The sequence below is a fragment of the Candoia aspera genome, chromosome 15, assembly GCF_035149785.1.
Source record: "Candoia aspera isolate rCanAsp1 chromosome 15, rCanAsp1.hap2, whole genome shotgun sequence".
Classification (NCBI taxonomy): Eukaryota; Metazoa; Chordata; class Lepidosauria; order Squamata; family Boidae; genus Candoia; species Candoia aspera.
In genome coordinates, this window is record NC_086167.1 from 7,089,752 (window position 1) to 7,160,046 (window position 70,295).

A 70,295-nucleotide genomic window follows, 5' to 3' on the forward strand; every position below is an offset into this window, starting at 1 on the left:
TATTCATCTACTCACATTGGCATGTTTTCGAACTGCTAGGTTGGCAGGAGCTGGGACTAGCAACGGGAGCTCACCCCGTCACCCGGATTCGAACTGCCGACCTTCCGATCGGCAAGCTCAGCAGCTCAGCGGTTTAACCCGCAGTGCCACCGCGTCCCTGTCATGAGTTACAGAGAGCAATAAAGAATTCCCATCGATTCCAATATGTTTCGTGTATGGAGTACTGATTGCAAGCCAGGACCATCACAGAGGTGGAGGTGGAGGTGGAGGTGGAGGTAGAGGTAGATGTAGACGTAGACGTAGACGTAGACGTAGAAGTAGAAGCTTTTGGTAAAGGTGGAAATGGAGATGGAGGTAGGGGTAGAAATAGTGACAGAGATAGAGAGTCAAAGGTAGGTTGGGTGTGCTAGAAGCTATATCACATACCCACAAACTTCTCAAGAGCTTCGACTGCCTCTTGATCCGTGACCACCACTGATAAAGTGGGGTGCTCCTGAGCCAGCTTCAGAGTCTCTGCTGCCACGATGCTCACCCCCAGAGTTGTAGCAATGCTGAATCCAGAAGGGAAGAGGAGTGTTGTAGTGGCCTGGTTCACTGCACCGAACCATGGCTTGTCTAAACTGTTTGCTGAATAAACCCCAATTAGTCTTACAACACTTTAAGATAGAGGCCATATTTGTCAGCCTCATTTAAAGGGGGTTCGCCTTTGATACTCAACCCTGTTGTGGCTGATTTGGTTTTGGCTTCATGTGGGCTGCACCATGTCCTGTGCAGACCTGAAAGGGGTCTCAGTCAATCCTCTGGTACAGTAGGTTGCGTGAACGCAGCCATTCTGAATTAGGGAAGAGATTGCCACCTCCAGCCCCAATTCTTCTCAGCCAGGACGGCATATACTGGATAGTAGAAGACCATCTCACAGGCTCACCTGGTAATTTGGGGAAGCATCACCAGCTTCCCAGCTGCCAAGGCAGCATTCAGGCTGTGAGCTCCTTTGGTTTCCAAGGCAACAACAGGCACATCATCCCAGCCCACTTCACGCAGGCCTTGGATCACTCCACACAGCATGCCTCCTCCTCCAACAGAGAGTGCCAGTGCTCCAGGTTTGGACACCATCTGCTCCTTCATCTCCCTGACCAGAGACATGTGACCTTCCCTAGAAGGGAGAGGGGTGAGCTGAAATGTCTCAGCAAAGAATTGGGAGGGGAGGGGAGAGGGATTTGTGGGGAAAATGAGACCAATGGTAGACCATATTTCTGCCCCGACTCTTCTCAGTGCCTTGAAGGATACTTTATCCAGGCCTTGATGGGGCACAAGGATGCTAATGCAGAAACTGCTTGGAGGGAGAAGGGGAATCCTGAAACAAAACCAAAAACATCCCACTTTAGACAACAGCCATGTCTACCACCTGGACTGGAAACATGGGTTCACACCACTGGGCATTGACCATGGGCCCAGGATCCCAGCACTGAATTTCCTCTTCCAGCCTTTTCCTTGATCTTAATCTGAAAGGTCACTAAGGGGAGAAAGAAGCTCAGCATCAATTCCTGCTCCACGCTCTATCAAAGTAACACTCCATCAGGACCCCAGGACCCCAGTAGAACTTTTGCCATCAGTAGAGCTTTTGCCAGTAGAACTCAGTAGAACTTCCCAGGATCAGAAGTTGCTACTGAGGCCGATGTGCTGTTTCTCTCTGCTTTCTTCAAGAGAAGAGAAGACAATGGTAGCTGCTGTTGACCTTTGTCGAAACAGAATCTAGAATCAGGGAGGTTAGGTGACCTCTTCCAAATGGGTTGGACTTCAACTCCCAACAACCCAGATGAAATCCAACCTCTGGTTTAGAGCTGAGATGGATCTTTGGCCTGATCAGCTGCATCTCTTTCTTACATTTAGATAATGCACCTCAGAGTGGTAGCTCAGAGCAATAGTGTTGCTGTGGCATAATGGGAATAATCTTGACTAGGACCAGGAAGACTGAGCCACTGACATTTGCTGGGTGACTTTGAGTCTGTTAATCCAACCTACCATGCCAGGTTGGTGGTGTGCAGACAGTAAGACTAATAACAGCAAAGTAAGAACAAGTATTAATTTGTAGAATGCTTACTAAAGGTGGGAACATGGATGGAGAAATCTGAAGATGTGCAAATGCTGGTCAAAAGGTAGTATTTAGTACGTGGTCTGATGAGCAGATGTATGCTGTATGCTCTTTTTTCTTCAGTGAAACTAATGAGGAGACATTGAAACAAGAACTAGGGTTTTCTATGATCTTTTTGAGTAGGGTTAAGCAAGTGACAGATAGGGGCAGGTCCTTCAAGACTTTGAGAGAACAGAAATCATGCTTCCCCAAAGAGCTTGCAAGTGGAAACACAGCACCCGTCTTCAGCCTGTTAAAGTAGCCACATATTTTCCCAAGGTTGCAAATTTGATGGTGTTGAGATAGTTGGTATGTGCATTCTGTGAAGCACTTTTTAGACCAAGTCTGAACTGCAGCACAGCCTTCCTTAAAAACTCAGAGGAGCAAACTCAGCTAAGCCAATAAAGGGGTAGAGGTGTGTTTGAGCCTTGATTTAGACCAGCCTTGAAATCAAATGCAGAAGGGCATTTGATATATAGCAAGGGGCCATAAATTGGATCTGAGAAATTTGAATTGAATGACCTCCAATGGTGTCTACAGTCATTGTATGGACAGAGCTGGGCTTCACACAAAAATTGATTTATGACCTTGGCCTCAAAAACTTTCAGGATGCCTTGAGGATGTAATTTCCATCCTGGCATAAGAGAAGCTAAGAATGGCCTATGTGGTCCTTTGGGCACTCTTTAGAATAGGTCTTAGTTGGGCTTTCCAGGAGCTACAGATGTGAAAAACAATTCCTAGATATCAAAAAAATATGACTTGTCCTATGTCGTTCCTATTAATTTGCCATTGATGCCTGTGGCTTGCGGATCTTTTCATAAAGGCCATAACCTTTTTTTTTTCCTTTTGGATATAATATAATTAATCCTATCTTTATTCAGTGGGAGGTAAAGGAATGAAGTCCTGCCCTGAAGCCAAGAGAGATAACAGCAGCATCTGTGTAAAGAATTTCTTCTTGGTCTGTCAGCTAAGATCAAGTGTGTAGTTGTGTGGATAAAATTAAGGGATGGAATGAGATCTTGAGCTCTTAAAGGAAAGATGGGGCTATAAATTTAATGGAGGAGGAGAAGGAGGAGAAGAAGGAGGAGGTGTATCTCTTTTGAGAAGTTCTTTCTCTCCTACTCTTCTAGATCACTTACCAAATCAGGGGGTCATCAAATGGAGGCACATAGACCCACTCAGGGTTGTTCTTCACCAGCTCCTTAGCTGCTTTTGTGCTTTCTGTCAGTACCTGGGGGGATGAAGTCACTTTGTTAGATCGAGACGCTGAGAAAACAAAAACAAGAAATATCTACCACTATCGGCAACCCTCAAGAACGACAATAATAGCAGATCTTCAGATGATTGTTCCTCAGCCCACCTCGACCCTCTCCAAACGTACCTTTCCTTCAACACACACAGAGCTGCCTTCTTCCTTTAGTCGCTCAATGGTGAAAGCTGGGGTAGAGGAGGGGACATAGATGGTGGCCGGGATCCCCAACATTCGGGCAGAGTAGGCAACTGCAAGGCCAGCATTTCCACCTGAAAGGAAGGTTGTTTGGCATTACATGACCCAAGACTTGGTGGTTGTCTCTGTTTGCTTACAACTATGCAGCAGAAGTAGCACAGTTGAAGTTCTCCATGTACTGATGGGTTCTACCTCCTCTCAGTCCCAGCCAACATGGCAGGTGTCTAGGGATGATGGGAATTACAACCCAGAGACAGCTGATTGGCCCCAGCTCCCCAAATTTATATTAGAACTCCATTAGTGGCTGACAAACAAAAGCATGACACGTTATGGAATGAAGCTCGGATCCTGATGAAAGGGTGGTCCTTCTAAATATGGTCCTACAGTACATATTTTTAGATTTTTTGAAATGTTTCAGGAACCGCCTTTCAAGGTTATTTTAATTATGTGTTGTATTGTTGAAAGTGCTGTGAGGTGCTTTAGAAGGATATAGATGAAAATAAATAAGCATTTGTACAGAATGTTCAAAGGCTGCAAGAGTTGCATGACTTCTCCAAAACTTTTCTTCTGCTCCATCACATCATATATTGTCCCTATCTCATTTGCAGACTGCTTCATAATTACAGGCAGGTCAAAAGATTTCACCAAAGTAGATTTTTGTTGGGGGGGAGCAATTCTTTTTCAATCAAAAGAAGTGTGTGTGTGTGTGTTTGTGTGTCAAACCAGTCAAGAGCCACACCCATGCAGTTGAAGTCCCACCCCTTTTTATGTGCCTCACATGTGCTGCACGCAGAAAAGGAACTGAGCTTTGATTATACGGATGCAGCTGCCATCTTGACTTTGTTGACATCCCCCATCCCACAGATGCCCCTGAGGATGATAGGAGAATGGGAAAGAAAAAGAAAATGTGGTCCCAGCGCTGAGCTGAAGCACTTTGTAAGTCTTGGCTGGTAGGAACCTGAATAATCCAGTTTAGCTGATATGGGGATGGCCACCTTCCCGACTTTTCATGGGGACTTATGGGAAGTTTGTTGAAGATGGAGGTGCAGTTTGAACCTCGACTTCCTCTTCCACAGCGCAGTCATTTTGCTGTTACAATACATCAGCCAGTAGACTGGGATCACCTAACGGTCTTCATCCCTGGGGTCCCCCTTTCTCACACACATGCTCACACAGCACCCGTATTTGCTGGAAGGCTGCAGCGGGTATCCATTTACCTGAGGAACTGACAAAATGCTTGCAACCTCGTTCCACCCACTGTGGAAGCAAAAACAGAAGAATGAGAAGGCGACAATCTTAATGTCACAGGAGAATTTCAACTCATGGCAGACGTTTCTCAATCTATGCCCCTCAAAAATAGGGAAAATGGGGATTTGCCAAATATGCCTGAATGACAGCTCCCATTGGTTATGTTGGTTGGGACTGATGATGGTTTTGATTCATCAATATGGATCATGGTCATGACTGAATGTGTGTGTGTATCCATGATTGAATATACACCTAAAAATTAGGAGGATTTTTCCTTAGGCTTCTGAAACCTACAAAACTGGCTATTTCATTACCTCCATATTAACATTAGAGGGCTTCAAACAGAGGCTGGATATTCATCTGTCAGAGATGCTGTACTAGATCCTGCACTGGGTAGGAGTTGGACTATATGACCTGCATGCTACCTTCTGACTCAAGGATTCTGAAATTCTCTTTAAAAAAATTAAAGTATCATCTAATATGCTGAATATGGGTCTTCCGGGGCACAACCCCTTTTTCAAGCACTGTCAGAGGTGAATTTGACAACCCCCGTCATGTCCCACTCATAGATTCTCCTCCAATCCATACCGTTTTGCAGAAATTCCCAATGCCCCGTATCTTAAAAGAACCTGTGGGTTGGGCACACTCCAGTTTCAGGTAGACCTTGGTGCCAGCCAGCTTGGAGAGAAGGACGCTCTCTCTCAGTGGTGTATTCACATGGAGTGGGTTAGAAGGAGCCATCCTAGAAGGCTGAGAAAATAAAGATGATGAGATCCAGAACAACTGAAGTCCAGAACAGTTGCATTACTTCTTTAATCTACACTTACAGACAAAAGGATTCTGGCCTGCTTCTACAGACAAATCCATTTATTATCTCGTAAGCTTTGTTGGATCATGTCTTTATCAGATGCCTCTGATGGTGGAGTGTGATTTCTGGACATTATCATTAGAAACTGAAAAACATGGCTTTGCCATCTGGCCTGGGGATCCGGTAGCATGGATATGGAGACTGTATTGCTAGAGAAACTGAGGGTGCTCTCCCACAGATTATGGGGTTTTTTTTTACAGTTTTTACGGTTTTTAATGTTTTTGTTGTTATGTTTGTGCATTGTCCTGTGTTTTTACTGCTCAGACCCATGTACGTGAGGTGGGCAATTATATAAATTTACCCAACACAAAAATAAATACATTGGGTTATTAATTAATTAATTAATTAATTAATTCATCATATTTATATAGCCGCCCATCTCACAAAATGTGACTCTGGGTGGTGTTTATATATGGCCTTAGGCTATATTCAACTAACGAAGGGTTGTTGTTGTTTTGTGCCTTTGAGTCAACTTTTTGACTCCTGGCGACTGCCTGGACAAGTCCTTGCAGTTTTCTTGGCAAGGTTTTTCAGAAGTGGTTTGCCATTGCCAGCTTCCTAGGGCTGAGAGCGAGTGACTGGCCCAAGGTCACCCAGCTGGCTTCGTGCCAGGGACTAGAACTCACAGACTCCCAGTTTCTAGCCTGATGCCTTAACCACTGCACCAAACTGGCTCTCAATGAGTTCTTAAGGTGCCATAAAACTTTCTTCCAGTTGCCTGGAGTCTCCCCTAAGCTGTCTACGTATCTGAACCGCAAACATTGGCATGGCCACAAGATGGCAGAAAAGAGTGAGAGTTTTCTGCCTTTTTTTTTTAGCTGCCTGCCCCCTAGGAGTCATTTGGAACTTTACAGCCCAGATGTGGAAGTCCTTCCCTATGTCAAAGCAGACTGTCACCTAAGGTCCCGCAGCTAGCTAGATGAGTGCTTGTATCAATGGATGCTGTGCTTACAACTTCCAGCTGAAATTCAACCCTGCAGCTGTCCAGGAGGGAGCAGGGAATGACGGACCATTGTTCCTGCCATGGAGGGGAACAATGGGATTTTTAAAGCTTTTTTTTTTTTCCTTCATGGGTTGCATCTGTGCAATTTCAGCTGTTCCCTGCACGTCAGTTTCCATACTTCAATCTGGCCATCTTATCAGGAGTGGCATGGTGCTATTGTCTAGCGATGAAGCTATTTTCTCTCTGACCACTGTAAGACTCCAAAGTCCAAAACGGTGGCTTTACCAGGGTGGTCGAACTACGATTCCCAGAATCTCTTAGCACTGGCTACGCTAGCTACTGTTTGGAATGGTAGTTCAGCAGCATCTGGGGAAAGAGATCCACTCATCTTACAAACTTGGATACATGTCAACATTTTTCATTCTCTGGGGGTTTTCTTTCATCTGCAATTTCTGTTGAAAGATAAGATTTACTTATTACAGGGTTTCCCACCCCAGGCAACTTCCAGTGGGGTGGACTTCCCAGTTGTCACTGCAGTTACTGGCTGCAGTGGGGGTGGGGGCGGGTATCCAATGATACTACAGGTAGTCCTCGTTTAGTGTCCACAATTGGGACCGGCAACTCAGTTGTTAAGTGAAGCGATCGCTGAGTGAAATTGTGACTGTGCTTATGATCTGACTTCAGCTTTCCTTTGCTTTACAGACCTGTGAAGGTCATTAATGTGAGGATTGGTCACAAAGTTACTTTTTCATCACTGTCATAACTGTGAATGGTCACTAAATGGGGACTACCTGTGTTTTCAAGGAATAATGGAAGGAGTTCAGGGAGTTGGTTCACATGATGTGAATAAGTGGAAATAAGGATAAGTGGGAATGGCTAATTTAAGGTACGGCTTATTGTGAGAACTCAGCCATTACAGCCAGCAGATTGAAGCAAGCCACCACATCAAGCCATACTATGATTTGTTTTCGGGCTTTGCATTTTAGACAAAGAAAACTTTTGGGTTGTATTAATGCACTATGTTTAATACAATGTGTGTGTTTAGAAGGGAATTAGTCTTGGGAATTCCTGGGTGGCATCTCTGGTTAAAAACAAGATCTCTGATGGAAGGTCTGGGAAAGATTTCTGCCCCAAACCTTTGAATGCATTGGTCACCTAGAAAAATGCGGAGACAAAACTGAGCAAAGGTTTTCTGCAAAGTTAGAACATTTATTCATCTGACCCAGATGACTCCTTGGAATGGCAGTATCTTTCTCAGAGATTCAGGGAAAGATCTTTTCCGTAGCTTCTCCTTTTCAGTCCTTTTATATCAGAAGGAATTAAATGGGAAATCTTAATGGAAATAAGGAGATGCTATACCACTGATTGACTGATCTCTATCTATCATCAATCATCATCATAATCAATCATCAATCTGCCTATCTACCACTCTCTGTGTGCCTCTATCTCTATTTATATCTCTGTATCTCTGTATCTATCTATCTATATCTATCTATCATCTATCTATCATCTATCTATCTATCTATCTATCTATCTATCTATCTATCTATCATCCATCTATCTATCTATCATCTATCTATCTCTGCCTCCCTCTGTCTGTATATCTATCAGCCTATCTACCTACATTTTATATCATCAATCTATCATCTATCAACTGTCTGTCTGTCTATCATCTATCTATCTATCTCAATCCAATACCATTTTTGCCCCTTTAGCCAAAGTATTACTCAAAGGGACAGGGAGAGAGAAGAAGAAAAATGCTTTAGGCACCTATTTAAAAGTCTTCCTTACTTTCCCTCTGAATCAGGATCAGGCAGCCTCATCTGTTGCTATATATTCATCCGTTGCTATACATCACCCTGCTGAAACAAAACCATCCCTCCAGCCAATTTTCTATTGATGAAATCCACCCTCTTGTCTGAGTTTTGATTATCTGACACCCCGGCCCTTCTCACCTGCTGCTAATCCAGAGGCTGAAAGAGTGTTGCTTACTGTGAGTCCTTTAAGCAACTTTGAAGGAGCGGCTGAGAAACAAGGAAACACTTACCCCTGAGAGATCCAGGGAAGGCTGTGGAAAATGGGTTGCCAAGAGCAATGGGTGGTGAGATGGACTGGGTGGCCTTCAGGGATGGAAGCAACTGCAGTTACTTTTGGTGATGTTTTCTTCTCTTGGGCAGCTTTGATCTTGGACTTCACGGTGTCCTTGGAGAACATGGGTCCTTCTGTCCCACTTTATAAGCTGGTGGTCTTGGCTTGGGGGCTGATGAGGGGAGGGAATGAGGCATCCCCCAAGACTACCCCCCTGATCTCAGATGACATCACTCTTTTCTCTGTTCCAACCCGAAATTCCAACTGAGGAGAAAAAGCAGCAGAAAGGATGAGGGTTGGGGGTTAAGGGAGGGGTTAAAGCTCCTTCTGCCATTTCAATTCCAAAAGGGGAGATGGGCCTCGCTGGCTGGTTGGTTGGTTGCAGGGCGGGGGGCAGAGGGCTGAAGAGACAAAAGGACCCTTCACTCTGATCAAACCGGCTCAAACCAGGTCGGGTGGCTTGAGCCGGAATGGGGAGCGAGCCACCGAAAACACCCATCCAGCCAGCAAATCAACAGGCAAAGCGGACGTATTCACAGCAGGCAGCTTTCCCCTGCTCTACCCCCACCCCACCCCCTTTCCACGTCTGTAACTCTGCCTCGTTCCTTTTATTTAAAAGTTTCTCTACGATCAACTTAAAAAAAAAGAACGATCAATCAAAACCCACCCTGAAAAAGAAGAACATTCTACTAAAGGACAGCAGCACCACTGTTTTGCACCCAGGGCCAGAATAGAGAGAATAGGCAGGTTCGCTGATATTCTGAAAAATGCCCAGCCAGGTCTGTTAGATTACAACACATCACCAGACCCAGTGCCCCTGGGGAAGAGATGAAGCTTCTGCCAGAACCACAGGCTAAAGCAGCCTTTCTCAACCTTTGGACCCTGGAAGAAGCCTGGAAATAGTTTCCAGGCCTTGGAGAACCCCTGCCCATTCAGGCTCAAAGACAGGCCAGAAGTTGCAAAATTATTCTATTTGTTTCATGGGCAGCCCTGTATGTAGGCACTAACAATGTCCTTAGACTGGAAATAAAGAGTGAAACTTTATTTAAAGTTTATTTAAAATAAGGAATGAAACTCGTCTCTTTAATGGGAAATTGCCTGAATTTGAAATAATTTTTTAAATAAAGGGTGATCTCCCAGAGAACAGCCTCTTGTGGAAGCCAAGGGTGCCTTGGAACCTGGATTGAGAAACCCTGGGCTGAAGAGCAACATCTCAGAGAGAATTGGTTCTTTGTTGGTGAGGATGTTCTCATATACCCTCCTTCAGCTGGTTCACCTCTATGTAGCTGGCAAGGCTTCCTGTGTGCCATAGGACAAAAAATCAGGAGAAGGAGTTTGCTAGCCCCCTTCCCAACACATTTTATGAAAAGACACACAAGTTTTCAGGAGCCTGAATTCCGTTGCATCCAGTGGAGCGGCTGTGGCACCAGAAAGCTGCTGCCTTTGAATAAAATGTGTTCGCCGGAAAAGGTGCTACCAGATGCTTTCTGATTTTTTCCCCTGGGTACTGGTATCACTGCCTTGGTGCCAGTATTGCGGGCAGCATGAAGCAGTGGCTCCTTTGCAATATACCAAAGGTTCTGCAGGAAATGCAGACTGGAGATGGCTGAGAGAACAGAGCATAAAAGGCAGATTTCAGCAAGGAGGAACTGCTAGCAAGGCTCAGCGTAACTGGGCATTGGTCACGGGCTCCAAAGAGCGCAGGGATTGTTAGCAGATTGCTAGGAAAGCCTTTGGCCCAGGAGAGATCAGAAAAGTCACACACCAGGCATTTCTATAAAAATAATTTTATTTACAGAAAGCAAAACATATTTAAAAGCTTCTGCATTCTTACAGGCTCTCAGTGAGAGCTGCTTAACTCTCTACATGCCTACACAGAAGGGAAACTGAAACTAAAACAAGTCCAGGCAAGTTCTTCTCCCCAGGTGCAAAAATTAACATCCGAAAAGAGGACAATTAAATTCAACCTCTTCACCTGGCCAAAATGATTAGTTACCATAGTACCCCTAATCTGTAGTAGAAAACATATTAACAGGGATGACCTTGGAGAAGGTGTGCAGAGATGGTTAGCAAAATATGAGCTCAGTCCAGGAAAACAGGAAGGCATAAGAAAGAAACTCAGGATTGTCCCAGCTTGGATCTCTTTGGCAGTGGTTCTTCAAATTGCTTCATTCTGGGATTTTCTCCCCAGTTTCCCAGTCCTGAGATTTCCTAGTGGCCTCTCATCCAAGGATTAACCAGTATGAACCTACTTATGTTTTCTAAGATCAGCCAAGATTGGCTAAGGGTTGCTGCCTGTTGTGATTATTTGGCAGAGAAGGGGAGCGACTCAGGAGGGCTGATTCTGGAAATGTGGTGGACCCAGAGAGGACATCTTGGCTTCCATGAAAAATCTGGACCCATCATGGTTGCCACAGAACTGGGAGAAATGCTGACTGGTGCTCTTGGGAGCTTGGAATACACATCCCATAAATGCAAATGGCTCCTTGTGCAGGGTATTGTAGTAGAAGCACCATCTGAAGGGCATCAGGTGGCCAACCCTTGAAGTTGAACCTCTTATGTATGATTTGGATATTATCTCAAAGTAGAACCTCCAATGGGACGCGGTGGCGCTGCGGGTTAAACCGCTGAGCTGTCGATCGGAAGGTCGGCGGTTCGAAACCGCGCGGCGGGGTGAGCTCCCGTTGCTCGTCCCAGCTTCTGCACACCAAGCAGTTCGAAAACATGCAAATGTGAGTAGATTAATTGGTACCGCTTCGGTGGGAAGGTAACGGCGTTCCGTGAGTCATGCTGGCCACATGACCCGGAAGTGTCCTATGGACAACGCCGGCTCCAAGGCTTTGAAACGGAGATGAGCACCGCCCCCTAGAGTCGGACACGACTGGACTTTACGTCAAGGGAAACCTTTACCTTTACCTTTAGAACCTCCAGTGGCTAGACTCCTCCTTATCTCTTGGGCCTACATCAGCAAGCTGACACCCTCCAAGTTGCAACCCCCCAAATTGGAAAGCTGGGAATCTTGGAATGCATTCATAATTTGCATCCTATAAATTGGTTCTACAGGTAGTCCTCACTTAATGACCATTTGTTTAGTGACAGTTCAAACTTCAAACAGTGCTGAAAAAACTGACTTACAACTGGTGCTCACAGTTACAATCGTCACAGCATCCCCGCAGTCATGTGATCACGATTTGGGTGCTTGGCAACCAGTTTGCATTTATGATGGTTGCGGCATCCTGTGGTCATAAGATCACCATTTCCACTTTCCCATCTGGCTTCTGGCAAGCAAAATCAATGGGGAACTGCATGATTTGCTTAACAACTGCGGTGATTTGCTTAATGACCACTGCAAAAAAGGTGGTAAAATGGGGTCAATTCACTTAATGACCGCTTCGATTAGCAACCAAAATCCCAATTTCCATTGTGATTATTAAGTGAGGACTACTTGTATTCTGATTACTCGTCCCGTTTTTGCTAATCATGAGATGGAGTGAGGCATCTTGCAAATTCATCTCATTTCACCTGTTGGAAATTTTAATTGGTTTCTCATTGCTGGGGCTTCAGTTCTGCTCCCATGTAGTACTCAAACATATTTTCACTACCGTGGCACCTAGAAACTTATTATAAAGTATTGATTCTCCCCAAGCGGGCGTTCGTACTGATTCTGCAATCGAACGAAGCTCTTGTTGACATAAGTTCCTGCAGATCTCATTTTGGCAGCAAGTAACTTTTTTCCCCCCTTTTGCAATGCTCATAAGGCCTGCTTTATGAACTTGAGTTCCCTTCACCTTAGCCATCTTAGTACTTCCAGGGTTCACCTGCTACTTTTAAAACGGGTTGAAAGAAAAGCTATCAGGAGGCTTTGATTCTACTGAGTGGAGGACCAATCATGTTAGCTTGAATTACCTACCTTTAATAGCTTGATTTATATAGGAGGAACTGCCCCATCAGAGGCCTTAGGGGGCAGAAAGACCTGCACAGGTGGCTCAAAGGACCTCCAAGAAGAACATGGTGGCAACAGCTCCAGAAACACGTGGTTTCCCTGAATGTCAAATTCTCTTGATTGCAAAAGAATTCCAGAATTTTTCTCCCTCTAGGGAGGAATGGGTGAAGGGTCAGGTTCCAACAATTGTGACATCCACAACAGAACAACAGGCAAGAGGGGAGGAGATAAGAAAGCCACAAGGTCCTTTTACATCCTCAGCTCCAGAATCCATCCCAAAATCCCAAATCCAGATTTCTTGTTCATGTTACCAGGGCAGGATCTTGGCTATTCCCCATCCACCTCCAAAATCCTTTTTAAAATTTTAAAAAAATAGGCATCCCATTTCCCCCAAAGATTCCCATAATCTGGGGAATTTTTGACTGCAGCTTCCTCATGAATGTCTGTCCTAGATTCTAAGGCTGGGCAAAAATTTAATACAAAATTTGGACTGAGGGTATTTGAGGAAACCTTTGAAACACATGGGCTTTTCAAACTGAATCGGCAAGTTGTGCTGAAATGAGTGTCTCGGTGTGTGCATGTATTCACACTTACACACACACATGTCTAAGGATGGATGGATGGATGGATGGATGGATGGATGGATAGATTATGGGCCATCAAGTTGGTGTTGACTCTTAGCAACCACTTAGATAGCTTTTCTCCATGCCAAATGTCTGTGTGTGTGTGTGTGTGTGTACATATTTCCAACCAGAAGTAGAGAGATGCTAGCTGAGTTAATTCAATGGTGCAATTGCTTGTCATGCAGTCCTGCACTATATATCTTTTAGCTACCTGGTTAGCTCACTGTCGAAATTGCTGTCCTGCAGGGTCCTATCTTCTGCTCTTAGGAACAAAATAAACACATCATTTAGAAACCAGGGGTGAAACAACGAAACACCAGGCCATTGCACACAACAAAAAGGATGGAAGCAAGTGACAACAACAGGACTCCAGAAGATAAGATTTGGAATAAGGGGCTTTTAGCTTGGATCCAAGAACGATAAGGGGAGGGGAGTCGTAACTGAGACAGAAAAAACCATGCATGGCGTAGATGATGTGGAGAGAGACATTTTTCTCCTCTCTCACGTTAGAATTTGTGACCACCCACTGACACTAAATACAGAGAGACTCAAGACTTTTTGCTGCAGGGTGTGGCATAAAAGTGTAGGATTTGCAATTTGCAATTGTCATAAAGGCAATTGGGATGCTTTCAAAAGGAGACTGGATGGGGTTCATGGCCATCAGGCTGTCGGTGGCTAAGAACAGAGATGACTGATTCCTTTCCTCTTAATCGGAGGGAGCCATTTGGTTTCTACAAGGAAAGGTGTGTGTCTCTGTGTGTGGTCCTCTGGTGTGCAAGTTTCCAAATGCATCCAGCTGGGCACTAGATGGGTTGAGGGTCTGATCCAAGAGGGCTGGTCTTGAGTTCTTCTAACTTGAGTTGTCTTGGAAAAACCACGTCTGGGTTAGTGGGGGCTGCAGATAAAGTGTCCCCTGGTTGAGCTTTGGGGATGGGGATGGGGAGTTTCTGCAGATTTCTAAATTTTTCAGGAGCAATTTGTTTTTGAGACTTGGTTTTCTGATAAGATTTTGGAATTTTTCCCCTCTCACCTTATCCCAGAAGGTACTATTTTTCTATTTTTTTCTTTTTTTCCCTACTATTTTTCATCAGGTCTTCTAAAAGTTGTTATTATAGCAAAGCTTTTCTTCTTCCCCCCAAAACATTCAAAGGGAGAAAGGAGCAGACTAGGCCAGGCCTGTTGCACTTTTAAGCATTGATTCCTCAGCTCAGCAGAACCTGAGCGGAGATACCAGCATGGCTTTAGAAACAGGGTCCTCAGGAGAGTTTCTTCCATCTACCCCTCCCACAAATTTCTCAAAAGCATTTGTGAAAAGGCCCCTCTTGGTCTGGCAGATCCTCTGGATCCTTTAAGATCTGGAGCATCTTTTCTCAGGTTACTCCCTTCTATTCCTCTCTAGCTCAGAATGGCTTAAGACTTGGAGATGACAAATTCAAGGTGAGACCACAATTCCTTCTTCAAAAATCTGGTGGGAGGGTGCAAATGATCAAGTGCCTTCCACAGCTTATACCTTTAGAAATGTCGATTGACCGCCCGCCCCCCGTTTTAAAAGGCTTAATGAGATGGATGCCTTTGTAAGTTCAAAGGCAGTTGGATTACTTCTGCATGGATTGTGTAAGAGGATATCACGTGAGTGGATGGGCTGAATTGCAACAGTCTGGAACACAGGCTGGCCCTGTGCTGAGTTTGGCAGAGGGAAACTGGGGAAAACCCAGCCAAAGTTTTTCGGCAAAGTAATTCTGTGCCCCTTCCCCCACCCCAAGTTCTTACTCAGTTGGATGAAAGACCATTTGCTTTTGAAATTCTGTTCAAGAAGAGATCATAGGTCTCTGCACAGGGAGGTGGGAGATGACATCGCATGAGTCATGACATCATGTAAATGACACATCACAATGCAGTGGACAGTGTTACTTACTCATCTCTATTTCTGTATCATGTATACTACAGGTGGTCCTCATTTAACAACCATTCGTTTAGTGATGGTTCAGACTTACAACAGTGCTGGAAAAACCAACTTATGACTGGTCCTCTCACTTACAACTGTCACAGCATCCCTGCGGTCACGTGATCACGATTTGGGCACTTGGCAACCGATTCGCATTTATGACTGTCGCAGCAACCCATGGTCATGTGATCACCATTTTTGACTTTCACAGCTGGCTTCTGGCAAGCAAAATCAACGGGAAACTGTGTAATTTGCTTAACTTAATGACTGCAGTGATTCACTTAATGACCACAGCAAAAAAGGTCATAAAATTGGGTCGGATTTGCTTAATGACTGCTTCGCTTAGCAACCAAAATTCCAGTCCCAATTGTGGTCACTAAGTGAGGACTACCTGTACATCATCTCTATTTCTGTCTCTGTCTCTGGTCTATATCTATCAGCAATATTATTTATGTATTTACATCTAAATCATCTATATCTTCTATATCAGTGTTTCTTATATTTTTTGCTCTCAGGACCCCTTCCCATTTTTAAAAATTATGGAGGACCCCAAAAAGAGCTTCTGTCTGTATGGGACATCTTTATTGGTACTTACTGTATTAAAAATTAAGATTGATGCATTTGTAGAATATTTATTTACTGAATCATGTAAAAACAACAATAGTAAACCCATTAGATATTACCATAAATAAAATATTTTTCATGAAAAAACCCTAGGTTTTCACAGACAAAAGATAATAATGAGAAGAGTGACATTGTTTTAAATGTCTGCAAATATCTTCAATATCTGCCAAATAATTTTGATTTCACAGACCCTGGAGAGAGCCTTGGGCGAACCACTCTTTAAGAAAAACTGTTCTATTTCGTCTCTGTACGATCTACATCTAATCTCCTCTCTATCTGTTTCTAACCTCTATCTATATTTTTACATTATTCTAGATTTTCTTGATTATTTCCTGAAGAGAGAAAATAAAGACGTATGTTAAATAACTGGCCCCCACAACTTTCCCTGGAAGTCCTTGAAAAGGCAATCAGCAGAAGATGAAAGATATCCAGATGCCAGAATGATTGCGAAGGAGACTGCCGTTCAGAATCTCTTTCTCTTCCTCAATTTCACGCACACCAGCACACCACACACACCAGCCTCCGGCGTCATCCTTGGCATTTTTCCGTCTCCCTCCTCCATTTCTAAACTTTGCTCACCCAGCCGTAGAGGACAGAGTCTTTGTCTTCGTAGGAGAGACAAACAACTCTGCCTGAGGAACAAGGTAAGAGTTCTGGAGAAGTTCGAAAACAAAGGGAGCATCTGGTGGTGGGTGTGAACGTTTGGGACCTGGGGAATATGACTCTCCTGGGCTAGAGTTTCATTTCTTTGGTGGGGAACTCTCACACCCCCACAATTCCCTGTATTTCCTGGAGGGGCCAGTGAGCGGCTGTTTTTAGAGACCCGTGTTTTTTTTTTCCTGTTAGAAAAACAAAACAAAAACTGGGAAATGATGCACCTTGGCCTGAATGTATCACTAAATGACTCAGAAAAGGTGAACTGAATGCAGGCTGAGTTTTATATTTTCCAAAGCTGGGTCAAAAATTCTGAGCAGGAGTAATTCCATTTCTGAGATCTTTTGTTACTTCCCTGCAACTGGAATCATTTTGGATATCTCCCTCCCTCCCTCTTCCCCCTTCCCCCTTCCTTCTCTCTCTCACTGTCCTTCCTTCCTGCCTTCCTGCCTTCTGCCTCCTTCCTTCCCTTCCTTCCTTCTGCCTGCTTCCTTCCTTCCTTCTTCCTTCCTTCCTTCCTTCTGCCTGCCTCCTCCCTCCCTCCCTTCTCAGGGAAGGGAATTCCCCCCCCCCCAATTCTTTTCTGCCTTCATAGCAATAGGATAGTCATGTAACACCCCCTCCCCTGAAAACAGACATATTTAAGATTGAAGATGATTTGGTTTTAAGTTTGGTATTATACCCAACTTTAGAAGTGGATGATAGAAAAGAAGAGCAAAACCTCTGAAATTAATCAACGAGAATGCAGAGTTTTGATGAACTCTGGGCCTGATCTAGCCGATATATATATATTTTTGTATGCTTAATTTGTCCTAGGGAGTTTCCACCCCGCAGTGGAGATGCTGCCTGATGGGAGGGCTGAGAGACCCTTCCACATTGAGACACCTTTTCTGGAAAGTGTGGCACTCTCACAAGCAGCTGGCACCAAAGTCTATATGAAGTTGGAGAACGTCCAGCCAAGTGGTTCCTTCAAAATCCGAGGTATTGGCTACTTTTGCCAACAGGTGAGTGGCTGGGGCAGGACAGGCAAGCTTTACGGAGCAACAGGGAGATTTAGAATTTTAAGAGAATGTCCTGGGTGCTTGTCACAAAGTAGTTGTCACCAGGGAGATTTGCACATTTGCAAAATGGCTGCAGTGACACACCCAGACCCTCCTTTAGCCCCCAGGATGATCCCTGGTTCTGAAAACCTATGCTGGTCTTTTTTATGGTCAGGTGGGACATCCAAACATGCCTCTGAGTCATTGCCTGCTGGGAGTTATTTTTTGACAGAGAGTAGTCTTTTCCTAAATAAATGGTGAATTATCAACACCGATGCAATCTAATTGATCTTGGCTGACCCAGAAACTAAACAGCGCCAGACCTGATTCATACTTGGATGGGATACCACCCAAAGATCCTAGAAAGATATAACGGCAATAAAACTACATGGATGTGTCTGTGAAGATGATGATGATGATGATGATGATGGGATGACAACTCAACAAGCATTTCAATCAAAATTATATTGCAAACTTCCAAATTATCAGATCACTGTTATCTAGAAAACGTATAGGTGGGGTCAAGTCCCTTCTAAGGATGGAATTCTGGTTTTTGAATCTCTGTGAGATCATAACTGGGGTTGGGGTAAGAAGGATATTGACACATTTTAATGCACAGATTAAATACACAGAGGATTATTTTGTTTGTTTGTTTAATTTATATCACCGCCCATCTCCCCCAATGGGATTTTCTAATCCACTGGCTGGGTTTGCACAGTATTCTCAGACCAGTTCCTGATTTAACCCATTTTCTGGGTTCACATATTGAAGCTGAAATTCACCAAACAGCCTGGGTTGGCACAGCTGACTTAGTCACAGAAATACCAGACTCAGGCAAATCCTAACCAAGCAGAGCAAGTCTGTACAAATGCAGCTGCTGGGTCTTTGCCTGATTTCGTTAAATGTGTTGTGTGAACCTAGCTTTGGTGTTCTACCATCTGTTGACAAGGCTGATCCTGAGATGCTCATAAGAGGAATGAATTGTTTTGTATTGAGGAATAAATGGACACAATTCTAACATGAAGAATGGCAACATTTGGGAACTAACTGGAAGCTCCTATCAGTCTTCCAGGACAGTCTGTTCTCTTAGACCAGCCTTTCTCAACCCTTTGACCCTGGAGGAACCCTTGAAATATTCTCCAGGCCTCGGGGAACCCCTGCTCAGTCAGGCTCAAGTATAGGCCAGAAATTACAAAATCATATTTATTTCATGTGTAGGCCTGTCTAGATGCTTTCACAGTATTCTTAAACTAAGAATAAAGAATGAGACTTACCTCCTTCATGTGAAGTTGCCTGAATTTGAAATAATTTTTAAAATAATTTGTGATCTCCCAGGGAATCCCTAGGGACCTCTGGTGGAACCTGAGGGTGCCACAGAACCTTGGTGGAGAAACCCTGTCTTAGACAATAGGCTAGAAGGTTTAGATCTAGAAGGCTGCCATTGTTTCAACAATTTCTGACCTGAAGAACCTGCATTAGCTCCATCCAGAAATTTGCAGTCGTTCACAGAGGCCTAAACTGAAACCAGAATTTACCGGTCTTGTGACATGAGTGCTTCGGTGACCGTTATCTTAGCAAAATTAGGAATGATGTTATTAATTGTTGCTCTAGTGAGCTGTGCTTTGTATTGTGTCTGTTTTAAGGGTGAGCTTGAATCGACACAGCCAACTTTTATTTCATGCATATATGTACAGGAGAAACCTATTCAGGGTAGGGTAGTGGTGTAGGGATTGGAATAGGAACATGGAGACCCAGATTCTAGCCTACCTTCAGCCATGGATGCTTCCTGGGAGACTTTGGACCAGTTCCTTCCTCTTGGTCCAAGAGCCAATGTGGTTCAGTGGTGAAGGTGCTGGACTAGGAGAGGGGAGACCATGTTCTGATTCCTCCTCAGTCATGGAAGATCTTGGACAATCACTGTCTCTCAGCCTAACCTCAGGCCATTGTTGTGAGGGTAAAGAAGATGAGGGAGGGGTTTGCGTACCACCCTGAACTCCTGAATGAAAGGTGGGATAGAAATCTAACAAATAATCATGATGTTGACTTGAAAAGATGGAGAGATAGCAGGACGATTAACTCAGAAGTGTTGTTTCAAGCAGGCTAATGCATGGCTACAAATCATCAGAGTTCTGACTGAGCAAGACAGCTTCGTCTCTGTTCTTAGCCACAGGCAGACAGGGATCTTCCCCAAACCGTGCTCGAGGTGGGGAATGAGAACACAACCTCTCTCTTTTGCTTCAAGAGATCCTGATCAAGATTGCCGTTTATCTGATTGATTTTATTTCTATAGCAGCCCATCTCAACAAGCGACCCTGGGCGGCGTACAATCATAAAAAACATAAAACAATTAAAACAACACCAAATAAATACATCTGGTCGCCGAGTCAACAATGGCCATAGATGTTAATACGGCCAGTGAAAGTGATCTGCCTTCACCAGCCTAGCAGGGAAAAGTGGGAGAGGCTCACCTGCATACGGGAAACAGGTGGGATGCAGGTGGGTCACCAGCAAGACCTCAAACCTGGATCAAAAGTCAAGTCACTTCTGGTTTGGGCTTGTAACTTTCTGCGCCTCACAATAAAGCCCTTCTCTTTTTTTCCAAGGACGAGTGGAAATGATGGAGGACAAAAAAATCTGCTTTCTATTTCAGGTCGCTAAGAAGGGCTGCCAACATCTGGTCTGCTCCTCAGGTAAATAATTGCTCTGTTTCCCCAGGCTTTCAACACATCTGCAGCTGGAACCACTGGATAGCGTTGACCTGCTGGTTACTTTTATGTCTTAACCTTCTGGCATGCAGCACCAGATATTGCAAAATATGTCTGTTGCTTGTAAACGTGAAACGTAGTTAATTTATACTCACTGTCTTGTGCATCCTGGCTTAATTCAGCAACTAAATGCAGCCTACATACGCAGGACGTTTCCATTATAGCGGCAATGAGGATCGACCACCTTGGGCTACAGGCTTCTTTCAAAAATAAGCACTGTTGCATCTGAGTTTGAACTGGCCTACATTGTATCCATCTATGAACAAAAGGGGTCATATAGGTAGTCCTCGCTTAACAACTGCAATCGGGATCAGAATTTCGGTCGGTAAGTGATGCAGTCATTAAGCGAGGCATCATGCGACTGGACCTGATTTTTACGACCAGTTTTACCACAGTTGTTAAGTGAATCACCACGGTAGCTAAGCGAATCAATGGTTCCCTATTGATTTGGCTTGTTGGAAGCTGGCTGGGAAGGTCGCAAATCATGATCATGTGACCGCAGGACACTGCCACCGTCATAAATGTGAGCTGGTTGGCAAGCGCCCACATCTCAATCATGTGACTGCAGGGGTGGTGCGGTGGTTGTAACTTCGAGGAAGGGCTGTAAGTAACATTTTTAGCCCCCTCGTATCTCTGAACCGTCATTGAATGCATGGTCATTAAGCAAGGACCACCTGTAATGCAGATGTGCAGCAGGGGAGGGATAGACTGATTTGATCGATAAATAATTCCCATTGAAAGCAAATTTCCTCTTTTCCTGCTTCAAATCCTTGCAGGTGGAAATGCTGGTCTGGCTGCAGCATACGCTGCTAAGGGACTCGGGATGCCCGCTACAATCGTTGTCCCCAGAGGCACCACAGAGCCAACGATAAAAAGGCTTGAGCAGTACGGAGCAGACGTGGAAATATTTGGGAAGGTAAAAGTGGGGACGCGGTGGCGCTGCGGGTTAAACCGCTGAGCTGCTGAGCTTGCCGATCGGAAGGTCGGCGGTTCGAATTCACGTGATGGGGTGAGCTCCCGTGGCTAGTCCCAGCTCTTGCCAACCTAGCAGTTGGAAAACATGCAAATGTGAGTAGATGAATAGGCACCGCTTCGGCGGGCAGGTAACGGCGTTCCGTTTAGTCATGCCAGCCACATGACCACAGAGGAAATGTCTATGGACAAACGCCGACTCTTCGGCTTTGAAACGGAGATGAGCACCGTCCCCTAGAGTTGGACACGACTGGACTTAATGTCAAGGGAAACCTTTACCTTTACCTTAAAAGCGGGGAAATTAAAATGCTCCAGAACTAGGGAGTCGGTTAGAGCACTCACAGTGAAGGCAGCTTGGAAAACTGCAGAGGCTTAAATGCCTATCCTGGGTCTCATTTTTAAATGTTAAAAACGGAGAGCCTGTGAGTTCTAGTCTCCCCCAGCGATGAAAGCCTAACACTGTTTCAGGATTGTTGTGGGGAAAATAGGATTATGTTCAGTTGCATAAAATAAAGGTGGGATATAAAGCTAATAAGAAGAAGTCAGAATTACTTGGTGGACTGTATGTAAATAACAACAGTGGTGATGGTGATGGTGCTGATGATGATACAAACATGCTTTGAAAAATGACATTTTCCCCCCTTATGTTCTAAAGGGGAACAGCTTCCAGCCACCACTGAGGAGCATGGTTCTCCACCTCAAAAGCAGTTGCAGATCTCACATGTCTTCACTGTTTAGAAGTTGGGATGGCCTGGTTCACACAACCTGTGAAGGGTTGACCACAAGGAGCTGAAGCATGCTACCCAATTCCATTTTAGCCTAGTCTGAACTCAGCATCTTGGTAGATGCATAGTTTAGAGCAGGGTTTCTCAACCTTGGCAACTTGAAGATGGCTGGGGAATTCTGGGAGTTGAAGTCCACCCATCTTCAAGTTGCCAAGGTTGAGAAACACTGGTTTAGAGCAAGACTGAGCTGAAGATGCTGAGTCCTACTTTAAATGAAGTAGCAGAACCCAAGTTCCATAAAGCATCACTAGTTAGGCAAATGATTTAGAGGGTGTCATGCTTATTGATTCGGATGCTGTTTTCTGCTGAATTTCCTTGTTTCTCATCCGGGCAGGTATGGGATGATGCTAATGACAGAGCGGTGGCACTAGCTAAGACTGATGGTTGGGTCAATATCCATCCTTTTGATCACCCACTAGTGTGGTAAGAATCTTACTGCAAGATGACCATTCCCTGAATCCTTCTCAGCTGAGGATCTTTGGGGGGAGTTGATTGGGTTTTTCATAGGAGCTCAATTAGGTCAACTTTCATATCTTCTGAACAAGACCAGGCTGCCTAGATTGCAGTTCTTCCATCTTGAAGGCTGGATGCTTCCCTGGGGCCAATCAAGTTTATTTGGGAAACTGAGGCAAATGACTCTTCCTCCCTGGTAGTTAAAAAAAAAAAAAAGTGAGAACTTCATGCCTATGCAATGGTCACCTGAAATGGTTGGTCCCCTCCATCTCACGATAGGACAGGACCTCAACGTTCTGAAGCAACCATGCCATAAAAAGGCTGGAACCCCTGAGATATCTTAGAGTGGGAATGGACTTCATGCATGTAACCATTTGTTTTGCTCCTCAGGGAATTTGATTCAGAATCATTTCTGTCTGTGTACATAAACCCTTTCTTGAGTAATGTTGAGATTTTCCACTAGAACCCACCATTCTTGCCATTGGTGGGTTCTTTATAGACGTGAGGTGGACCAGTCAGGTGGACCAGACTGCAGAACTAGGAGAAGATCTGAAGGCTAGGAATGATCTACAGACTAGAGATGGCTACATACATCCATTTCAGGTTTTGACAGCTTCTTGGCTTTTACAGATGTTATAATTGCTACCGACCAGTAGGAGGGACTATACTACCAGTTTCATCTGTCATGAGATTCATCAGGTACATATAAGCAGTCTGCATGCTCAGACCCATTTACCAGAATTTCTTGAATTTGGATATCGGTCAACTGCAGTTGATAGAAGTTCATTTTCCAGGCATCTGTTGGTAGTTGTGGCTAAGAATTTTCTCCAATGTTTTTCTGCATTCTTGGACATCATTTTACAGGTTTTGCACTTTTGCACCATCTCTCCCCCGCCAAAAAAAGGGGGGCAGAGGTAAGCAGCATTGCCAAATTTGGAAATGAGCAAATTGGTTTGAAAGGGGGAAGTTAGATGAGTCAGTCTAATATGATCTAAATGAATGTGTCCACTCTACCTTTCCCCCAAATGCAAATTTGGGAGTTGCTTGAAAAAGTTGGGTTTCTCTTCTCCTTGCAGGAAAGGACATAGCACCATTATCAAGGAGCTGAAGAATTCCCTGGCGACCAAACCAGGAGCTATTGTGCTCTCGGTGGGAGGAGGGGGTCTTCTGGCTGGAGTGGCTGCTGGTTTGCAGGAAGTGGGCTGGCCGACTGTCCCCATCATTGCTGTGGAGACCAAAGGTGCTGACAGTTTGAACGCAGCCATCAAAGCTGGGCAGCTGGTCACTTTGCCCGATATCACCAGGTACATTCTGGGCTGGAGCTGAAATTCTCTTCCTGGTTGTAGACGAAACCAACCTTCCTTCCTTCCTTCCTTCCCTCCCTCCCTCCCTCCCTCCCTCCCTCTCTCTCCTTCCTTCCTTCCTTCCTTCCTTCCTTCCTTCCTTCCTTCCTTCCTTCCTCCCCTCCCTCCCTCCCTCCCTCCCTCCCTCCCTCCCTCCCTTCCTTCCTTCCTTCCTTCCTTCCTTCCTTCCTTCCCTCTCTCTCCTTCCTCCTTCCTCCCCTCCCTCCCCTCCCCTCCCCTCCTCCTCCTCCCTCCCCTCTCTCTCCTTCCTCCTTCCTCCCCTCCCCTCCCCTCCCCTCCCTCCCTCCCTCCCTCCCTTCCCTTTCTCCTTAAAGTCTACCTTTTCAATCCTGTAGCCTTCCCAGAGCAAAAATGAGATAAAATATACAGTAATGCAATGCCATACCTGTCCAACAAAACAGTGCTTGCTTTCCTAGCAAGATGGCTCTTGTTTATTCATTTAAATTTTATTTATTTATTAAATTTACACAGCCCCCCATCTCACTTCTGTGGCCCTGGGCGGCTTACCAAGCTGAAAATCCAGAAAACAACACCAACCAAAAAGTAACCGCAAAAATCATTAAAAACATTAAAAACAAGAAAACGATTAAAATTATACAAATGTAGTCAGTGAGAGACACCATTTGTTTTCCTAAAAGTACAAGCCATTCTCTTTCCTTCTTGGACCATTGTGGATCATCCAAGATTTTACATTCTCACTCCAAATTGTAAGACTGAGCTGTGACAGAGGGGGGAAATAATGAAATACGTGTCTGAAGAAACTGTAGGGGAGTTCCACTCTTCCCTTGATTTTTCTTTTCTATACCTGCTCCTTCTTTGCATTTCATTCCGCAGTGTGGCCAAGTGCCTTGGGGCCAAGACAGTGGCGCAGAGGGCCTTAGATTGCACCAACGAGTGTCCAATCATCTCTCAAGTGGTGGAGGATGTGGAAGCTGTGAAAGCTGTAGAACAATTTCTGGGTGAGTTTTGGCAGTTGTCCCAGCAAGGGAGTAAGAGATGGGACCAGGATGTTGGGAGGTGTTTTGAGTCCTGAAGAGAGAAGCAACTCTAGAGAGTCCATTGTTTGACTGGGCACCTCCTGGGGTTGGTTACATGAACATGTCCAGACCTTCATAGATGTCACCTATTTATTTTATGGATTAATTCATTGATCCTTTATAAAAGGTAGAGTCTCCTTCAATTCAAGGTTGCCCTCTGGTGACTTCGTGGTGTAATGGTATGTGGGAATATCCTTGGGAGATGTGGGGAAGAGATGCTGCCCAGGGAACGATCAGATAGGAGAGGGCATAGCCCACAACTGCATAATGGGCAGAGAAAGAGGCTCAGAAGGGATCCTCTCTGACTTACCAGGCTGTAAAAGGGACGGTGGGAGATTTGTACTTTCAGAGTTAACGACTGTCGTAAAAATGGTCATAAAATTGAGTCCGGTCACATAGTGATTCATTTACAACTGCATCACTTAACAACCAATTTCCCAGTCCCTGTTGTGATTGTTAAGTGAGGACTACCTGTATTATAGTTTCACCCTAATGGTTGCCAAAAAAAGAAAAAAATGACATGGATGTGTGCATGAAGCCACTAGAAGTGAAGTTCAGCTTGAAGGAGTTTTGGGTGTGGAAGATGAAGGTAAAGAGATGAGGAGAAGGCAGGTGGCACCAGAATTGTTCATTGGTAGGATCCTTCTGGTAGGACTAGTCACATGCATTGTTCAAGAGAGAATGAGAGAGAAAGGATACAGATTTCTGTAAATCTGACCATGGACATGCAGAGGCCCACATCCAAATATAAAAATGGTGACTGTAATCCAGATGGGAAGAGAATCCATTTCACCACTGGGGGGAAGCCTGTTCTCAGCTCTGTCTGTGGCCCAGCCATTGTCCAATCTGGATGGGCAACTTCAAGGCCACAGCTGCTCTGCCTTCTGATGGCTCTTCCAACTGGACAATGCTTCAAGTAGCAGACTCTACTTTATAAAATAGGACACAGCCCTCCATTCTACACCCTTGCAGAAGACCCAGCGTAGAAGCTCTGAATGTTTTGGGCATGCCTGTAGAACTCAGACCTCAGAGCTCCTGATTGGTTGCTTTTGCTTCCAGTTTCTAGATGGGTGTCATTCTTTCTGCTTTTCCAGTTGGCTGCCATTACAGCTTCTATCCTGATTGGCTGCCCTTGCTTCTGGCTTCCTGACCAGCTGTCTTTGCTTCTTGTCTCTTTCTCAGATGATGAGCGCGTATTGGTAGAACCAGCTTGTGGTGCCTCTCTGGGCCACCTATATTCGGGCTATCTACAGCAGCTGCAGAAAGAGGGAAGGCTAAGCAAGACATTGGATTCCATAGTTGTCATTGTGTGTGGGGGAAGTGGCATTAACATGGAAGGTCTCCAGGCTATGAAGAAACAGTTGGGCATGAAATGAAGCTTCCTTTGGCCTGCTGGTGGATCCCTTGTCTCCGTGCACACGATTAGCAACCACTCCTATAACCTTCTTCCAAGTTAGATGCCTAATCATGGCCGTTTTTGGTGTGTCGGAGAACTCCCAGAATTCCTAGCAACTGTTAGTCATTTGGCTGACGCAAATTCACAAATGATCGTGGCTTGTTGGTTCAATTAAGCCTCTTCCTTGGCTTGAGTTCTTCATCTGGAATGATGTAGTGTTTCAATCCAGGGTCATCATCCCTCAGAACCTTTCCAATGGCTTCAGTGCCACAGTCCCTTCAGGACTGATCCTTCCCCCATTTCCTCTACAATGGAAACAACATGGCTGTTTTCAATTGACCACAATTCCTTCAAAGCACCATTGCATTCTGGGAAACCTAAGTGGTAATTTTCCAAAGGCCCAGCTGATGAGAGAGGGAATCAGCTGAAGGCCTCTGGCTTGTGTGCCCAGTTCCTAGAGCAAAGGTAGAGAATCTGGTTCTTCTGATGCTACAGAACTACAGTTCCCAGCAGTCCCAGCCAGCAACAGTCACTGCAATTCGGCAAACTCAGGACAGCTACTGTTGTTCCCCCTGGTGTGATGCAATAGAGGCCCCAGGTCAGCCTGGCAAGACTAGTTTTGTAAACCCCGTGCGGTTTCAAGATCACAGGGGTGCAGAAGCTTTCCTCATCCATAGACCTAAATAAAATAAATAATCATGGCTGGCTTCACAGAGTGGTGGTGGTGGTGTAGAAATTTTTCTTTCTTTACTATTATTGTTGTTATAGTGGTAGTAAAGTACAATAAACGAAGAAACAAAAATAGTTCAGTGGTTGTAGAGTTTAAAAAAATAGCCTACATACTGTATATTACAGTGATGGAAGTAAAGTGAACATGACAGAGGAAGAAAGGAAGGGAGGGAGGGAGGAAGGAAGAGGGAGAAGAAAGAAAGAAAGAAAGAAAGAAAGAAAGAAAGAAAGAAAGAAAGAAAGAAAGAAAGAGAAAGAAGGGGAGAGGGAGGGAGGGAGGAAGGAAGAGGGAGGAGAAAGAAAGAAAGAAAGAAAGAAAGAAAGAAAGAAAGAAAGAAGGGGAGAGGGAGGGAGGGAGGAAGGAAGAGGGAGGAGAAAGAAAGAAAGAAAGAAAGAAAGAAAGAAAGAAAGAAGGGGAGAGGGAGGGAGGGAGGAAGGAAGAGGGAGGAGAAAGAAAGAAAGAAAGAAAGAAAGAAAAAGAAAGAAAGAAAGAAAGAAAGAAAGAAAGAAGGGGAGAGGGAGGGAGGGAGGACAATGAGAAGAGGGAAGGAGGGAAGGAGGGAAGGAAGGAAATGTATAAAAATAAGATCCAATAGTGATATAAGATTAATTTGCTTGTTAAATTTATCATAAGTATAGAAATTACTCTTGCAGAAATGAAAGGCCGCTTGCAGTGGCTCAATGGCCTCGTGTGATACATGCAGTTTGGGAAGCCAAATCTGCTGGAAAACGGAGCAAACAAGCCCTGTCCAAGGGCAGCTGAATGAGGAAATACAGACTTGCTGACCTTCAGTTGTGTATTTTCTCCTTTAAGGAGAGCAAGTTAACTGCAAAGGCAAACAGACCAGGCAGGCTGGCCCCCCTTTCTGCTTTAAGGACCGCATTCATTCAAAGGGACGTTTCTTGCCCACCTGCAAAACTGTTGGGGTCCTTCTGCCCGTGGCTCAGCCCTTGTGCTGCACCGTGGACTGGCCTTCTCCCCATTCCTGGAATAATTTGATAGGGGAAAACCCCTCCAGCCACAGTCTGACGATGGCCCCCCAAAACTGCTCTGCTGGAATCTGCTGACCAAACAGACATGCAGCGGCCGGCCAGTGGAAAGACTTCTGAAGCAAGGCTTCGATCCTCCCACTTCGGGGGAACTTCAACCTGTTCCGGTGGGCTTTTCGGAGCATTGATTTCTGCTTTCAGTCTGCCAGGTCTTTGTCCTTCCTGAATCCTTGCATCGGCCCCTTCCCCAACTGGCTCTCCTCTCCTCCTCACAAGCCACCATTGCAGGGTGTGTGAAACCAGAACCTGGCCAGCAGCTGTGTTCTCTGTGGCCTCTGCTAGACGCGCACTGGTGGAAAGGTTGCGCGCAGAGCAAGGGCACTCTTTGTTGTGCCGGAAAGCAGGTGTCCATTTCCCAGGAAGGAAAAACACACCTGTGCCCGTGTTTGTGTGTGTCCTGCGTGTGGTGGCCCAACCCTGGCTCGCTTCAAGCTACCTCATGACTTTGTCACTTCGTTAAGCCTGCAAACAACTACGGTGCGCACCGGGCTTCCAACAAAGCATTGGCAGCACCACAACTAGTATATCTTTGGCTTACTACGTTGCTAAGACAAGACAAAGAAAGCGGCAGAGACAGGGTAAATTACAGCATGAGGTTGGGATGGCTTCGATAAACCTATCTGGGTGACATTACTATTTGTCACCTCCTGCTAGGTCAGCATGCTAGCTTTCAAAATAGGGTATTGGGCTACTGGTTCCTGTCTGGCATCTTACAGGATTGTTAGTGAATGTAGCTCACATGTGTGTGTAAAGTTACCTTATACCTCTGTGCATCATCAATACTACAGATTTTAGGGGCAGGAAACACGCCTACTCTACAAGAAGGGCCTTGATTAGGATCCGGTATCCAGGCTGTTCCAAATACCATTGTTGGAAGGGCTTTGCAGGACACTGCTCCCCATCTTTCTGGTCCTGAGAAGGCTGCCATTTTTTCACTCGGCAAATTGGCGATGTGCCTGATAACCGTGAGGCCAGTGAACCATTATGCAGAACGTTACAGAGTCCTAGCATGTCAGGGATCCTGCGTTACAGAATTCTAGCACGTCAGGGAGCCTGGTTCAGTCTAGTTCAGTGGGTCTCTCGTTTGTCTCACAGGCCAATCAATAAAAACAGAACAAGGGAAAAATACTTTTTTTCTTTTTTTAAAAAAGCAAGCTATGCAGAATGTTACAGAGTCCTAGCATGTCAGGGATCCTGTGCTATGGAGCTCTAGCACGTCAAGGATCCCGGTTCACTCCAGTTCAGCAGTTCTCTCTTCTCCCCTCTTACAGGCCAATCAATAAAAGCAATATAAAATGCATAAAAAAAAGAAGAAGCTATAGCCATGGTCCTGGTTGATGGAATTAGGCCAGAGACAAACAATGCCCAAAGTATTAGAACATAGGTTACTGTTGTTCAGGATTTTAGCCACCTGTCTTCTCTATTGCCCCTTTCTCAAGTTTCATTGCCCTGAAGCAGGTTCAATCACCATTAGATGCATTTTGGGACCTCTCCTCTGCTTACACAGCAGGAAGCAGCAACTTGAGAAGTCTCAGAAAAGTGAAGCAGGCTTGGAGATGGTCAGTTTGTGGATGGGAGACCACCAGGATATATCAGGCTGGTTAGCTAAAATGGGAATAATAATAATATCCTGGGAGAAATTAGTGGGCATATATGTACATTTGGGAACTTCTTTTCACCTTCTTCCAAGGGGTATCTGCAGGGTGTGGCCACAAGAGTCCAGATGGCGTCCGTGATGGTGGATCAAAGCTCCACCTGCTTTTATGTGCATTGTGATGCACATAAAACCAGGCAGAGCTTTGATCTCACCATCACAGGCGCCATCTGAGCTCTTGAAACCACACCCTGTGGACACCCTGCTCTTCCTTATACAGATAGTCCTTGTTTAGCGACTGCCTCGTTTAGCAACCATTCGTAGTTACAACAGTGATGAACAAATAACTTTGGGACCAATCCTCACATTGACGACCTTCGCAGGCTATAAAGCAACGGAAAGCTGAAGTCAGATCGTAAGCACAGTCACTGTTTCACTTAGCGACCACTTCGCTTCACCACTGAGTTGCTGGTCCCCATTTTGGTCACTAAGCGAGGACCGCCTGCATGTTGATCACAGTATTCTTGCTACCAAATCAACCCTGCTGGCATGCTGAAGGTGGAATGAAAGAAAATGGTTCTAGAAGAACAATTCTCTCATTTTTTCCTTGGGCCCTTCCTTCTCACTTCCAACAAGGCCAAGAAAGAAGGGGACTGGCTTCAGAAAACAGAGAGAGCTCTGACTCAGGACGCAGAGATCCTCGAAACGCACACCACCCAGTCCAAAAAGATGGTATTAAGACGATGGTCAAAACAGCCAAGCTGCAATTGTACGCCAAAGTGGGTCTGGCAGGGGGTTGAATAGAGAAACCCACCCCTTTATGTCTCCTACGTCGGACCATTCTTTGACTGTCTTGTGTAAATTGCTATTTATGTTTGTTTCCATTTCTTTAAATGGCAGCTCTGTCCCACTGGCTCGCTGAGTGCCAACTCCTGCGTTGTTTGCATACGATTATTATTTAGCCCCATCAATATTTATCCACAGTCAGATTGTTTTGACGGCAACCCTGCACTTTAATTAGCAAGTGCGCCTTCTTAGATTCACTTATTTGCTACTGTCTTCCTGCATTATTGTCATAATTATTTCTAATTATGACGGTTCTCTCCCATCGCCACCACTGCTTTTGGCTGGGGGCCTTAAGAGAACCATTCAGATGGATTTGCTCAGAAAAGCAATGGGCACTGGGGACAGAGTAGAAAGGCTTCAATTTGCAGCGGTTCTGGGCTGGAATAGTTAAATCCGTGGTCAGCCACTCCTGTCCGAACAGGCCATGTTTGATTTCGGTGATCGATCCGGCTGCCGGCCCACTCCTGCAGCTCCAAGCAGCCTGTAACTTGTAAGACAATGAAGCATCATTTTAAAATGTGATGTGATCAGGATAGAATCCCGCCAGTAAATTTCCCACAGCAGCAAATATTCCCGGGGTCGAATCTTGGCTTCTGTCAAAGGAGTGTAGAGCTAATGGCTTTTTGGACTTCTCCACTTAATAAGATGGTCGAGAAGGTGGCTGGAAGGTTTCTCAAAGGTTCTCCGGGGGAAAGAGAAATTCTCCAACATTTTCTCAAGGGCAGGATTCCACCTTAGCGGGGATTGAAGTCCTGCTAGCGAAAGAGTAATTCCATCCAAAGGTCTTACCTTGGGGTTGAATAGAAGTGGGGGAAGCCAGGGAGGCGGCAGACTGTTAGATGGAGGGCTGTGTGATGAAAGACAAAATATTCATACCTACAGTACACACTCATTGGCTGTCATGACACTCAGTAAGTGCGAGAACGCACATTCCACCCATGAAGGTTGCTCCAAAATGCTCTTTTGTGAAAGAACGTTGAAAATAAATTCTCCTTCATTTGGATGAATGTGAATTGGTAGAGAAAAATGCCTCTACTTCTCTGCCTGCACTCAGATTCCTTTCCTGTGCCTTGCTGAAAATACCCTATTTATTGAGCAGACCAACCAGGGTTAGCCTGAAGTTTGGGGTTTATTTACATTCTGTCTCAGGGACTCTGGAGGAGGACTAAGGACTCAGTGGGACAAGACAGAAAGCCACTTTCTGCTCAGCTCCATGAGCAATTTTACTCCCAGCTTGTCCCAACCTGCACCAACTCTGCCCTGAGTTTCATAGCAATGTGACAGCAGCAGAAATGCAATTTTAGGCAACAATCTAAAGACATAATTTCTGAGTCCCAGTGAGTCAACCCTTCTGTTTAATGCTGTACTTCTCAGAGTTTATGTGGGGGGATATTTCTAATTCTGGGTTCTTCAGATGAAGAAAGAGAAGGACAGATTGGAAAAGGTTCGAGGGAAATTGGGAGAGTAGATACATCAAAGGCAAGACCTGCTGAAGGCAGGGGACAGGTTCAATTTGCTCTGGAGACCCAGGAGTGTGTACTTCAGTGGCTGTCCTAGAGAAGCTTGCCAAAATCCTTTTAGCCTCCGAGGACAGATCTAACGAATGACGCGACAGGAAGATACAGAGTTGTTTTCAACATTAAGGCAGTGTCAACAAAGCAAAACCAATTCTCAGGAGGCTCTCATAGGCTGTCCTTTAGAAATTTTCAAGCAACAGTCAAATCACAATGTTTTGGGGGGGTGCGCGTGTGCGCATGTGTGCATGTCTCAGGCATAGATTGTATAGATCAGTGTTTCTCAACCTTGAGGAATTTAAGGTATGTGGACTTCAACTCCCAGAATTCCCCACCCAACATGCTAGCTGGGGAATTCTGGGTGTTGAAGCCCACCCATCTTAAAGTTGTCAAGGTTGAGAAACACTGGTCTAGAGCAATGTTTTTCAAAGCTGGCAACTTGAAGATGGATGGGCTTCAACTCCCAGAATTCTGTTGGCTGCAAGATAGGAAAATGGGATGGGGTTTAAGAAGGTTTTGATTCTAACCAGGCTTTGCGTTTTAGAAACCATCTTTGAGAGCTGCTGTCCACTCTGCTTTCGACACAGAAGAAAAAGCAAATGTTAGTTTAATGTTTGAGGAGCATTCTAGGGAAGTCCTGTTAGCACAGCTAATGATGCCCAGTGAGCATTTCCACAGATATTGCTAGGATGGTCTGGGTCTGGTATCCCTTCACGTTTACATTCACATTTGCGCTCCGATGGGGCAAATTGTTGTGGGTTCCCATATGTTGGTGCCACTTCTTCCTAGCCCTGGGTCTGTTATAAGCACTTACCTCCACTGTATGCTCCAGACATCGCTTTCCACGGAGAAGTTTTGACTCTTTTTCTCCAGACAATTAATTTATATAGGAAAGAGAAAAATTACTCCTGGCCCCACTGTGATCCTGCTCCACTGCCCCTGAATGACCACGGGCCTCTGAAGGGTTCACGCAATGGACTAAGCAACAGGTTGTTTAACTATGGTTTGGTAAACAAGCCACAGTTATGGCAAGAAGGCAGCAGCTGATTTGGGGGCCCAAGGGATGATACGAATGAAGGCCATGCTAGGGGACAAAAGCTTCAGGCAGCATTGGTAGCTGTAAGAAGTCACAGTGACGTCAACATGACGGCGCGTCTCTCGTTTTATTTATTTATTTATTTATCCAATCTGTCCCCGCCGATCTCCTCCCATCTGGGGACTCATGGTGGCATTGCTCAAAGAATGCAACTATTTAATGCCCTGGCCTCTGATGCAAGAACATAATTCACATGATTGGCATGATGACGACGTGGTGCAGAAGCCACCAGTTGTCCTCCTGCCCCATGAGTGGAGAGCTAACCATTGATCATGTCTTCTCCTTAGCATGTTGCTAGAGATGCCACCTTCTCTTGTTCTACCGTAGGACAGCCTTTAAGAAAATGCTCCACTGCTTCTTTGGGTTGTGCTGAGAGGGGAATCAGAATCCAGGCATTGTGGCTTGTGAAATGTGGCTTATGTCAAGGCATCATGGCATGGTGTGAACCAGGCTGCTATGGCTTGCTTAAGAATGCTAAGAAAACCATGGTTCAGCACCAGATGTTGACAAAGAATACATTTACTTAGTGAACAGATGAAGCTGAGATGTCAGGGGAGGGGCAAAAAAATCAAGATGGCCACTGCAGCCACATGATCAAAACCCCACCCCTTTTTACATGGAGTGCAGCTTCAATTGTGTAATCAGGGCTACCATCTGGACTTTTTTTAAACCACCCTATGAATGGGATGCCAGTCTCTTCTTCAGCCTGACCACTCCCCATTCAACCACTGCTCCAGCAATCTCTAGAAAATAGGAATGTGTGTGTGTATAAAATACAATCCCAGTATGCTTATAAAATGCATACCTGAGTCCTTCTAGCCTCCATGAAGAGTATGCTGAGATAATGATAGTTTTGATGTTTTTGTGGTCACAATTTTGCTAGGAACAATGTAATCACCAAGTTTTTTCTCCAAATTTCCTCCAAAGGCTTTAAGGGCAATGGGAATTGTAACCTAAAACATTTGGGGGCACCAGATTGGAAAAGACCGATCTTGAATGATTTTTTAAATATTTTCTAGCTTTTTATCATTTTTTTTAGATTTTCACTTTTACTCTTGATATAGATTTTTAGATCCTTTATGCTTCTTTTTAATGACTGTACCCCATCCCTTTATGCTGGCCTAGGACCGTATTAAAGATTTGATTGCATTTGATCTTGGATTAAGTCTCAACATTTTCTTAGAGAAACAACAGCAACAAAAATGGGAATGCTTTTCTCCCATCATTTTGTTATTACTTAAGCATGGCAATTCTTGTCATTTATAATTCCCATTCGGCCTGCACATCCATTTGTTTCCCGCCTCCCACCTTGGCATTTGAGACCCTTGATATAATGAATAATCAATAAACACAAAAACATACTTTATTTGTTTCTTCTTTATACAAAATAAAGAAACTAGGAGCAAAAAAACCCTATAGTACATCCTTAAACACGGGTAGCCTCCGAGAAAGGTCTGGATCGGCATTCCTTACCGACATCCCCAAATTATTTGCTTTTTCTCTCTTTTTATTTTTCCTGCTATTGGTTGTAGGGTTGGGGTGGCGGGGCGCTGTATTTCCTCCCCAATAAAAATAAGAATAATGTTATTAGAATAATATTAATTAATTAATTAATCCGACAAAAGAAAATCAAAACCCTGGCCAATCCATTTGAACGTATTAAACAAGTCCTCCGAGTCGTTCCAGCACTTGACCACCAGGGGGCGACGCGTCACCAGCAAAACACTCCAGCCCCCCCTCCCCTCCAACTGTCCCATTTGCGCCAAATAAACCTTCTAATTAAAATAAATCCGCTCTCTTCCTTTTCTTTTGGATCCGATTCCGGAGAAACGAAAGCAAAGCAAACCAAATTCCAAATTGCTTTGTGTGTTTCTTTTTTTCCCCCTTTTCTTAAAAAAAAATCACTAAAAATCCGAACCCAAGACACAATCCTGGGTGGGAGACAGCAAGGTGGAGCAGGGCGGGGGGGAAGCGACGCTCGTCCCCCTCCCCATCCTCCAGTCTGCGAAACAGGCGAATCCAACTTTGGTCCAAGGAGTTGCGAAACGCGGAGGTTGGCGGCAGGCGGCCGCCTCGAAGCTCCCGCCAGGCTTCCAGGCGTCTCCACTGGGCCCACCCGGGGCGAGGCAGCGGGCCAGGCGTGGTCCTGGAGCGGCCGCCAGGGAAGCGGGGGGGCCTCCGCCCCCGTCCGGGTGGGAAAAGGGCTCGGTCCGAGGTGGGGCTTGGAGGAGAGGTCTGGCGTGCGGCGTCCCCCCGGGGCGCTCTACCAGACGGCCGCTTCGCCGAGCTCCTGGTTGGAATGCGAGAGGGGCCCGCTGTACCCCGACATGGGGAAGGGGGGGCTGGGCCCCCCGCTGAAGACCTCGCCCGGGATGGGGTGCAGCGAGCCGGGCAGCCCCGGCTCCGGGCTGGGCGTGTCGGAGTGGGAGATCATATCCGTGTACCTTTGGTTCTCGGAGGTGTGGTGCCCGGCCAGGGGGGCGTCCAGGGGCCCGAGCGGGGTGGAGCCGGCCCCCGAGGTCGGGATGTAGCTGGAGTCGGCCGGCGACTGCGCCTGCGAGGGGGGGCCGTGCGAGAAAAAGTCGTAGTTGCTCCCAGGGGCGTAGTAATCGCCTTGGTAATCTAGGGGGGGGGGAGAGATAAAGGGGGGGTGAATGGTCCAAGGGGCTTCCAACGAAGAGGAATTTCTCCCCCACCCCAGCGCTCCGCCCCCGGGAGAAGGGCGGGGTAAGAGGAGAGCTGCCTTCCTCGAGGGGGGGGCGGGGGGCGAAAGATCCGGCGTCTGGTGGCCCCTTTAATTGGATTAAAAGGCAGCGCTTTCAAAAACCCGGGGCTTTGCAGCCCATCCTGGAACCCTGATGCTTATCCCTGGAGAGGTAGACCTCAGAGTCAGGCCAGTATCACTGCACAGCTGGAGAAGCCCCCCCCCACAGACCAGATGTGGTTTATTCCCCATCTCCACCCCTCTAGACCCCTCAGTGATAAACCCGTACAACAAGCCTCGCAAAAATCATAACCCCCACCCCCCACCACAAAGGTCCCTTGGATTGGGTGCTCTGTGAGCAGCTTTGGACTATAACCCCCATCATCCTTGCCAACCTGCCTTCAGAAGCCGTTTATTTATGGCCTACCCACTCTACCAAGTAAGGTCAGCAATTATAAATTTAGCCACCCAGGCATTAAAGACCCTTCCCAAGGCACATTTTCCAAACAGTTGAACCTGGAGCTGATGGGGAGCCATAACCCAATCCTTGTGGAAGGGCCCCGCATGGAATCCCGGCTTCCCTCTAGGTAAGCCCCATAGGACTCTCCAGGACTTACTTCTGAGTAAACCTTGGTAGGTCTGTGCTTTCTAAAAGGTCTTTAATTCCTATCCCCTGTGCATTGATTCTAAGGAATGATGCTCCTTAGAGGCGTAACCCCGTTTTCTGCCGGTGAACTCTACATCCAATCAAAAGTTTGGGTTTGCAGACCACCCAAACAAATAAACAAACCACAACCTGGCAGGCTGTGCCATTTCAGCAGGTACAGCTTGGCTTGACCTGATAAGCATGTGAGAACACAGCTGTAAGGTCGCCCCACAGTAAAACATAAGCAAAGTGCATCAAAGCGGGGTGTGCCAATCACCCTACCCTACAGGTTTCAATCCTTGGAAAGCAACACCTGGGAGCTAGCTTGGGTGCTGGGACTACAAAGGATGGGCTTGGATGGATGGAAGGAAGGAAACTATTGTGTGTGGGGGGGTGTAGACAGAAGAGGGAGTTCCCCTCCCTACCAGGGAGACCGAGGGATTCAAGCCACTGCTGTGAATTGTATTGGTTCCCTGCTCTGCCCTCCGTAGCACGGGGCCATTAATTCTATTAAAGAGAGAACCAGGCAGGATCTGGATTTGTGGGTGCACATGTGTTCACTGAGGCTCACCTCCTTGAACAAAGCTTCCAAAGTTAGTGAGGTGTGTGTTCACTTGTGAAATGCAAGAGCAACCTTCTGCACGATTGCATTGCATTGCTTTGCAAAATAACAACCTTGCAATGTCCTTTAGTGTGTGTCTCTAACCAGGCACACAGGCCTGTGCGTGTGCATGTCTGTGCTGCAGCTAGTGCCTCTCCAATTCTCACACACATCATGCACACATGCCCATGCCACCTTTTAAAAGACAATATCTAGACCTAGAAACCCAATTTATTCTAGGAATGGAAGTCAAGGAGCACAGTGAAAAAATGGGAGTACGAGTAACTATAAAGAAGACCAAACGAATGACAGCAGGTCCAGCAACCAGCCTTAGAATTGACAGTGAAGATATGGAAGGGGTGGGTAGCTTCTGATTTTTAGAATCAACAGTAAAGGAATCAGCAGCTGAGAAATACCAGCAGACCAGCACTTGGTAGAGCAGCCCTGAAGGCCTTGGAAAAGAGATGCTGTGATGTGTCTCTACATACAAAAAATGGAATTGTGCATGCGGTGGTATTCCCTCTGACACTCTATGGAAGGGACAGTTGGACTGTTTCTTGAAACAGGATAGGAAGAGTATTGACACCTTTGGACTCTGGTGTTGGAGAAGACTCCTGAGAATACCATGGACAGCCAAGAAAACAAACTGATGGATCATTGAACAGATCAACCCAGAGTTCTCACTTGAGGCACAAATGACCAGGCTCAAATTTATCCTACTTTGGCACATCATGCAAAGACCCAGCTCTCTGGAGAAGGCTCTGATGCTGGGAAAGGGGGAAGGAAAGAGAAGAGGAGGAGGACCAGCAGCAAGGGGATGGATTCAGTTACAGTGGCATCATTAGAAGATCTGAAGGACCAGGTTGGGGACAGATTGTCCTGGAAAAAATCTCTCTGTGTGGTGGCTAATAGTTGATGCTGACTTTATGGCATGTAATCAATAATCGTAAACCCGATTAGACAGTTGGAAGGACAGCACTCATGCAAAAATATTACATGCTCTTCCCAACTGCACAGAAACACAGGGCCAGGGATATATCCATCTGTGCATACTGATTGTAACACACACAATTTAAAAATGAACATGTGTGTGTCTCTCTGAGTGAGATATAAATAGATATGTTCTTCTTACACAAACACAATTATGCATGACCAAAAGAGAGTTCACTCCAGCCACCTGAAAGGCACCCCCCCCCAAACCTGGCTCCCTGCCCAACCTATAAGGAAGGCACTGCCCATTTCACAACCTTCTACTCCAGTTGGACACCTTGGCATTCCCAACTTGAGCAATCTGGGAGAAGTCTACTCCGAAGACAGTCCTACAGAGATCAGTGGGGGTGGATCGGACTTGCTTCCAGAACAAAGGGGGACCTTACAAGCCCCACTGAAATCAGTGGGGTTTACTTCTCAGGAAAGCCACTAATCAGTTTTCCAGGGGATTATAACCCCCCACCCCCATCTGTCTTCAAAGGTGAGATCCTATTAACTATTGAATTAACACTGGGGGATTTTTCCCCCTCGGTGCTATTCTTCCTCTTCTTTTGTATAATTTTCATGAGCAATGTTCACCTATGCAAAGGCTGGTGAGCAGCACAGTGTTTATACCCTCCCAGTCTCCCCAGAAATAAATCTGGGTTTTAAGTAGTCTTAAACCTCTAGGAAAACATGCACACTTGTGTTCTCCCCACAGACTCACCCATGATGGGCTCCATTCCATGTTCTACTTCTTGAAGCACAACGGTTGGATTTGCACATGAAGTTACTATAGGGCTGGCTGGCTGGGGTTCCCTGTGCTGTGAGAACACAGCCTCTGAGTGACCCGCTCTGGGTAAGGCTGATGAGCCCACCCAGCCAGAGATGGGCACAGCACCGCACTGAATGGGCCAAGTGGGCATCTCCTGGGAGCCAGCCCTATGGAGTTCAATCGGAGAGGTGAAAGGATCACAGCCTGGAGCATCGCTCCCATTGTGTGCACATCGATAGGTCTACTGAAGACGCCCCTACCTGAATTTTTCCGGGGGGTGGGAATGAGTGGAAAGAAATGCTAGAAAGCAAGTACTCCCTTAAAAAGGATCCCCGCGAACATTTCGGAGGGGTGGGGAGACCCCATACACTTTGTCCTTCAGGGGGATGGCTGTGGGTTCCCGTGCTCGGCTTTAAGAGATGGGGAGTCGAAGAGAGGGGGCGCCGAGCCCGGGGCAGCACCAGCGCGGCGGGGCTGGTCGGGGGACACCGGCCTTCCTTCCCGGAGCTCCTGGGGTGGGCACAATTGGCACACATGCCGTCTGGAAGAGGCACAAAAGGCGGGCAGCTGAAGCTTTGTTCGGCGCAGCCCCGGGAGCGCGCGGGGAGGACGCCGCTCGGTCCAAGCGGGCGGGAGCGACGGTCGGAGGGCGGCCTTGGGGCGAGGTGGGCGTTGGGTGAGGGGCGCCTCCCCCCAGGGCGGTCCTCAGGCCTTGGCTTCGGGAGGGGCTGTGGGGAAGGTGGGGGAGAGGCAGGAAGGCAAGGGGGTGGTGCGAGGAGAAGAGAGAAGGGTGGAAAAGAAGGAGGGAGGAAGGAAAGGAAAGGAAAGGAAAGGAAGAAGCAGAGGAAGGGAGGAGAGAAAGAGCGAAAGAGTGAAAGAAAGAAAGAAGCAAAAGAAGGGAGAAGAGAAAGAAAAGAAGAAAAGGAAAGGAGAAAGGGGAGAGGAAGAGAGGAGACAAAGAGAAAGAGAAGGAAGGAAGGTAAAAATAGAGGCCAAAAAGGGAACAAGGGAACGTGAAAAACGCTCACTGAAGAACACTGCTTTCCATCTCCGTGAAACTTTTTTAAACGTTAATTCTCTGGATTTTGAATCTGCACTCTGGGTGGACCAAGAAGACTTTTAAAAAAATTTTTCGAGTGAGCAGAAGGCCTGCGGAGCGGCACCTCCCCTCCCTCTTCCTGTGAAACCCCGAACCCTTATGCCTCAGACTCAGAGGCCGGATTCAGACAACACGGGAACCCCGCTTGTGGCTGAGCAGGTCACGCAGACCCAGATCTCTGAAGCAGGGTTGAGGGCTTTCCAACGGACGGGTGCCCAGCCATGGCAGTTTACTTAACAAACCACGATGGAGCCTGTTGTAAACCCAGTCAGCATAAGACCCCTTAAATCTTCATTGTCTAAGGACTTTTACTTAGAAATAAAGCCATCAACAACCGTGGCTGGGGGGCTTTGACTCGGGAGCAAAAGATAGTTAGAAGGTGGGTGGGGGGGAACGAAAAGGAAGTAAGCCACCGAAAAGGATCGAGTCTTGGAGGCGACACATTCGGCTCAAAAACTCCCTTTGGAGGAGAAAAGGCCTCTTACCTCCGTAGTAGCTGTACGGAGTGGTACCCAGCATCTCGGACTCATCCAGCCGGCCCCCCAGAGGGCGCATGCGCCGAGGACTCCGGAAGAATGCGTGTCTTCGGGCGCCCAGCGCGCTGAGTTGCTTCATCCTTCGCTCTTTCGAGCGCCGGTTCTGGAACCAAACCTGGGGGCGCGGGCGAGATGGTAAGATGGGGGGCTTCAAGCAGACAGGCAGCCCTCCAACCCCACCCCACCCCCCAGTTCCCCAGGAATGCGGCTGCCCCCAAAGAAAGGATGGAGAAAAGTTCCACTCCGACCTGGGGAAAGCAACAGAATTGGAGAAAGAAAGAGGCGTTCGCAGAAAGCAACGGGGTTTTGCCTGCGCATACTGTTGTGTTCACACAACCAGCTAAGCCTGGTTAGTCTTGGGTCTGAGGAGGGAAAGGCGGTTATAGCTAGGCGGATTTTGACAATCCCGCCGGTTGGGTTAGTTGGTGGTTGGGGTTGGGCGAACTCAGAAAAGGGATAAAAGCAGGACCTGGGCGAAGCGGGCGGTGAGAAGGTGGCCACAGAGTCCTGACCGTGACAGAAGATTAACCATGTGAAAGAGGGGTGAGAAAAGCCCCGGGAGCTGCTCTGTGAAGGACGCTCTTTAAAAAAGGGGGCTCTGTTTTGAGAGAAGCGCTCAGATGTTAAGCTTCCTTCAGCCGCCAGCTGTGAAATTTCCTTCCTTTGCTCCTCTGCTCTGTGAAGCCTGGAATTCTAAACGAGGCTTACTTGGAAGGAAGGTCCGTGAAACACAGGCTTGCGTTGATCGTGCTGTGAAACCTGCCTCTCTTCCTCTCTCCCCTAATCCAACTGAGGTGCCTTCAGCCCAGTATAAAGATGGTCTCCAGGAGGAAGGCTTTGTGGGCATCCAATCCAGTCGGAAGCATCTGTTTCTGGCTCAGGGATAACTAGAAAACGGTGTTCGCTGTATATCCCATGGTTCAACTAACCATGGGTAAGTGTGTTGGTGAGCATGTGCATCTACGCTGGCTGTGTTTGCATGAGAGGCCTATCCGTGGTTTAGGGTGGACTCAGTTGTCCACTTTTGGACAACTCATTGGCTGGGGTTGGGGGAGCACACTGAACTTTCACCTAACCAAGGGGTTAGGATTAACTGAAATACGGTAGACTAGTTTAAACTAGTCTGAACTAGTTAACTGAAATATGGGAGGCTAGTTTGCAGCTCTGGGTGCAACAGGAACACAACCACCTTGTGATTTTGTTGGTGTTGGCCTAAGAAATTGAGCAAATCTCCTTTTCCTAAACCACGTTTTGGGTTTAGCTTCTTGAGGAAACCCTGATTGTAGGAAGATGGTCCCTGAATCTCCTTCCTCTGTTTGCAGTTCTGTATGTGCATGTGTGTGTGTGGCAGTTAGGACTATCTAGCACTTGTACTAAGAGCTAAAGGGGAGGAAAGTGGCTGTAAACTGCAGACACGGAAAAGCCATTCCGTTCCTAACGCATGTGGAATGTCTTTTCCGGTTTTAGCTGATGTCCCTCTCTTGTAAGAAAAAAACACTTAATACACCAGCCCAGTCTCTCACTCCCCTTTGCTGGTCATAAATTAATTTTACTCTGGTTGTTTCCAAATAAGCTAATGATTTCGGAAAGTGGGGTGTGTATTCACAAGATTCACTGAGCCATAAGCAAACCGGCTACATTTTAGCGATGCTGGGTGGAGCTAATTTGTGTGTGTGGGGGGGGGGGGGGCTCCCAGCCTGTGGAGCTAATTTGGGGAATGTGTGTGTGTGAATCCAAGGCACTGGGCTAGTCCATAGTTAACTTCAACATAGGCAAGCAGTTAGGGGAATCCAGCCAGAAGCTTTCTTCAAGAGGGTCCATCCTGAGCTGAGGTGCCAAGCAGAAGATAATTCTGGAAAGATTTGAGTCTTGGCATATTTGAGTCTTGGCATATGGAGCTGAGAAGATCCCTACGGGACCAGGAATACATATCTGGAGATCTTCCCCACCAGCCATTCCATGTTGGATGGAAAGGAAGTGTAGTTTCCCACCTGTGGATGGTACTAGTTAAGAGGAAAAATTGATCAATTTTGGGAAACTCAATCCAGAGAAGTCCTGTTCTCATTCTTGGCCCTCAGGGCCTAGCTTATAGTGGCAAAAGCTAGGCCCTGAGGGCCAAGAGTTTGGAAGCTCCACGGTAGTTTTCTCTGTAGTTGTTTCATAGAAAACAGAAGGACTAGCCTCCTGTTTGCAAGCTGGCAAATCAGGAAGAAAATCAGGGCAGATTTCCCCAAGAAATCTCCATTCCAAAGGAGACCCGGGGGTTGAAGCAGCTCTTTCCATAGACTTTAGATGACCTGGTGGTCTTGATTTATTCCTGGTAGCTTCTTTTCCTTCTGACTGAATAAATCCTAGCTGAAACATCACCTCTACTGCTCTTGCAGAAGACCCCCTCATCCTGTCAGGTTTTGCCTCTTTCGCCTTCAAAGGCAAAGGAAAGGAGGGGACCCGAACAATTAATGGGGGAGACCTTGCTTTCTACTAACTATAGACTTGACCTGGTTTAATATCTGGCATCTCTTCCTTGGAGGCACATCCCATTCAGCACTGTGGAATTGGTACTGGGAAAAAACATGCCTAAGAGCATGTCTCTGTGGACCCAACCTTTGCATTCAGGTAGCTACCATTCATTTCAACAGCTCGTCCACCAAAACAGTGCAGTCCTTCTCTATTCCCAGATACAGAATCACAAATTTTGAGAAGAGGTCTCAAAGGCCACCTAGTCCAGCCCTTGCTCAGACCAAGGGGGCTTTCCAGAAATCATAACTAGCTTTCAGATAGCTCTTAAGCTTGTCAACTATGGAATATATCTCCTAAATGCAATTGGACACGGGCCAGGAAGGATGGGTTGCACATTCTCCCCTTTCCAACAAAAAATGAACACTTGGCAGGATGTCCTATGCTCCTGCCCTTCATGCTCCCCTCCTACTGTCTGCTCCTCATGTAGATTCTGGTTTCTGTTAAGGTGACTTCCTAATATTCCATTCTTAATTAAAACAGTTAAGGTTTTGGCTCTCAAAGTATTTCCTGGAAGACAAGAGTGATAAATGATGATTGCTGGCTGTAAAAATCCTTTTGGGAAGCAGCCTGAAGATTTCCACAGCTCGACAAGCTCACTGTCAACATTTCTGGATGGTTCTCATTTTCTCCTTTTTTTCTTCTTCTTTCTGAAAGCAAAGTCCTTGGTGATGGCTCAGCACAGGAGAGCCTTTCCAGGTGTCCACGGTGAGAAGTGATGATATAACCTGGAACGTCTAGAAACGTGCCACTTTTCTGTAGACACAAAGGCACTGCTGGAAAGGACGTGGAGGAGGCTGAATTCCAGAGGGCATCAGGACCATGAATCAGAATACCTCTGGGGTACAATGCCCAGAAAGAAGCCAAAAAACGATTTTCTAGTAGAGGATGATGAGTGATCATTCCAGTTGGGCACCTTCAAAGCTCTGTTATAACAAAATGGTAATGTATCTTACCTGGATGACTCTCATGTTGAGCCCCGTCTCTTGAGCTAGCTGTTCCCGGATATGCCGGGTGGGTTTAGGGGTGGCTGCAAATGCTGCCTTGAGGGTCTCCAGCTGCTTGGCCTTGATGGTGGTCCGGGGTCCCCTTCTTTTGGTTCCAGAGTTCTGCTCCTCATTTTCATTATTGGTGGTTTCTTTATCCGAGGAAGTGGAATTGTCCGTCTCCTTGGTATCATCCTGCATGGGGTCCTGAATATCCGGAGATAAACTTCGGTCGGTACAGGAAGAAACTGTTGGGGAAAAGGGAGAGTAGTCAGTAGAGAAGAGGTCTTAGAGGCCACATACTCTAGCCCTTGCTAGTCCAAGGAGGCTTTCCCAGAAATCATAAACTAGCTTTCAGATAGCTCTTAGCTCTTAAGTATTCCAGCTATGGAATACATCTCCTAAATGCAATTGGGCTTTGCATTTAGAGAACGGGCCAGGCGGAATGGGTGCAACCCATAGAAAGAGGGAGCAAGTAGCATCATAGGATTCCCCCTGTGATGCTAGGGGGAGCCCTGATGATGCTCTGGTACTTTTATGGGAAAATTAGAAGAAAGTCAACCTAGCCCTGTGTCTCATTCAGCAGAATGGGAAGGGGGACTTTAAACGTAACAGAGACGCCTTACAAGATTTTGAAGCAAGCGAAGGAATCCTATCAGCCAAGAATTCTTGGACCCGGAAAAGAAGACAGATATTCCAACAGGGCATCCATCACTTTGACTTTTTTTTTTTTTAGGAGCTCTGCCAAGATGGGAACCCCCAAATCTTGCTCTCAGTGAATGAACCTACAGTTGACTGTCAGGTTCCTTGGAAAGAAATATCCAGGGAGAAAAGGGCCTGTATGTGACGCAGAAAAGGATGTAAGTTTCATCGAGATGATAGAGGAACCCCAAGGCAATGGGAAGGCAATCAATTAATCGATTCATTAATGAATCAGACAAACAAATCAAGCTGTGGAGAAAGAGGTTTTGGAAGCAGAGGGTAGCAGCCAACCCACTGAGCTATTTAGAAAAGCCATCGCCAGCTGGTGCTGTGTAGATATTTTGGACAACAAATCCAAGGAGGCTTAGTCAGGCTGTCTAACTTGATGATAGGAAGTATATTCTGATGCACTTGGAGGCCTGGTGGGGGGAAAGTCATTCTTGTCCTCTTGCAATATGCAGGAGGGAGGGAGGATCGGTCCCAGAGGTTTGGCTGGGAGGGCACCCAGGATGCTGGGTTTTCTTGAGGACTGAAACCAAGTTATATGATTTGTGAAATCAAAGGAGAAAAATGATTTTGGCTGACTGCCAAAACTAAGTGGCATCAGAGCTAGTTGGTACTTGGATGGGAGACCACCAAGTCTATGGCAAACTATTTCCACAGTACTGCCAAGAAAACTATCTGTCCGTGTCCATGAAGTCACCAAGAGGCAGAGCTCAGCTGGAAGGAGTCTTCACTCTTAATTTGCAAAGTGTTGGGTCCTTATCTCTGTATCTTCAGCAGGGCCAGCAGCCCCCTTGAACTTGCTGCTTGATTGAGGTGGGACTATTCTGATGCCAGGAAGATGCATGTGGGTGGGGACCACCCCAGCGGCCCCACCCCCCAGGCTATCCTGCATGAGAACAGCTCTCATTCCCCTCCTCTCCCCACTAGCATGCCACGCTCCCTGAAGAGGATGGGGGTCATGGGGTGGCCCATCTGGTGGGGAGAAGGTTAGGCAAGGCTGGGCTGGAGAAAGAAATGAGGCGCATCTGAAAAGCAGCAGAGACCAGGAGCTGGTTTGGCAGATGCTACAGTCTAAGGGGTTGTATGGAGAGAAGCCCATTTTCATGCGCGTGGTGAGGGTATCTGTGGTGTTCAGAATAACTTCCCAAACCCCCACTTCTCTCCCCCCGCTCAGTAAAAAGACAGCCAGTGATGGACAAAGAGGAGGAGGTGGGGCAGGCTGGAAATGCACCTGATCCCAAATCACAATTATCTTGCCCACACTCTGGCCAACCGCCAGGCGAAGAAGGCCCCAACCCAGGGCTGGCCATCTGAAATCCTGCTTTCTCCATTTCACAGCCACCCCTCTTCACTTGGACTCTTGGTTAAACTTCCTATGAAATAGAAGCTCATGATGGTTTTGGAAAACCTGCTAGGTTCAGGATGAATGAAGACAGCGTGGGATCCTGACAGAAAAAGTAAAGGCCTAATAGGAATATAATGGAGAAGGAAGGAAGGAAGGAAGGAAGGAAGGAAGGAAGGAAGGAAGGAAGGAAGGAAGGAAGGAAGGAAGGAAGGAGAGAAAGGGAGGGAGGGGAAAAGAGTGAGGAAGGTAGGTAGATAGGAAGGAAGGAAGGAAGGAAGGAAGGAAGGAAGGAAGGAAGGAAGGAAGGAATCTTGATTGGTAGGATTTGTGGTGGGAAGAGGATTTTTCCCATTCTATCAAAAAAAGATCTGAAGATCTCTCATCTCTCTTCTTCTTCTACATTTATTCTTCCACTGTTTAACTGAAAATCACACATTTCTTACACCACAAGCTTATGGATGCTTGCCTGTTCAGAAACTGATCTCCCCAACGGGTCCTGCTCTCAAGCAAGTGTGGCTGTGTGGAAGACCACCACCACCACCACCACCACCACAGCCCGTAGGCTTCGGGGGAGCTCCCATTCAAGCTCATCCTCCTCTCCAGGTGATTTGGGACCTGCCTATCCGTTCAACCTGGTGGTCCACTGCCTTGAGCTTCTGAAGGAAGAATTTTATTGTAAACCGCCCAGAGTCCCCCATGAGGTGGAGATGGGTGGTGAATAAATTTATAAATAGATAAAATAAATAAAGAATCTCGTGAGTAAAATAAATCTACCTCGAAGCCTCACCTAGGCCACTAATCTTGCATCTAGTGGTGGCCTAGGCTTCTTAGCTGAGATGCCAGAGAAGGAGATGGGACTCCAGTTGAGAGCAGATGCTATGCTGGACAGCAAAGGCACCCATCACTGTCCACCCCCTCCCCAAATCACCCACCTAGTGAGGACAATGTTTGGGGTTGGGAGCGCAGAGTCCAAGACTAATTGAGGTATTTTGCCCCCACCCCCAGCAGGGGGGAAAACCACCCAGGAGAGTTTAGAACACAGGTAAACCACAGTTGTCCACCCTTTGCTGGGGTCCCAAACCACCACCCGCCCAAGGACAGGGCTGGGAAAGGGAACGGGGAAGCGGTCACCTGAGTTGAGACTGCCTTCTTTAAAAGTGGCGGAGCTCAGATAGTCGTCCTTGCAGACGAATTTGTTCTCGTCGATGATGTACAGTTCCTCCCCCGTGGAGAGCTGTTTATTGCACACCATGCAGGTAAAACAGTTCAGGTGAAAGACTTTGCTCCGCGCTTTACGCACCAGGTCGGAGGGGGAAATGCCCTGCGCGCAGCCGGCGCACTTAGTCCCAAACTTCCTGGAAAAGGGGAGAAATCGGTCAAAATGGGTCAGGGGATGGCGAGGAGGAGGAAGAGAAGAAAGGGAGAAAAATCGGGGCGAGACGATGCCCAGGGCACTCTAGGGGCATCCTTGCATATTCATTCTTGGGGTCTTTAGGATAGGTCAGGAGCGGGGCAAATGGGGCAGTTGCTCAGACCCCACCGACAAAGAAGGCCCCACCCGAAGTGCGCCTTCGTATTTGAAACGATCGGCTGGATCGATCCCTTTCCATTCCGGTCAAGAAAAGTACCCCCCCCCGCCCCCGCCATCTCGCCCAGTCAAGAAACTCCGTGCTTTTTCAGCGTCCTTCGCGATTTTCCTGGTTTCTGTGCCCTGGATGCGAGCGGATTTTTTTTTCCCTTTTAATAAACAGGGCGGAAAACAATTACGTTGACGTCTCCTGAGAAGAAAGTGGGGAGAGGCCCGAAGGAACACTTTTGCCTCCCCGCTTCCCCCTTCTCAAAAACGACCTGATTTTTGCCCTTTCGAAAGGAAAGCGCTTGGTAAGCATAGGAGAACGGGAATTGCGTTTCGGGCTCAGCCCTGGAAAAAATTATGGACGGGTTGGGCGCATTTGAATTGAATGCTTAAATTAAAAACATAAACAAAATAAAATAAAATAAAAAGGGGTCTGTCCACCCTGACAAATCCAAGGGAACGCTGCTCCGCGTGAAATCCGAGCAAACAGCGCTGCTCAGAATCAAGTGCCGCTCCTGGCTTCGAATTCATTGGAAACCCATCCGAGTGGAATCGGATCCTAGTTCCTAGTCGAAGGCGACCCATTCTTGGTGTGTGGTTTTCATGGGGAGGGGGGAGGGATTATTTTTAAGGTTTTATTTAATGTTAAATTCATTTCAGCCTGGGGAGAAATTCATTTTTCTTCCCCCCTTCCTTCTGTTTAAACGCAAAAGCAAAGTCAGGGCAAACGAAGAAAAGGTTTTATTTATTCGACTTTTAAAATTCCCGGTGGTGTAGTTTGGCTTGTTCGCTCACCCGCTCCAATTCGGGGATGTAGAGCAATCCAAAAAAGCTAGAAGCTGGGATACAAGTCCTTTATTTGCCCCCCCGCCCCCCCCCCCCGCCGCCACCCGCCCTGGGCTAAGCATCATTTCTTCTACCTGATGTGAAAACGTTTTTTGGGGGGGAGGGTGGTGGGAAGAAGAAATATAGCATCTGCATCTTATCTGCTCTTCATCCCGGGCGTTTAAAGGCTTTTTAAGGGGGGTGGGGAGTATATGTAGAAAGAAGATTGAAGGTCCAAGTATTCAGAATGGCCCGCACGGTCCGTTTACATGTGCAAAGCCAGCTTAACCTCCGCCTATTCATATGCCGTCGCCTGGGGCCCAAACGCTCGCAGATCTCAGCAGTTTCCCCCCCTCCCTTGCTCGGCCCCATAATGTTGGTGATCCTCACCCCTTAAACAAGGAGGTGCTTTGCCTCAATTACAGTCGAAAAAAAGCAAAAGGTAAGGCTGGCTTTGCATTTTCAAATGGGCTTTAATTGTGGATTTGGGGCGTGTAGGTGTTTGTCTTCGGAAGACAAAAAGAAAAATGCGGGTGGGCCAGATTCGCCCCTCCGCTCTGCCGAGCCCTTCTGCGAAGTCGGGGAAAGGGAGCGGCCGAGTTTTTCTCTGCGCTGCTGTTGGCAAAACAAAACGCATTTAGGTGAGAAAGGCACCTCGGGAGCCGAGCCGTCCCCTTCAATTAGGACGTGGGCCTTCATTACCATATCTATATCAGACTCCACTGCGCTTAAAATACCAGAAAGCATCCTTACAGGGACAGCTTTAAAAATTAAAATAAAATAGTGTATCGCCCTAAAGATCTGTAGAAGTTGGCGTGGGAGAATAATAGAAACAGGAAGGCCGAAAGGCGCCCCCCCACCACTCCTTTGGTTACACACTGCTGCGCTCCGTGAATAAGGAGTCCCGTTGAAATCAAGAAGGCTACTCGTGGGTAAAACCCCAACAGCTTGGGCCTGCATATATTGGCACCTCCGTGGTAAGGGTGGTGGTGGTGGTGCGCGCGTGTGTGTAAGTAGGCAGGTGAGCCAAAGCTAATAGGAAAAATAATGACCCAACAGCGGGAAGTATTGCGGGGCGGGTGTGGGGGGAGGCGGGGATGGTAGCTCTTCCCGAATTCCAGGCCGTTTTATCTTTCTCTCCCGTATTTCCGAAATTAAGGGCTTCTGCTGCTCCTAACCTCCCTGCGCCTTGAGGAACAAGCGAGGAAGCGAGCCAGCCGGCCAGCCTTAGGCGGGGGAAGCCAATTCCGCGAAATTCAGGCTGCGCGCGTCTCTGTCATTGCGAAAGGAAGGTGCGGAGCGGGGCAGGTGCAGGTGCAGCCTCGCCGGCGGCGGTGGGAAAAGCGGCGTTCCCTTCGCCAGGAAGGGACGATCCGCAGCTCGTTCCGTTTCTCTTAGCTCCGGCTGGCGCACCTCGTTGTCCCGGCTCGCGAGTGGAGGGAGCAATTCATCGCGGCTGCAGGGGCTCCCGGCGAGCCCACGTTTTAACCCGTGCCATCAAGAAATCTAGTAGTAATAATATAAATAGACAACGCCGTCTTCTCCCTCTCTCTTTCCTTCTCTCTTTCTCTCTCTCTGCATGGGAATTGCAAACCAAAGACGCCGGGGAAGTAACAGCGATCGGATCCAGCGGAGTTTCCGCCCTCCTAAGCGAGGTTAGCTTTGCAAGCCCCAGCGAACCGCCTGAGAAACAAGCTGTATTCCCCCAAATTCTCTTTTTCTTTCTCTCACCCACCCCCCATTCCCTATCACCTGCCACCGCGTTGCCTTTGGCTGCCCAAAGCTCGCCTCCCACCAGGAGCGTCAGGATCAGGCCACGGCCCTGAAAGGTGGAGGCAGGCGAGGTATTCCCCGCTTGACAAGGGGTAAGTCGAGGTGCGCGAGGGAAAAGGGGGTCAACAGGGGCGTCCGCAGGGATAAGAAACGCTGCGAGGCCCGGAGCGGAGCAGGGCCCCAAGGCCAGCTGCAGATTTGGGGGAACCCAGTGCCCGGCCCTCCTTGGTGTGCTAAGCGGGTACAGGGGGGTGGGGAGGGCGCCGGGGAAGATCTGGCGGAGGGGGCGGGGGAGAAGGGCTCCTCACCTGAAAAAGTCGTTCTTGCAGTAGAGCTTGCCTTCCCGCGAGAAGCATTTCTCGGTGAGGTTGCATTTGCACTCGCAACACTGGACACACTTGATGTGCCAGGCCCGGTCAAGCACGTTGAGCAAGAAGCGGTCCAGGATGGGCCGCTCGCACCCGGCGCAATGCACCATCATCGCCGCGGCCGGACAGGGGGGTGGCCGCGCCGCCCAGCCGCTCCGCTGCGCCGCCCGCGGCCGCTGCCGCGTCTCCCCACGGGCGCTCCCCGCGCGCCCTCCTCTTCCTCCGGGCGCGCTCGGGCTTCTCGGCGTCGCCCCTCCGGCTCGGCGCTCGCCTGGCCCGGCGTGGCTTCCCGGGGGGCTTCAGCGCGGCATGCCGGGCCCAGCGGCCCCGGGGGCGGCGGGGCTGGGAGGTGGCGGGCAAGGCCCAGGCGCGGCGGTGCTCCTTGGCCGGTCCCCTCCTTCGCCGGCGCGCCGCTGGCTGGCCGGGACTTGGTTCCACTTTTGCGCTGCTCCCATCGCCTAGCTTTGTCTTGCGGCTTTAGTAATTCGCGCACCCTTATTCAGATTTGGTGACGTGGGGCGCCGCGTCGGGCGGGCGGCGGCCAATGGCGAGCCGGTGGCCATGGCAACCTCTTAATTTATAGCATATCTAAATTGGCTCCAGCCTGGCGCTTGGCACAGAGGGAAAAAAAGAAGGGCAGCCTTATTGCGGAGGGGCGAGATTCGCACCTGACTCGCCGAGGTACTCCGTGAGTAGTTTTGCCTTCCGACCTGGGCGCGCTGGCGGGTCTGGGCGGGGGCGCAGCTCGGTTGGGCCGGGCTGGCGGGTGGGGAGGTCGGCTCGGGGGCGGACCGCCTCTCTCTTCCTCCCTGCCTCAGAGAAAAGAAACCCCTCTGCCCCCTTTAGCCAGACAGGTCCAAAAGCATCAGGTGGGGAAGGAGGTGGTGGTCTCAACGCATTCGCCGTTGGGGTCGCTCCGGGTTCCCTTTCGCTGGAGGGGGCGCAGGACTGGCGTGGCGCACCTGGGAGAGATCCGCGCGGGAAGAAAATCTCAGCCTCGAAACTTTGCCCGTCTCCATCCTGGCCGCCGGCCTGCTGGTGCGTGTGTGTGTGTGTGTACGTGTGGATGCGAATGTGGCGCGGGGAGTGGAACGCCGCGGATTTGGGGATTCCGTTCTCGCCTTTAATCGACTCCGACGCCCCACAAAACCTCCCGGATGTCCAGAGAAGCGGGCGTGATTTTCTTCCGGTCGTCGTCGTCGTCCTCATCATCTTCATCATCATCACCACCACCACCACCAGCATCTCCTGTCATTTCTCTAATTCCTGTTCTCAGGAATTGCAGATGCGCGCTGGGGCGGAGGTGTTCGAAAGTATGAGGAGTTGGGGGTGGGGGACCTCCAAGCGAAAATTAACTTGCAAATGGGGCTTAGACTGAACCGGGTACCCTTTTTAAAAACTTCAGAACGTTTCAGAGAAAAAAAAAGCCAATGTACGTCTATTTATGGGGGGGGGGTGTTATCCAGAGAGTCTGTTTATTTGTGTATCTGCTGGATAAATAGTTATCTATATTAATGAGATCAGAATTAATGATGATATTACGGGGACATCGAGAATCAGGAGGCCAAAGTTTGCTTTCAGCGACCCTCCCGTTTTCCAGTTTGACATTTCAGTTCACCACAGAGCCTTCCGCCCATTGTGGCATCGGAGACGCCCCCCGCCCCCTTTTTTCCAAAGGATGAAAAGGGCATCTTTTGCAACGCGCGGGCACCGGAGTTATTCGGGGATCTCTCTGAGCGACGCCGAAGCCTTTGCGATATGGTCCCCGATTTTCAAGTTGCATCCAGAGTTTGCAAGCCCGCGGTTGGATTTTTTTTTTCCTCCTGGGGGCGTGAGAATGGCGGGGAGGGGGGACGACGACTGCGGCGACAGGGACTGAGAATTTGGGGTCGTGTGCGGTTGGTTGCCTAGGAATTTAGAAGGAGAGCGTGGCATTTTCTCTTCACCCTCCCGTCTTTTGTCATGCAAGGTGCGGGGATAATGGGGCGGGGGGAACAGGAGAGATTAACTTATAAGGTTCCCTCTCTCCTTTCTTCTCCATCCCCCCACCCCCACCGTCTAGCAGAAGTGGGAGGGTTGGACAAACGTCTCCGAAAACTACCGGGAAGTACCCAAGTACATAGTTAGTCATTTCATTGAGTCTGATAATGAAGAGGACTCTGTCCCCCCACACCTCCCATTTGTAGGACAACATTGGAAGTGTGCTGGGGGGTGGGGAAGGGGGACCGGGGCTCAAAGGCCAGCCTTCCAAGACGTGCTGAGAAAGCCCCAAGAAACCTGGCCTCTTTCCCCTCTTGTTGGACCTCGCCAAACGTCCTCGGGAAAGAAAAAAAAAGTTAGGAAAGAAGAGAACTAAAATATCCTCGCAAGCTAAAATAAAATGAAATAAAAAACCAAAGCTCTTTGTTTCCCTTCTGCCAGGATGGGCACGTTTTCAGAGCCGCTGAACCGGGAGGCGTTTTCCTGGCACAATTCGGCCCTGGAAATTTCCCTTTCCCTTCCTTTTAAATAAGAGCCAGTGATTAGTAGAAAGAAACCGACCACGATCCCTTTTAGATAATGACCGCCCCCACCCCTGGGGGGCGATTTTCAAATTAAGTCCGAACAAAGGGAAAGGGAAGGAAAGGAGATAAATGGATGAAGATCGGAAGGGAAAAAAGGAAGAAGGAAAGGAAAGGGAGAAAGGCGGGAGGGAGGAAGGAAGGAAGGAAGAAGGAAGGAGAGAGGAAGGAAAGAAGGAGGAAAGAAGGAAGGAGAGGGGAAGGAAGGAAATCTGGGAGGGAAGGAGAGAGGAAGGAAAAGGGGAAGGGGAGGAAAGGAAAGGAAGAAGGCAACAGACAGATTTTTTCTTTCAGACGTCGGTTCATGCAGAAGGAATAAGAAGGGAGGGCACTGGAAGAAAAAGGCAACCCCCCAAGTGTTAAGTGGGCTGTGCGTGGTGGAAGCATAAGGACTCTTTCTGGACCCAACAAGCACAACCAATCGGCTGGAAACAAAAGATTGGGGTGGGGGGTGGGGGTTGTATGCAAACGCACCCAAGAGACTGAGGAGCGCCATGCCACGGGGCTACCGCCACGGCCTTTACGATATTTGGCCAAACCAGTTCGGAAAAGCGAAGTCGGTTTTGCTTGAATCGTGGACAGCGAACTTCCCTTCCCCTCCCCTCCCCTCTCTCTGTGTCCAATTTCAAATAGAAAACATTTCTTTCCAAAGATCGTTCCAACTTCACCAATCGCAGCTACAGAATTGACCAGGCCAAAAAAAACAAAAACAAAAAACCCCTTGGACATCAAAACAAAATGCTCCTCTCTGGTCAGTGAAATTCAAAAAGGGAAATATATTTAACCCAATGCTTGCCCCCCTCCCCCGAGACAGGTATATAACCAGCCAGAGTACTTCTTCTGTGAAAGGGAAACCGTTCCTTCAGAAAAGACAATCCGGCTTTCTTTTCTTTTTTTTCCCCTTCCGTTTTCTAATCTACCGTTGATATTTTATTCTGATCAAGTCTGTAAAACAGGTTCAGACCACCGGCTTGGGATGGTGCATTGAACGAACGGGCTCCCCGCTCTTTTGTCTGGAGGACTCGGCATTTCGATCCGGATCCCGGTATCTCCTCCGAATTTCAGGTCCAAAACGCCAAGAGAAATTCCCACGGGAATATCTGGCTAGCAAAAGGTTACCCCGGGCGAGAAATAGCGGCCGAATGTATTTTCGCGGCTCCCAGATAGTGGTGAATCGGGGAAGGAAAAAGAAAAACACGCCTGGGGACTTGTTTTTGGAGAAACGACGCTTCTCAGCTTTCTTTTCACATATCTTGGACACGGGAAGCGACGTCCTTAACCCTTTTCTTCTCATACACGTGTGTACACATCGAAGAAGAAGTCAGGGAGAAGCCGGTGATGGTTTCCGGGCGTTTCTGTCTGCCAGGCCCCCAGGTCTGTTCTCTTGGATTTCTATCGATCCAGGCAGAGAAGACAGCCAAGCCGCGCAACCGCAAGCCGACAATCTGGGCTGCGAAATCCAAGGAGAAAACCCATTTCAAGTCTGTAAAAAGGATCCAGCAAAGCAGGGGCTCCGGACCACGGTCCGCCGCCGCGGCTGGGAAAGGCGCGGGTGTTGCAGGCAATTCGCGCCTTGGCCAGGGGAGCAGGCCGGCGGCGGATCTGCTCCGATTTGGAGGTGGGACAGCGGGCCCGAGAAGAGGAGATAATTCGCGGTGGAGGTCGGAGACTGCGCGGGCGGGTCCCACTTTGGAAACGGAATTGCATCCCGTGGCGTTTCGTTTAGAAACACGGACACCAGTTTCAGTCCAGGCATTCTGCCATCTTACCCGTGTGTGTGTGTGTGTGTGTGTGTTTTTCCGGTGGTAGCCAAGAAAGGAGGGTAAGGGGCAACGGAGAGCATCCTTTTATGCATCGTTTACACTGCACCCCCCTATCAGGCTTACTTGGAAGCCGGTCCGACGGATCTGGAGGAGATTGGCTTCCTATCAGGCGCCGGAGATAAAGACTTTTTCCCCACCGGCGTTCCTTGGCAGCTTTCCCTCGTCCTTCCTTCAGCGACCTGTTTGGGCCCCTACCGGTAGCTCGCCCCTCACTTAACCAGGAGAGGATTCCCCACCCCGGACCGCTTTTCAGACCTCCCTCCTCCGCTTTAAGATTTAGATCAGGAGCGAAACTAAGTCCCCGTCATAGATACTCATCAGAACGGGTATTGTCCAAATGAATACCAGCATTCCTCACACCTCATTTCTACAGCTGGAAATGCATTTCTTTATCTGTTCCTCCTACCTGCGCTCCCAATTTTTAACACCCTGGGAAGGAAGAGGGGGTCAAAGGGGAAAGAGAATGAAAAAGAAAGGAGGTGAGAAAGAAGGGAAGGAAGGAGAAAGGAAAGGAAAGGGGTGGAAAAAGAGGGAGGAGGGAAGGAAGGAAAGAAGGAAGGAAGGGCAAGGAATGGGAATTACAAAGAAGGAAGGAAAAGTGGAAGAGAGAAAGAGAAAAGGAAATAGGAAAGATGAAAAAATAGAAAAGGGGATGGGGCAAAAAATAGGAGAAAGAAGGGAGGAAGGAGGAGAAAAGGAAAGGAAAAGGAAGAGAAGGGGGAAAAGGTGTACGTGAGAAAGAAGAGTGAAAAGTAAGAAAAAAGAGGAAAGAAATGTAGAAAAGGAGGAAGGGAAAGGGAGTCCTTTGGCTTCCATTTTTCAACCCGTCGTACGCCGGCCACCTCTCCCCCCGCCCCCGCCCGTCCTACCCGCAAACCTCGGCTCTTCCTCTGTCGCCCCCTCCCCCGCCAAACGCATTCCGGGGTCCCAAGCGCGGCGGAGTAAACGGCAGCGGCAGCAGCACCGAGGCCGCCGCCTGCGCGCTCCGGAGGTGGCTGCGCGCTTGAGCCGGGGCGCCGTCGGTGGAATTCTACTATAGTCAAAAAGGAAAAGAAAAAAGAAAGAAACCAAAAAGGTTCCGGACGAGGCGAAGGCGGGGAAGAGAGACGAGAACGGAGCCCCCTCGGAAGGGTAAAGAGTATCCAGGTCCGGGCGCACCAGGCGGCGGAGGGATCAGAGGAGCAAAGACGAAGGCATCTGTTTTCAATCAGTTAAGCTCGGCAGAATGTGTCAGGCTGCACTGGGCTATTCCCTCGGGACTTTCCCAATTAATTACCTCCTCTCCGTTCCGATTCCAAATTCTTTCCCCCCCATTCCACCTCACCTCCTCCCACCTGAACAGCTTTAGAGGTGGTTTCGGAAAAATCCGAAAACTCCAAACGAATCCCGGGGAAAGGGGAGCGCGTCCTGATTGGGCGGGGGCGGAAGGTGGCGGGGGGAGGGAGAGAAGACGGGCTCGCGGTGCTAAGGGTCCCCTTCTTTTAAAAAAAAAAATCCAATCAGAATCAGGCGAAGGGAAGCCCAGCTGAGGCCCCGAATCCGTGGAGTTACTATTACCATTACTGGGGGCGGGGGGGGGGGGGTGTTAGATTAGGATCCGGGCGTTCAGCGGTCTAGCGGAGGGCTCAAACTGGCCGTTTGCGGAGCCTAGACGTGAAAAGCTCGATTCGGAATTCAGTCCCGGAAGTGCAGGAGGGAAGGGTTCTGATTTATAAGCCGCCCCGGGCTCCTCTAGGAGAAAGGCGGCAGTGAAACCCCTTGTTTTGTGTGGGTCCCTGTGCGCACGCGCCAGTTTAGGAAAGAAGAAAGCGACGTCGAACGGGAGACTCGGTCTATCGATTCAACACACAAAGGGCTTGACCGTCCGTCCTGTCCTGTATTTATCTCCTCTCATCTCTCTGTCTCTCATCTACCTACCTACCTACCTACCTACCTACTGCCTTAGTGATTCTAGTCAGGAATGACCCACTATCTTACGCTCGCACACACATTCACACAGAGGGTGCCACCATGACATGTTCCACGTGTTAACTCATTTACTGGACTCCTGTTCTAACCTCATTCTAGCCAAAAGGCGCTAAGCCCTCCCCCTCCTCTGCACCCCACCAACTAACGTGTTTAACACTAGCCAACCTTCGCATCTCGCGCCGAGGTCTCTCCTAGATCTTGCACCGACCCGGTTAGTGTCAGGCGAATAAAGCCAAAAAGTCACTCTCCGTTCTGGGGAAGCGGGGGTGGGGTGGGGTGGGGTGGGTGGGGAGGTGTCTGCAGGAGTCCCCAGAAAAGGGCGGACCGATTACAAAGAAGGGAATACACCATGAAGCTCTTTTTGCTTCTCCTCATTAAAAGCTCCTTTGTGGGGCAGGGAAATAAGTAGTGGTAGGAGAAGATGGAGGGGTTTTTTTTTTTTTTTTTAAACATTAAACAAGCGCACCAAGCCCAGCAGGATTCCTTTAGCTGGGCTGTGGGCTCCTTCTAAGCGGCCTACGTTACAAATTGTAAATTTAAATTGCACGTCGGATTCATTACGGCCTCCCTTTGATTTCAGTCAGCCGTGAAAAATTGTACAGATCTACTACTGAGAAAGTGTTTTGTCGCAAAGAGCAGCGGCCTAACACGCGCTCCCCCCCCCCCCCCCGCAAGTGTCCCTCTCTCGCACACACACAAAAGTGTAATTATTTTGTTTGGGGTGTAAATATACCTACCGTACAAAAAGTCCAAGCGAGTCTTGAATTCATTACAAGGGCATTTCAAGAGGGACCTGTTCGAAATTCATACTGTGCTTGGAATGGATGGATGGATGGATGGAAGGAAGGAAGGAAGGAAGGAAGGAAGGAAGGAAGGAGAAATGTAAAAAAAAAAGGCAAAGCTACATTGGCATTCGAATATTTAATTTCTGGAGGCAGTGGAGAGGCATGAAGAAATAAATCCCATCTCCAAATATGGGGCGCAATCTTTTTCTCAACCCGCCGGGAAAGGAATGTGGATGCCTTCCCAAAGACATGGGATTTGTTCGTTCGTTCGTTCGTTCGTTTCTTTGGGTCCTGTTTTTGTTCTGAATAAATGAAACCCATTCCCAGCTCTATCGCTTTCCCAATCAAGACAAGCCCCTCTCTAGTCCTCAAACACACTCGCCGCGGGCGCAATGCCAAGGCCGCCCTTCTCTTCGACGGGGCATTTGTTAAATCGCGTAATTGACAAAATGCGCTCGATCCCTCCCGTCTAGTCTGAGCGGTACTTGAACGGTTTCCAGAATGCTTCACAGGTGCATATCCGTCGCCGCGGGCCTCAAAGCCAAATAACAGAAACAAATAACAGGAATGACTTGACACGTGGTCGGGTGTGTATATGCACACACATGTATCTCCCCATAAACCTTCCAAAGCTTTGCAGGAGTTTTGCATCACTCAAAGAGATTATTCTTATTCTTATCCGAATTGTTTCCTATTTTTACATGTCCGCATTTTATCAGAATGGTCCTGCCCTATCCAATCTTTCAAAGCATTTTATTTTTTTCCAAGAAAACTTATTCACAAGTTCAATTGCCAGCGGGCAGACTTAGAACGATCGGGCCAGGTTGGCGCTTGCCTGAACCGAATCAGCGTTTCACCTGGCCAACAAGCAAAGGAAGTCACAGAACAGCAAAATGCCATAAAGCGAGAAGGGAAATTAATAATAATAATAATAATAATAATAATAATAATAATAATAATAATTTGATCGAAGACTTAGGCGTTTCAGGCACAAAACGTTCGAAGGGATTTTGAATTCCTTCACGGCCAGAGAGAAAAGGAAAACGTTTCCGAAATCATTCCCTTTTACGCAAAACGTTTAGGGTTAGGGTTAGCGTTAGGCTGCTGTTCAGAAACCATCTTCAGCGCTGGGAAATTTCCCACGGGCGCAATTTTATCTTACATCCCTAAAGCTAAGCGGGGTGGCGGGTGGGGGGGGGGGGTGGAGCGGGGATGTGGTACAGAAAAGAAACCGAGGAAATGGTGCGCCGTCTTTGCGGGCCTTTCTGTTACGCTGAAGGCGAGCGGGCCGAGAATTAGCTTCTCCCCTCACCCCTCCTACTCCCCAGTTGTCCAGTTGCCTGAGCAGGGTCTTGCCCCCACCTTCTTTCGGGCCCCAAACAACTTCCCCAGCCCAAGGCCGCCTGCGGGATCTCCCCTTGAGCTGGCCAGAGAGGGAGGGGGGGGGGCGTGCGCGCGAGGGGGCGGCGGCGAGGCGCAGGCGGGCCGCGCCGGAGAAACCCTGCTAATTAATAGAGTCATTAAGGATGCCTTGTTCTTACCCACCCAAAACAAATAAAACGGGTTGGAGGGCGAGGAAGGGCGAAGAGGTGCCCAAGAAGTAGTCAGCACTTCTCTTTCCGGACTTCATCCACCCCCTTCCTCAAACGATTCCTTCCTTCCTTCCTTCCTTCCTTCCTTCCTTCCTTCCTTCCTTCCTTCCTTCCTTCCTTCCTTCCTTCCTTCCTTCCTTCCCCCCCCTCTCTTGCTCTCTCTTCCTTTCCCATCCATCCATCCATCCATCCATCCATCCATCCATCCATCCTTCCCCTTTCTTTCAGCTTTATAAACCTCCTCCCGTCACCGGCTTGGAGGGCAAGGGGCAAGATGGGTGGAGGGGAGGGGAAACAAGGAAGAAAGCCGAGGCCGCGGAGCCAGCGTTCTGGCGGCGCTGACCGAGGTTTGGGGGGAAGGGGGGCCGGAAGCTGGAGCTACGGAGAAGGAGCCAGGTGCCATTGGAAAAGGGAAGTACAACCTCGAACGTGGAGGGGAGAGGCCTTTTGAAAAAGATAAAAAATAAAATCTGAACAAATTTCTTGAGCATGCCCCCCCCCCCGCTTTGGATCAATGGCTTCGGCTTTGCTTCGAATCTGGTCTGCCTTTGGAAGCTGGGTGGGTCAACGGGGCGTCTGCCTGAACCCCGAAGGACAAAGCGTCCTCCCCAGATCTAGAGCAGAGCAGACCCCACTGCCCTGAGTGTCCCCTGTGGGAACCAGCTGATTGGGAGGCAAGAAAAGCTTTCAGGGCTGAGACCTTTCCAAACACAGGTGGAGGGGTGTGTGTGTTGGATGCACTTTTAAATGCTTCCTAGGTGAGAAGCCCTCGGCATAACAGAAATTAATATCAGCAGGGAGCTGGGTAAGTTAAGATTTAATCTCAAATATTCATTCCACTCAGTGGAATGGGTGATCTCTCTCCAGACAGCACCTGAATTTTGGAGGGTCGGGGGCTGATTCCACCTCCTTATTCTGCATCCAGCCTTGAATAGAACTTCCACTGAGCCCAGAACAAAAAGGGATTCACACATGTATCTGGCCAGGAGTGGACTTGGATGGGAGACCATCAGAGAAATCTGCCAGTTGGGAAAGCTAGGACCACCACAGGCTGTTTGATGCACCTAGTGGTCTGGCTGGGGAAAAGCTTTTCTAGATGCTGCTGAAAGAGGCAGGAAAGGCAGGAAAAAGGTCCAGTGCAGAAGGAAGGAAGGCGGAATGGATCAGGCTGGCCCTAGAAGTTCTACTGAGAAGAAAGGAACCCCGAGCTGCTGAGATTTATTGTGAACCCAACTCTACCAATACTATTTGGAACTTAAGGAAATAAGCAAAGTTGCCTGACCTGCAAAGTTAAGCAGGGTTGGAGCTCATTCGTACTTGGATGGGAGCCATCAGGAATCCTGAGAATGCAGGCAAGAAAGGGAAAGGCCTCATGGAAGAAGACGACAGCAAAACCAAGAAAAATGCAGGGATGTGTTGATGAAGTCACCAGGATGATCCTTGGCTTGAGAGTGGTTGTATCTTAACTTGGACATCAAGAGGCGGCTGAAGGCTGCTAAAGAAAAGGGCTTGATCCTCATAACATCCTCAGCAATGCTGGTGATTACAAAATCCATGCTTGACAGTTCTGGTGATGGTGTTACTCCATAGCCATCAGTTTGCGACTCACAATCATATCCTAATCTCCACTGAGGGATTGGACTGTACCACAAAATGTACAGGAATGAACTTCTCTGATGGAACATCCCATAAGGATCAGAAACCCACTCAACATATATAGAAAGCTAGCAAATCAGGGAGAGGTTGGTTGGGTTGGGGTTTTGGGGTAGGTGTGAACATCCAGTTACATTTATCCCTCTGTCATATTGAAATGGTATACCCCATGCTACTGTTTGCCATTGTCATTGAGAGCTGGATCCTTGCAGATGGGATTTGAAAGAGGTTAGCATGGTTGTGAAGAGGCCCATTTACAGCTGATGCATTACCCAGAATGACCCTTTCTCTGTCCCTCCACCCCAACACTTGCTTACATGCTTACCTCTAGCTAAACTGGTAGAGTCATTCAGGAATAATCTCTCTCTCTCTCTCTCTCTCTCAGGTGAGCCAAGCCAGATATGAACACTGGGTATGGCTTGTTTGAGCAATAAAACCATCTGTCAGCATAGAATGTAGTTAAAGCTACTGACACTAGAGATGCCTTTTGCTAACCTGGATTTAGGGTTTACTATTTTGTGTGAACCCAGCGCTGGAAATGATCTCACAGAGAGGAAATCCAAAAGATGAAATGATGTTCCATAATAACCATTTGCTTTGAAACCAACGAGCTTCCCATTGAAGCAAATGCCCTTGGGGCTTGAACTTAAGCAGCTGTAAGTGTTGACCTGGGAACAGAAGACAACAAACCTAACTCAAACACACCCAGGTGATGTGCTGCACATAATGAAGGCGGGATACAAACTAAAAATAAATAAATAAAAATAAAATACTGACTGTGTTCCCAAGGAAACCCTCTGCGTTCGCAAGTAAAACTGATGGAGAATGCAAGGTCTGATTCTTTCAATTTTAAGTACAGTCAAAATTTATGTCAAGTCTCCTTCAAATGAACTCAGCTTCCAGTGGACACACCCATGACATTTCTTGGGAACGATATGGAAACAGTCTCCCTTTGTCGATCTGTCAGTCTATTAAAAGGCCATAGAAGGTCATTTTATCTTAAACTTTAGAGTTACTCCTTCCCTTCTATTCTTCAGGTCAGAGGGAGCAGATCCTACAGAAACAATTGTCCCACTTTTCTCTACCAGATTGATTAACCATGACACCAAGAAGTGAAATTTGACATGGCTTGGAATCCCTACTTAGATCCACACAACCTATTAAATGCGGGTTAACAGTCTTAACCACAGGGCTTACCAAACATGGTCTGCTCAAACAAACCAACCTGATTATGGCTTAAGGAGAGAACCAACCATACTCAACATGCTAAACCCAATGGCTGGGTCCCCGCAGCCTGCTGAACCTCAAATTCCCATTTTAACCAATTCTAACATGAGCCCAGCCATTAAAAAGTTGGGGGGGGGATGTTACACTCCCTTCATATGGGGACCCTGAAAATCCTTTCATTTGTTCTCGACAAGGGGCTCTGAGATCCAAGTACAAAATTTGAGCCTCTGGTCTTCCCAACTTCTGCACAGTCCCATTAATGTTGGCCAGGGCAATTTACATGGCTTAGCAACAGAAATCAAAACTCCCTTTGATCTTCCCTTACACTTATAGTGCAACTCTTGTGTTGCTCTCACATCAGTGAAAATAAAGAGCAAAGGCAGATCTGTGAAACTGGGGTAGGGATGGGGTTTGCGACTGATGCATTGTCCACCAGTTGATAATTGGAAATAGTCAGTCCCATGTTAGCTTGATGATAATGTGCCATGCCAATACATCTCATCTGGCTTGTTTATGGGTCAGTGAGTCCTGCCAACACAGAAAATCAGGGTGCTTCTGTAAACCTTGGTTAAGGAAGGACAGGCACATCACACAGATACAGCCTCTGAATGTGTAACCCAGGGCTAGATTCTGAGATGTCTCAAACAAGAACTCCTGAGCAATTGTGGCATTTCGTCCATTAGACCACACTGCCTCATTTTATCCTGTTGATCCCCAGAAACTACACCGTCCTGGTCCTTCCCTTTTCCTAGGGAGATGCTTGCATTGCAGATGAAATAGGTGCCCACCTATGTGATGGCTTTGTTGCTGGTTAAATAAGATAACAGGGGTGAAAATGGCCAGAGGGCTCTTTTCGCTGTCTGCTAGATTAAAGACTTTTCTTGGGATTCCCAGGTCCTCCTTGAAGATAATCAATAGGCGAATTCCAGAACAATCAACTCCAAGACAAAAGAAGCAAGACAAGAATCCCTGAATAACGGGGTGTGTGGTATTCGCCGTGACCTAAATGTTCATGGAATATTCATTGAATGGAACGTAATCAGTTTTTCCTAGCAATAAATTTGAAGGATACATGAATGCCAGTTGTTCTTGGAAACGGGTGTGTGTACAAACAGAACATGCAAATTCTTCGCCATTAAAAAGACTTCTGCTTTTGTTCATTATAATTGCACTGTTTGATTATTGTTGGGTTTTTAGAGAAGTGAATAACTGATCACTGTATTTATTACAAACACCAACACATTTATATGGAGTCTCCCCAGCCTTCAACACTGAAGCTTAAGATGGTGTTTTCAAAGGAGATCTTTCAGCTCTGCTTAGAAATTCTGCTTTCCTAGGCTTTTCTCGCTTTAGTGAAGGAGGAACTGTTAATGTCTAAACAGTGACATTGGAGTGTGCCTGGAAAATCCCCCAGCTCCAGACTTCATACTTCCTTGTACATGAATCATGGCTTTGCTGTAATCAGATACATCCTCTTCTCCTGTGTCCGTGACATTAAGAGAACGTATAGGGATAACTAGGTGAAAGGGAATCAAAAGAGGTCAGACAAGTTATTCTTTGCTAGCAGAAGCTGAATGGCCCCTAATCCATGTACTACAGGAGTGGAAGAGTAGGCATGACAAAGATTAGACTAAATGACCTTTGAGGTCCTTTCTAACTTTATGATTCCATGCTTCACTTACTACAGGTAGTCCTCACTTAATGACCATTTGTTTAGTGACAGCTCGGACTTACGATGGTGCTGAAAAAACTGACTTATGACCGGTCCTCACACTTAAGACCGTTACAGCATCCTTGCGATCATGTGACCACAATTCACGTGCTTGGCAACCAGTTGGCATTTATGACCGTTGCAGCATCCCATGGTCATGTGATCATCATTTTCAACCTTCCCAGCCAGCTTCTGGCAAGCAAAATCAATGGGGAACTGAGTGGTTTGCTTAATGACCATTGCAAAAAAGGTCATAAAATTGGGTTGGATTCACTTAATGACTGCTTCACTTAGCAACCAAAATTCCAGTTCAAATTGTGGTCATTAAATGAGGACTACCTATAATGAGAAAATTTCTGGCCAACCATAGCACGAAGATTTTGCATTAGTCTTGAATAATGGTTTGGGCTGAGCCTGATAAGCCATCTTTAAAAGAAAACCATGGAAGCAGGTTCACACCATGTGCTTAGGATGGTTCTTGAATTCATCCAGTTTCAGGGGTCACCCAATGCATCAGACCATAAAGTAACCACAGGGCCTAGATCGGCATCATACCCTAAACCACAGAAAAGCTAACCAAGATTAAAACAAAGCAATCTTAGCAGTGGTGGGTCTTTCACCAACTTAGATAGGTGTGTTGTGTTGGTACAAGTGATGAGCTTACACTGTGGAAAACATAGGTCTCCGGGCTATCCATTTTCTCTTCCTCCCCACAACCAATTCCGGCACTCATTTCATTATCCTTGACCTGAGACGCTGGACAGAATTTCTGAAGAATTTCTGATTTACATGGCTCCTGTTACCCGTTACACATGTTTATGGGCTTGGACAACAGCATATGTTGCATCTGTACCTTATATGGGGTGGTGGTGGTATGATGTTGGAGAGAACCTTCTGGAATTGGCAAGACTCTGAACGTTTGCCAGCCAGCAAGCCTCTTCTTCCATTACAGCCCAGCCTGGTACAGGTCATCATCGGAATGAATGGAAGTGGCTCAACTCTGCCCATTCACTTCAGTGGAGGAGCCGCTGTTAGAGCTAACTCTGTTCCCCTCCCCACTCCCCCCCCCCACCTCCCGTTTTTATTGGTTGGCTGCTTCCACCAAAGTTCAGATTAATCGCCCTTCCTCGGAACATTTTGTATTGGCTGAGCTGGGGGTGGGGGAGGAATGGAAAGGGACAACTGGGCGCGGGGGCGGGGGAGAGAAATTTCAACCTGCCTGCTCCTTCCCTCCCGCTCTCTCTCGCTACTGGCTGTGTGTTGGTCAGTCACTGCGGTGCCCTCGTTTGCCTTTGTTTAGGAGGTGGGGAGGGACGAAGAAGGAAAAAAAAATGGGGGCAATCCGCGGTCGGTCGGCCGGCGGAGGAAGGGGAGAGGGGAAATGGGGCTGGTCGGTCGGGGGTCGCCAAGAGGGTGTGGTGGAGAAGTGGGTGGGGAGCAAATCTGGATTTGTCTCCGCCCCCCTCCCCTTTGGAATGGCACCCCAAAGGATTCTCCCCCGTTAACTGGCTGGGTGAAAATCCGGAAAGAAGGATGAGTGTGTGTGTGAGGCAGGGTGAGGGGGCCTTTGTTGGGCTTTGGTGAGATTCTTAAGTCGGGTGGGCAATCCGGGGAGCGGGGAATGCATGAAAACCCACTCTCTCTCCGCAGCTAGTCCCCCCGACGTCGAGGAGAGGAGAGACGGAGGCCAGGCGAAACTGGAACGAGAGAGGAAGAGGTTTGCCGGGGGTGGGAGGGCGGCCTTAAGCACGGCCTCCTTCAAAGCAGGAGGACTTGTGGGTGGGGGGGGGAAGAGGGAGCAGATTTGGTTGGACGGGGTGAGGGTGGGGCTCCAGCGAGGCCAGGCCAGGTTGGGTTATTGCATTGTAAAGGAATGCTTTATCTTGGATCCATCTTTGTCGCCCCTCTCTCTCTCCAACAGCCCCCCCCCCCGATTTCCCCTTTCGAAACTGGGTCTCCGCACCGGGTCTTGATTGCTCAAGGCTCGATTATGGCGTCATCACGAAAAGTCCTGCTTGGAAGATGTCGAGGGTCCGAAGAGCAGAGTGGTGGGCTGCTAGCCTGCAGGGAACAGAAGGACATCTGTAGGGCTGTTTATGTCTTCTTTTGCCGGCACCCTCGTCCAAATTCCCTCACACCAGGTTCCGTTCAGAAATATTAGCCCCTAACTCTCATTAGAAAGGTGTGGGGGGGGGGAGGGGGGAGGGGGGACGGCCCCGCTGCCGATCCGGAGTGGTGGGACGAGGAAGTTAGCGTCTCTGCAGGGCTCCAGAATGAGGAAAGGTGTCCTAACGCTGCTCCTTTGAGAAAAAGGGGGAGGAGGTTTACGGGACTGGGACCCTTCGCATCTCATCTCAGTGAGCCCACAGTTCTATGGCAGGCCTAGTATCAGGTGCGATTGACCCCCAAATCAGGGCCCATGGGGCTATGTTGAGATGTTCAGTCTGGAGAAATGAAGGTTACAATGAAGACATCAGTTGCGCAAGACCTTCCTTCAGCCTCCAAGAACAGAAGCGAGAGGAAATTTGGGGCTATGATGCTCTCCCTCCACCTGAGTTCATGTTAATCAGCAGCAAAACACAACTTTCTTTTCCTCTCTCCCAACACACGATTTTTAGAACTAAAGCCGGTCCATTTTCCAGTTAATTAGGATACAACTTCACAAGGCATGTTCCTCCCAATGTAACCTTGACTTTTTTTTCCCTTCCCTTCCCTTCCTTGTTTAAGAAATAAATAAAGACAAACGGAAGGACACTATTAAGAACAATAAAGTCAAATCCTCTTCAAATCCCAAGGGCAGTTGGATCCATGAAACAGACACAAGACATGGCTAGCTTCATTTGAGAGACCAGAAACTGCTGCAAAATCAGGCTACTAAATAAATACATCAACACTCCTTTTACAACCCAGTATTCATTTCTTTTCTTTAAAAATTACACTAGGAATGGGCAACCTGGAATAATTTTAAAATAGAAGATCCACGAATAATAATAATAATAATAATAATAATAATAATAATAATAATAATAATAATAATAATTCTATAGTGCAGCTGGAAAAGTCCTGTTCATTTGCATGGTTCATGGGGAAATCAAGTTTTCTTTGCCTCCAAACAGAATTATTTAATGTTTAGATATGTGGCTCCCCCATTTAAAATGAAACGAACCGAAACAAAACGGAACAGGACAGGACAGGACAGGACAGGACAGGACAGGACAGGACAGGACAGGACAAAACAAAACAAAACAAAACAAAACAAAACAAAACAAAACAAAACCAATGATCTTCCAGTTACAGGAACCGAAAGCATAAGGAAATTGCACCCACTCACGTCCCACTGGTCTGTAATTTAAATCTTTTGTTTCTCCATGAAGCCCTGATCTAAAATGGATCTAATAATAATAATTTCTTCTCTCACTCCTGAACAATTGCTGCATTAGGAAATACCTGCACTTCCTTGCTTGACAGATCGGGTGTCCTAGTTTCCTAAAAGAAATGAACAACTGCCCCAAACAGAAAAAAGGAGGGGGGCGCCTCCCCCCCATATCTTTTTTGCTTCGTGTGTGTATGTGTGCATATACTGTTACAGCTTGGCTGCGTTCGTGCAATTCTCTTAACCCAGTCAGTTAAGGACCTAGGAGCACAATATGCTAAGCCTGGCTAGTATTTACCTTGATTTGTTTGTTTGGAGGAACTTAGCCTTGTTCAAATTCAGCTCGTTTGGTGATTCGGTGTGCTGTGTGAACCCAGAAAATGGGTTAACTCAGTAATCAGGTTAACCGTATTTTATGAATAGATGTATTTTCCTCCTATTGAGCGTGAGACTCACGTTAGTGATAGCGCTCCCAGGAGCTGGCCATGGTGCTGAAGATCTTCTAATGCCAGCCATGAATGTCCGTCTTTCTCCCTTAAATCATCATCATCATCATCATCATCATCATCATCATCATCATCATCATCATCATCAAAATTTTACATTAGGATTATTTCAATGTGGCACAACGAACAGAAAGCTACTTCTAATTCCACTAACTGCCTGGAATAGCCAATTTCTTGGAGTCTTAAGTTAGTGATGATGTCGTTCTCTAGATAGTCTCATCTTAATGAAAGAAGATCTGCAAGAGTGATGAGGACACGGAACTGTGGGGTTTAGAAAAGAAAGACCAGGTGGGAAGTGGTTTCACCACAACCCAAAGGAAGAATTGCCCCCCAAGCATAATGAATGTTTGTGGCAATACAGGGACACGTGTCTGGATTCTCATGCCTTGAAAAGATGGTAATGCAAAATCTATCCATCCATCCATCGATCGATCCATCCATCCATCCATCCATCCATCCATCTTGATTAAGCAACTACAGTACAAAATTGTTGGATGATAAGATTTTTGAAGATCATCTTTGCAATTAAAACACAGCATCTACAGTATATTCAAAGACTGAAATAGATCTTACATAAACGATTATACCTGGAACATCATTCCCCCTGAGGTCAGGCTGGCCCCGAGCTTGATGGCCTTCTGGGGGGGGCCTGAAGACATAGCTTTGCCACCTAGCCTGGGGATCAGAGAATGGTGTGGAGCCCATAAAATGGCTATATGGTTCTTGAATTACTATGCTCTTCTGATGATTATATGGTATGTTTTTTAATTGTTTTAATTATTTTGAATGGCTGTATGGCTATTTTAGTTTGGGTTTTTTTTGGCATTGTTTATGTTTTAATTGGAAGCCACTCAGAATCATGGATGTGAGATGGGTGGCCATATACATGGAATGAATGAATGGATTAATACACAAACAAACCAACATCTTTTATTTTTTTCCTTCTCCTTTTGCTATCTCCTGCCCCCCCTTCCCCTCTCCCCCCCGTTTTCTCACCCTATGCCATTTGAAAAACAAAATAGTGCTGACTCAAGAGTGACTGAAAGGAAATAATTAGCTATTCCCCACCCTTACGTATTTTTCTACCTGCAGGTGCAAAGACACAGACTATGATGGGCAATAAAGCAGAAAATGTCTGGAGAGGAACGGGTTAAGTTTGTCATTTCTTCAGTCATTTCTCCACTGGAACTTTTGCCCTAAAAGTCAGAAGAACCAATACACCTGTCTGCCCTGTAGTTTGCACTTTAGCCCATTAAGAGTGGAACAAAGACCTGCCAAGATGTAAGAAATCAACAATGGAAAATCAGCTTTGGGGGGAAGAGCGGATGCGTTTTCTTTATTCTGAAGAAATGTCTCTATATAATTTTGTCTCTTCACACTTCTCATCTCCTTCCTTTCCAGACACACAACTAGTGTGGAAAAGCTGCTAATAAGGATTGAAGTTTGGGTCAGTGACCAAAAAATGGCCAGGAGTTTCACCATTGATAGTCTGGGGCTGGCTTGGGAAGCCTTAACAACAGACCACCAATGAGAATTAGCTTGGTGGCTGGGATCTAACCCAGCTGTATGCCACACTGCCTCTTTAGGACTCCTGGCTATATGTGCAGCTGGCACAAAAAGTCAAAATGAAGATAGCTGGTACCTTCCAAATGTTTTGGGCTACACCCTCTTAATTGCAAGCCATATATCTTGCAAACAATTTGAAGCTAAAATAGGTAGCGTGTGGTTCAACATGCAATGGGAAATGAAACCATTGCCTTAGCATATTGTATGAACTGGAGCTCCCCATTAAACCACAGTGTTGTTTATGGATTTAAGTATGGCAGGTTATATAAATACATTCATTTTGTTTTGTTAACCTGGGTTCAGGGTTTAATTATGTCATGCAAATGCTTCCATAGCAGTTATAGTTCATGATGTTACTTGGGAAAAAAGAATAATTTAAACCAATTTAAACCTGTAGTGTAGATCTTTATTGTAAAGAGCTTATATATAAAATAAACATCGTTATCTGTGAGATCTGTTTGGATTTCAAAGTGAATGAAATGAGCATGAAAACAAACCTCAGACTTTCCAAGCTGGTTAATATAAATCATTTTCTGACACATTCCCCAGTGCTTTATTCTTATCATCATAGCTGGAAGTTTTAATTTATTTAAATGTCATATTACTTAGTTAAGATTAGGGTGGAACTACAAGGTTTTTCTTTCTTGTACTAAAAAGTGCATGCCACACAAAATGACCCAGTTAATTTGGAATTTTTAACCTCAACTTTGACAATAGAGATGGGTCTTGAAACGCTTTTAATTTTGGAAATCATTTGGGGTCCCAGGAAATCACTGTGACAAAGAATACACTAGATCCCCAACAAATGAGGATACACTAGATCCCCAACTAATGAGGATACATTAGATCCCCAACTAATGGAATGGATGTATAAAGACAATCAGTGGGGCTCTAGATAATTTATATAGCATTGCCACTTATTCATGCTCACCTTGTGATTTTGAACC

At 47.3% G+C, this 70,295-nt stretch overlaps 3 protein-coding genes across 3 annotated transcripts in view; 1 reads left to right on the forward strand and 2 right to left on the reverse strand.

Annotated features, from left to right (window-relative positions):
* The window catches only part of SDS (serine dehydratase), a 7,990-nt gene extending 2,423 nt beyond the window's left edge, over positions 1-5,567 (reverse strand). The window contains exons 1-6 of the mRNA XM_063315533.1: positions 5,415-5,567; positions 4,796-4,835; positions 3,513-3,652; positions 3,271-3,362; positions 926-1,153; positions 427-551 (exon numbers count right to left, since the gene is read on the reverse strand). Of these exons, the coding sequence (XP_063171603.1) occupies positions 427-551; positions 926-1,153; positions 3,271-3,362; positions 3,513-3,652; positions 4,796-4,835; positions 5,415-5,567 (778 nt within the window). The remainder of the gene's footprint in view (positions 1-426; positions 552-925; positions 1,154-3,270; positions 3,363-3,512; positions 3,653-4,795; positions 4,836-5,414) is intronic.
* A 10,884-nt stretch (positions 5,568-16,451) lies between these two features.
* SDSL (serine dehydratase like) lies at positions 16,452-27,039 on the forward strand. The gene is made up of 8 exons (XM_063315876.1): positions 16,452-16,504; positions 17,331-17,518; positions 20,205-20,244; positions 21,096-21,235; positions 22,411-22,499; positions 23,606-23,833; positions 24,728-24,852; positions 26,113-27,039. Exons 2-8 carry the CDS (start codon positions 17,354-17,356, stop codon positions 26,304-26,306), a joined length of 981 nt encoding a protein of 326 aa, XP_063171946.1. The 5' UTR covers positions 16,452-16,504; positions 17,331-17,353; the 3' UTR covers positions 26,307-27,039.
* Positions 27,040-35,418: 8,379 nt separating this feature from the next.
* LHX5 (LIM homeobox 5) lies at positions 35,419-50,696 on the reverse strand. The gene is made up of 5 exons (XM_063315638.1): positions 50,524-50,696; positions 47,173-47,396; positions 43,959-44,236; positions 40,435-40,600; positions 35,419-35,777 (listed from the first exon to the last, which is right to left on the reverse strand). The coding sequence occupies exons 1-5, from the start codon at positions 50,694-50,696 to the stop codon at positions 35,419-35,421; spliced, it is 1,200 nt and encodes a 399-aa protein (XP_063171708.1).
* Between the last annotated feature and the right edge of the window lie 19,599 nt (positions 50,697-70,295).

Coding starts and splice junctions, on each gene's coding strand:
- SDSL (XM_063315876.1), top strand. CDS start 17,354: ATGCTGCCTGATGGGAGGGCTGAGAGACCCTTCCACATTGAGACACCT. Junction 17,519..20,204: donor TTGGCTACTTTTGCCAACAG/GTGAGTGGCTGG, acceptor TTTCTATTTCAG/GTCGCTAAGAAGGGCTGCCA. Junction 23,834..24,727: donor ACTTTGCCCGATATCACCAG/GTACATTCTGGG, acceptor TTCATTCCGCAG/TGTGGCCAAGTGCCTTGGGG.
- LHX5 (XM_063315638.1), bottom strand. CDS start 50,696: ATGATGGTGCATTGCGCCGGGTGCGAGCGGCCCATCCTGGACCGCTTC. Junction 44,237..47,172: donor AGAAGGCAGTCTCAACTCAG/GTGACCGCTTCC, acceptor TTTCCCCAACAG/TTTCTTCCTGTACCGACCGA. Junction 35,778..40,434: donor TCCGTACAGCTACTACGGAG/GTAAGAGGCCTT, acceptor CCCCCCCCCTAG/ATTACCAAGGCGATTACTAC.